Genomic DNA, 72,089 nt, shown 5'->3' with positions numbered 1-72,089 from the left:
GCTCGGCCGGCGTCTAGCAGTACAGCCAGAGGCGGGAGGAAATATAGATTTGGTCCTTCTCTGAAGACTCCACAGAAGTTACCATACGAGAGGACCCCGGAGGAGAACGCCGAGATCGCACGAGAAGAAGTGAGGAACTACTTTGAAGGGGTGAAAGTAAAGAAACATCCACCTCCGGAGGAGAAGGTAGATCCGGTGAAAGCGAAGCGCACTCTGGCTGCCCTGACAAAACCACCCAAGTCTCCGCTGAAAGGAAACTATGAGCGAATTCTTGGAAAGGAATTTGCCGAAGCGGAGTGGTCGGGAAGTACTGTCAGTGATCAAAGGCTGAAAGAACGACGAGCTGGGAAACAAATTGCCCAGCTCAGCGAACAAGCGAAGCAATCGTGCCCCCCGCTCAAGGTGCCTAGCGACAACATCGCTAATGATCCGAGGATGGTGCCCGGTTATAGCAATCTTTGCGATTACCTGCCCGACGATGTACATTATGATTTCATGGAGGTGCAGATACAAAGATACGAGTACGGGAAGCCTCTCGTCAAAGATGAAAGATCTCTATCAACGATGATGCGAAGATTGCATGATTGGTACTTGAAAATCTGCAGAGACTCTAGGGGGAGGAGTACTTTGTATGTGAAAGTTAAAAAGGAGCATGACCTCGTTGGAATTGAACTGTTGCCTGTTCCATTTGAGGAGTTCTTTCAGTTTTTCAATCAATTGGCCCTCGATAAAACAACGGTCGCCTGCTACTGTCTGTAAGTAGTACTACTTCTGTCATTAAGTCTCTCTATATAGCTCAGCTCTTTCATTGCATGTATTTATAACCATCCTCACTATATTATGCAGATTGAAGATCGCCGAATTGAAGAAAAGACAAGTCGGTGATATTGGGTTCATTAACACATATCTCATAGATGCAACTCAGGTTAAATTTCATGCCGCAGCTACCGAGGCCAACTTGCTACGATCGTTGGTAATAAATGAAAACAAAGATATAATACTCTTTCCTTACAACTTCAAGTGAGTGTTACTGTCTTGTGCGTATACGGTTTCCCTTATATATTAGTCAAGGTTATAGTAATGTAATTGATGAGTTATGCATGCGTGTGCAGTTTCCACTATATTCTCCTAGAGATTAAGCTTGAGCAGGGACTAGTAACCGTCTTAGACTCAAGACGAAAAGATCCCCAGGACTATGCAGACATGACTCAAATACTCGAGAAGTAAGTTAAATCGATCATTATCCACCATATCAGCAACTTTGTTCATTTCCTGATATATCAAGTAATTGTTTTCTTTGTCCGGTAGGGTTTGGAGAAAATTCACCAGAAAAGCTCCGGGACTGCCGAAGGAGCTGCAATTTAGACACCCGAAAGTAAGTACTATAGTAGCATGTTCCGCGCATCTACTAGTGATTCAAGCGCTAGTTTCATCAATACCATTTGGCATTCTTGCTTATCAGTTTGATTGACCTCTATTTCTTGTAAAGTGGTTGTGGCAGGAACAAGGGAATGATTTCTGTGGATACTACGTTTGCGAGTCCATCCGCCACACGACCTGTGAGCGGGGCTACACTGACGAACAATATGAAGTACGTAAATAACAACATTCACAATTTTATTTTATTACCATCATTTGTGTTGAGTTTCATTATTCATATATATATATATATGTATTGACCCCCTTCTTTAAATTAGATGTTTCGGAAGCGCGATGAACTCCTAGCACCAGCTCGCATGCGAGAAATTCAAGAGGAATTGGCGGCATTCTTTCTTGACCACGTGATCGCTGAAGACGGAGAATACTATGTGGACCCTGAGTCCGTATGATTATATTTGTAAGAGATAATTATTGTATATATGTAGCCGGTAGTGTCGGATAGATATACAAGAACTTGTTGTTCGACCAATCTCTCGGAGAAGGAGAGGTGGTCGATATCACTTCTCTCTGTATGCATATATGTTCATGACGATCTTCTGTTTCCTTCGTTTGCTTACTAGCTAGCTAGCGTGCCTAGTCCTCTCTATACGTATGTATAGTACGTAGCGTCGACCAAGCACGGACATAAGAGAGGACACTTCTCTCTATTAATTATAGCTAGCTAACACAATATATGAAACACCTAAATTAACCCCCCAAAACCCCCAACCCCCCCCCTTTCAAAAAAACAAAAACCCCAGCCATAGAAATGCTGATGCGTGGATGCCTATTGGTCCCGGTTGGTGCCACCAACCGGGACCAAAGGGTCTCCTGCCTGGGCTCCGCGCACAGGCCACGTGGAGGCCCATCTATCCCGGTTCTGGATTGAACCGGGACTAAAGGGACAGGGCATTAGTACCGACCCTTTAGTCCCGGTTCCAGAACCAGGACAAAAGGCCCTTATGAACCGGGACAACAGGCCCTTTTTCTACCAGTGATGTGGACTTGCTGAAAAGCTCTTATATTGACTCTTTCCTATGTTATGATAAATTGCAATTGCTCCAATGACTGAGATTATAGTTTGTTAGTTTTCAATGAAGTTTATGATTCGTACTTGAAATTGTGATTGAATTATTACTCAAGCATAAGAGATCATATGACAAGAATTATATAAGTTGTTGTTCTAAGAATGATCATGATGCCCTCATGTCCGTATTTTATTTTTATCGACACCTCTATGTCTAAACATGTGGACATATTTTTCGATTTCAGCTTTCGCTTGAGGACAAGCGAGGTCTAAGCTTGGGGGAGTTGATACATCCATTTTGCATCATGCTTTTATATCGATATTTATTGCATTATGGGCTGTTATTACATATTATGTCACAAAACTTATGCCTATTCTCTCTTAATTTTACAAGGTTTACATAAAGAGGGAGAATGCCGGCAGCTGGGATTCTGGGATGGAAAAGGAGCCAATATTAGAGACCTATTCTGCACAGCTCCAAAAGTCCTGAAACTTCATGGAAGTCATTTTCAGAATATATAAAAAAATTCACCAGGGGGGGCACACCCTGCCCACGAGGGTGGGGGCGCGTGCTACCCCCTTGGGCGCGCCCCTACCTCGTGGGCCCCCTGGGGGCCCTCCGATGGCCATCTTCTGCTATATGGAGTCTTTCGATGAGGAAAAAAAATCATAAGCCATCTTTCCGGACGAGACTCCGCCGCCACGAGGCGGAACCTTGGCAGAACCAATCTAGGGCTCTGGCGGAGCTGTTCTGTCGGGGAAACATCCCTCCGGGAGGGGGAAATCATCGCCATCGTCATCACCAACGATCCCCTCATCGGGAGAGGGTAATCTCCATCAACATCTTCATCAGCACCATCTCCTCTCAAAACCCTAGTTCATCTCTTGTATCCAATTCTTGTCTCTAAGTCCGGAATTGGTACCTGTGGGTTGCTAGTAGTGTTAATTACTCCTTGTAGTTGATGCTAGTTGGTTTACTTGGTGGAAGATCATATGTTTAGATCCTATATGCATATTAATACCCCTCTGATTATGAACATGAATATGCTTTGTGAGTAGTTACGTTTTTTCCTGAGGACATGGGAGAAGTCTTGCTATTAGTAGTCATGTGAATTTGGTATTCGTTCAATATTTTGATGAGATGTATGTTGTCTCTCCTCTAGTGGTGTTATGTGAACGTCGACTACATAATAATTCACCATTATTTGGGCCTACAGGAAGGCATTGGGAAGTAATAAGTAGATGATGGGTTGCTAGAGTGACAGAAGCTTAAACCCTAGTTTATGCGTTGCTTCGTAAGGGGCTGATTTGGATCCACATGTTTCATGCTATGGTTAGGTTTACCTTAATACTTTTGTTGTAGTTGCGCATGCTTGCAATAGAGGTTAATCATAAGTGGGATGCTTGTCCAAGTAAGGACAGAACCCAAGCACCGGTCCACCCACATACCAAATTATCAAAGTACCAAACACCAATCATATGAACGTGATGAAAACTAGCTTGACGATATTCCCATGTGTCCTCGGGAGCGCTTTACATCATATAAGAGTTTTTCCAGGCTTGTCCTTTGCTACAAAAAGGATTGGGCCACCTTGCTTCACTTTATTTACTTTTGTTACTTGTTGCTCGTTACCAATTATCTTATCACTAAACTATCTGTTACCTATAATTTCAGTGCTTGCAGAGAAGACCTTGTTGAAAACCGCTTATCATTTCCTTCTGCTCCTCGTTGGGTTCGACACTCTTACTTATCGAAAGGACTACGATAGATCCCCTATACTTGTGGGTCATCACCAACGCCTCATACGGCGAGTCGCTTTCGGTCGCAATCCTGTGCTGCTCTCTATGCAAAAGGAACAAGTATCATTTACAAATATGACTAAACGTGTAGTCGAATTGATCAGAAGCTAAAATTAGGAGATAAATTAAAAATTACCAGCCGTCTCATGAACTCCTCGTGACCGCGTCCGTCTCAAAAACCATCTTGACCGGGTCCCAATTGTTGGGGAACGCAGTATTTCAAAAAATTTACCTACGATCATGCAAGATCTATCTAGGAAATGCATAGCAACGAGAGGGGAGAGTGTGTCTACGTACCCTCATAGACCGAAAGCAGAAGCGTTTAGTAACGCGGTTGATGTAGTCGAACGGCTTCGCGATCCAACCGATCCAAGCACCGAACGTATGACACCTCCGTGATCTGCACACGTTCAGCTCGATGACGTCCCTTGAACTGTTGATCCAGTTGAGGCCGAGGGAGAGTTTCGTCATCACAACGACATGGTGACGGTGATGACGAAGTTACCGGCGCAGGGCTTCGCCTAAGCACTATGATGATATGACCGAGGTGTGTAACTACGGAGGAGGGCATCGCACACGGCTAAAAGATCAACTTGGGTGTTCTATGGTGCCCCCTCCCCACGTATATAAAGGAGGGAGGAGGGGAGGGCCGGCCGGCCCCTAGGGCACGCCCAAGAGGGGAGTCCTACTAGGACTCCTAGTCCTAGACTCCTAGTAGTATTCCACCAAAAGGGAGAGAGGGGGAAGGAAGGAGAGGGAGAGGGAGACGGAGTAGGAAAGGGGGTGCCGCCCCCTTCCCTTGTCCAATTCGGACTGCAAGGGGGGGCCTGCGCTGGCTGCCCTCCTCTCTCTCTCCAACAAGGCCCATGGTGGCCCATTAGTTCCCTCGGGGGGTTTCAGTAACCCCTCCAGCACTTCATTTTCACCCGAAACTATCCGAAACACTTCCGGTGTCCGAATAACATGGTCCAATATATCAATCTTTATGTCTCGACCATTTCGGGACTCCTGTCATGTCCGTGATATCATCTGGGACTCCGAACAAACTTCGGTACATCAAATCACATAACTCATAATATAAATCGTCATCGAACGTTAAGTGTGCGGACCCTACGGGTTCGAGAACTATGTAGACATGACCGAGACACATCTCCGGTCAATAACCAATAGCGGAACCTGGATGCTCATATTGGCTCCTACATATTCTACAAAGATCTTTATCGGTCAAACCGCATAACAACATATGTTGTTCCATTGTCATCGGTATGTTACTTGCCCGAGATTCCATCGTCGGTATCATACCTAGTTCAATATCGTCACTGGAAAGTCTCTTTACTCGTTCCGTAATGCATCATCCCGTGACTAACTCATTAGTCACATTGCTTGCAAGGCTCATAGTGATGTGCATTACCGAGAGGGCCTAGAGATACCTCTCCGATACACGGAGTGACAGATCCTAATCTTGATCTATGCCAACTCAAAAAACACCATCGGATACACCTATAGAGCATCTTTATAATCACCCAGTTACGTTGTGACGTTTGATAGCACACAAGGAGTTCCTCCGGTATTCGGGAGTTTCATAATCTCATAGTCTGAGGAACATGTATAATTCATGAAGAAAGCAATAGCAGAAAAACTAAATGATCATTATGCTAAGCTAACGGATAGGTCTTGTCCATCACATCACTCTCTAATGATGTTACCCCATTCATCAAATGACAACACATGTCTATGGCTAGGAAACTTAACCATCTTTGATTAACGAGCTAGTCAAGTAGAGGCTCACTAGGGACACTCTGTTTGTCACATGTACTAAGTTTCCGGTTAATACAATTCTAGCATGAATAATAAACATTTATCATGATATAAGTAAATATAAATAACAACTTTATTATTGCCTCTAGGGCATATTTTCTTCAGTCTCCCACTTGCACTAGAGTCAATAATCTAGTTCACATCGTCATGTGATTTAACATCAATAGTTCACATCTTTATGTGATTAGTTCACATCTCCATGTGACTAACACCCAAAAGGTTTACTAGAGCCAATAATCTAGTTCACATCGCTATGTGATTAGCACCCAAAGAGTACTAAGGTGTGATCATGTTTTGCTTGTGAGAGAAGTTTAGTCAACGGGTCTACCACATTCAGAGTCGTATGTATTTTGCCAATTTTCTATGTCTACAATGCTCTGCACGGAGCTACTCTAGCTAATTGCTCCCACTTTCAATATGTATCTAGATTGAGACTTAGAGTCATCCTGATCAGTGTCAAAGCTTGCATCGACATAACCCTTTACGACAAACTTTTTGTCACCTCCATAACCGAGAAACATGTCCTTATTCCACTAAGGATAATTTTGACCACTGTCCAGTGATCCACTCCTGGATCACTATTGTACCCTCTTGCCAAACTCATGGTGAGGTACACAATAGGTCTGGTACACATCATAGCATACTTTATAGAATCTATGACTGAGGCATAGGGAATGACTTCTCATTCTCTTTCTATTTTCTGTCGTGGTCGGGTTTTGAGTCTTTACTCAACTTCACACCTTGCAACACAGGCAAGAACTCCTTCTTTGACTGTTCCATTTTGAACTACTTCAAAAACTTGTCAAGGTATGTACTCATTGAAAAGACTTATCAAGTGTCTTGATCTATATCTATAGATCTCAATGCTCAATATACAAGAAGCTTCACCGAGGTCTTTCTTTGAAAAACTCCTTTAAAACACTCCTTTATGCTTTCCAGAAAATTCTACATCGTTTCCGATCAACAATATGTCATTCACATATACTTATCAGAAAGGCTGTAGTGCTCCTACTCACTTTCTTGTAAATACAGGCTTCACCGGAAGTCTGTATAAAACTATATGCTTTAATCAACTCATCAAAGCGTATATTCCAACTCCGAGATGCTTGCACCAGTCCATAGATGGATCGCTGGAGCTTGCACATTTTGTTAGCACCTTTAGGATTGACAAAACCTTCTAGTTGCATCATATGCAACTCTTCTTTAAGAAATCCATTAAGGAATGCAGTTTTGACATCCGTTTTCCAGATTTTATAAAATGTGATAATTGCTAACATGATTCGGATAGACTTAAGCATCGCTACAGGTGAGAAGGTCTCATCATAGTCAACTCCTTGAACTTGTCGAAAACCCTTTTGCGACAATTCGAGCTTTGTAGATAGTAACACTACCATCAGAGTCTGTCTTCCTCTTGAAGATCCATTTATTCTTAATGGCTTGCCTATCATCGGGTAAGTCAACCAAAGTCCATACTTTGTTCACATACATGGATCCCGTCCCAGATTTTATGATCTCAAGCCATTTTGCGGAATCTGGGCTCATCATCGCTTCCTCATAGTTCGCAGGTTCGTCATGGTCTAGTAACATGACTTCCATAACAAGATTACCGTACCACTCAGGTGCGGAACGTGCTTTGGTTGACCTACGAGGTTCGGTAGTAACTTGATCTGAAGTTTTATGATCGTTATCATTAGCTTCCTCTCTAGTTGGTGTAGGCATCACTGGAACTGATTTCTATGATGAGCTACTTTCCAATTCGAGAGAAGGTACAATTACCTCATCAAGTTCTACTTTCCTCCCACTCACTTCTTTCGAGAGAAACTCCTTCTCTAGAAAGGATCCATTCTTAGCAACGAATATGTTGCCTTCGGATTTGTGATAGAAGGTGTACCCAACAGTTTCTTTTTGGGTATCCTATGAAGACGCACTTCTCTGATTTATGTTCAAGCTTATCAGGCTGAACCTTTTCACATAAGCATCGCAACCCCAAACTTTAAGAAATGATAGCTTAGGTTTCTTGCCAAACCATAGTTCATACGGTGTCGTCTCAACGGATTTAGATGGTGCCCTATTTAACGTGAATGCAACTATCTCTAATGCATAACCCCAAAACGATAGTGGTAAATCGGTAAGAGACATCATAGATCGCACCATATCTAATAAAGTACGGTTACGATGTTCGGACACACCATTACGTTGTGGTGTTCCAGGTGGCGTGAGTTGTGAAACTATTCCACATTGTTTTAAATGAAGGCCAAACTCGTAACTCAAATATTCGCCTCTGCGGTCAGATCATAGAAACTTTATTTTCTTGTTACGATGATTCTCTACTTCACTCTGAAATTCTTTGAACTTTTCAAACGTTTCAGACTTGTGTTTCATTAAGTAGATATACTCATATCTGCTCAAATCATCTGTGAAGGTCAGAAAATAATGATACACGTCGCGAGCCTCAACACTCATCGGACCACATACATCGGTATGTATTATTTCCAATAAGTCAGTGGCTTGCTCCATTGTTCCAGAGAACGGAGTCTTAGTCATCTTACCCATGAGGCATGGTTCGCAAGCATCAAGTGATTCATAATCAAGTGATTCCAAATGCCCATCAGCATGGAGTTTCTTCATGCGCTTTACACCAATATGACCTAAACGGCAGTGCCACAAATATGTTGCATTATCATTATCAACTTTGCATCTTTTGGCATCAATATTATGAATATGTGTATCACTACGATCGAGATTCAATAAACCATTTACATTGGGTGTATGACCATAGAAGGTTTTATTCATGTAAACAGAACAACAATTATTCTATGACTTAAATGAATAACCGTACCACAATAAACATGATCCAATCATACTCATGCTCAATGCAAACACCAAATAACATTTATTTAGGTCCAATACTAATCCCGAAGGTAGAGGGAGTATGTGATGGTGATCTTATCAACCTTGGAATCACTTCCAACACACATCATCACCTCGCCCTTAAGTAGTCTCTGTTCATTTTGTAACTCATGTTTCAAGTTACTAATCATAGCAACTGAACAGTATCAAATACCCAGGGGCTACTATGAACACTAGTAAAGTACACATCAATAAAATGTATATCAAATATACCTTTGTTCACTTTGCCATCCTTCTTATCCGCCAAGTATTTGGGGTAGTTTCGCCTCCAATGACCATTCCCTTTGCAGCAGAAGCACTCAGTTTCAGGCTTATGTCTAGCTTTGGGTTTCTTCATGGGAGTGGTAACTTGCTTGCCATTCTTTCTTGAAGTTCCTTTTGCTTTTCCTTTGCCCCTTTTTTGAAACTAGTGATCTTGTTAACCATCAACATTTGATGCTCTTTCTTGATTTCTACCTTCGCCGATTTTAGCATCGCGAAGAGCTCGGGAATCGTTTTCATCATCCCTTGCATATTATAGTTCATCACGAAGTTCCAAAAACTTGGTGATAGTGACTAGAGAACTCTGTTAATCACTATATTATCTAGAAGATTAACTCCCACTTGATTCAAGCGATTGTAGTACTCAGACATTCTGAACTCATGCTTACTGGTTGAGCTATTCTCCTCCATCTTGTAGGCAAAGTACTTGTCAGAGGTCTCGTACCTCTCGACACGGGCATGAGTCTGAAATACCAATTTTAAATCTTGGAACATTTTATATGCTCCTTGGCATTCAAAACGTTTTTGAAGTCCCAGTTCTAAGCCGTAAAGCATGGCGCACTAAACTATCAAGTAGTCATCATACCGAGCTTGCCAAACGTTCATAACGTCGGCATATGCTCCTGCAATAGGTCCGTCACCTAGCGGTGCATCACGAACATAATTCTTCTGTGCAGCAATGAGGATAATCCTCAGATCACGGACCCAGTCCGCATCATTTCTACTATCATCTTTCAACTTATTTTTCTCTAGGAACATATCAAAAATAAATGTGGAGCTACATCGCAAGCTATTGATCTACAACATAGATATGCAAATACTATCAGGACTAAGTTCATGATAAATTAAAGTTTAATTAATCATATTACTTAAGAACTCCCACTTAGATAGACATCCCTCTAGTCATCTCAATGATCATGTGATCCATATCAACTAAACCATGTCCGATCATCACGTGAGATGGAGTAGTTTTGAATGGTGAACATCTCTATGTTGATCATATCTACTATATGATTCACGTTCGACCTTTCGGTCTCAGTGTTCCGAGGCCATATCTGCATATGCTGGGCTCGTCAAGTTTAACCTGAGTATTCTGCATGTGCAAAACTGGCTTGCACCCGTTGTATGTGAACGTAGAGCTTATCACACCCGATCATCACGTGGTCTCTCGGCACAACGAACTGTAGCAACGGTGCATACTCAGGGAGAACACTTATACCTTGAAATTTAGTGAGGGATCATCTTATAATGCTACCTCCGTACTAAGCAAAATAAGATGCATAAAGGATAAACATCACATGCAATCAAAATATATGACATGATATGGCCATCATCATCTTGTGCCTTTGATCTCCATCTCCAAAGCACCGTCATGATCTCCATCGTCACCGGCTTGACACCTTGATCTCCATCGTAGCATCGTTGTCGCCTCGCCAACTATTGCTTCTACGACTATCGCTACTGCTTAGTGATAAAGTAAAGCAATTACATGGCAATTGCATTTCATACAATAAAGAGACAACCATAAGGCTCCTGCCAGTTGCCGATAACTTTTACAAAACATGATCATCTCATACAACAATTTATATCTCATCACGTCTTAACCATATCACATCGCAACATGCCCTGGAAAAACAAGTTAGACGATCTCTACTTTGTTGTTGCAAGTTTTACGTGGCTGCTACGGGCTTCTAGCAAGAACCGTTCTTACCTACGCATTAAAACCACAACAATTTTTCGTCAAGTGTGCTGTTTTAACCTTCAACAAGGACCGGGCGTAGTCAAACTCGATTCAACTAAAGTTGGAGAAACAGACACCCGCCAGCCACCTGTGTGCAAAGCACGTCTGTAGAACCAGTGTCATGAACGCGGTCATGTAATGTCAGTCCGGGCCGCTTCATCCAACAATACTGCTGAATCAAAGTAAGACATTGCTGGTAAGCAGTATGACTATTATCGCCCACAACTCTTTGTGTTCTACTCGTGCATATAACATCTACGCATAGACCTGGCTCTGATACCACTGTTGGGGAACGCAGTATTTCAAAAAATTTACCTACAATCACGCAAGATCTATCTAGGAGATGCATAGCAATGAGAGGGGAGAGTGTGTCTACGTACCCTTGTAGACCGAAAGCGTAAGCATTTAGTAACGCAGTTGATGTAGTTGAACGTCTTTGCGATCCAACCGATCCAAGCACCGAACGTACGACACCTCCGCAATCTGCACGAGTTCATCTCGATGACGTCCCTCGAACTCTTTATCTAGTTGAGGCCGAGGGAGAGTTTCGTCAGCACGATGACATGATGACGGTGATGATGAAGTTACCGGCGCAGGGCTTCACCAAAGCACTATCATGATATGACCGAGGTGTGTAAATGTGGAGGGGGGCACCGCACACGGCTAAAAGATCAACTTGTGTGTTCTAGGGTGCCCCCTCCCCACGTATATAAAGGAGGGAGGAGGGGAGGGCCGGTCAGCCCCTAGGGCGCACCCAAGAGGGGAGTCCTACTAGGACTCCTAGTCCTAGTAGGATTCCACCAAAAGGGAGAGAGGGGGAAGGAAGGAGAGGGAGAGGGAGTAGGAAAGGGGGGCGCCGCCCCCTTACCTTGTCCAATTCGGACTACAAGGGGGGGGCTGCCCTGGCTGCCCTCCTCTCTCTCCAACAAGGCCCATGGTGGCCCATTAGTTCCCCCAGGGGGTTCCGGTAACCCCTCCAGCACTCCATTTTTACCCGAAACTATCCGGAACAATTCCGGTGTCCGAATTGTTGGGGAACGTAGTAATTTCAAAAAATTTCCTACGCACACGCAAGATCATGGTGATGCATAGCAACGAGAGGAGAGTGTGATCTATGTACCCTTTGTAGATCGAAAACGGAAGCGTTTGGTTGATGTAGTCGTACGTCTTCACGGCCCGACCGATCAAGCACCGAAACTACGGCGCCTCCGAGTTTTAGCACACGTTCAGCTCGATGACGATCCCCGGACTCCGATCCAGCAAAGTGTCGAGGAAGAGTTCCGTCAGCACGATAGCGTGGTGACGATCTTGATGTACTACTGCTGCAGGGCTTCGCCTAAGCACCGCTACAATATTATCGAGGACTATGGTGGCTGGGGGCGCCGCACACGGCTAAGAATAAGATCACGTGGATCAACTTGTTTCTCTGGGTGCCCCTGCCTCCGTATATAAAGGACTAAAGGGGGGGTGCGGCCGGCCTAGGAGAGGCGCGCTAGGAGAGTCCTACTCCCTCTGGGAGTAGGATCCCCCCCCCCCAATCCTAGTTGGAATAGGATTCACAGAGGGGGGATAGAAGAGAGAGGGGCCGGCCCCCTCTCCTTGTCCTATTCGGACCAAGGGAGGGGAGGGGCGCGCGGCCCATGTAGGGCTGCCTCTTCTCTTTTCCACTAAGGCCCATCATGGCCCATATAACTCCCGGGGGGTTCCGGTAACCTCCCGGTACTCCGGTAAAATCCCGATTTCACCCGGAACACTTCCGATATCCAAACATAGGCTTCCAATATATCAATCTTTATGTCTCGACCATTTCGAGACTCCTCGTCATGTCCGTGATCACATCCGGGACTCCGAACAAACTTCGGTACATCAAAATGCATAAACTCATAATATAACTGTCATCGTAACCTTAAGCGTGCGGACCCTACGGGTTCGAGAACAATGTAGACATGACCGAGACATGTCTCCGGTCAATAACCAATAGCAGAACCTGGATGCTCATATTGGCTCCTACATATTCTACGAAGATCTTTATCGGTCAGAACGCATAACAACATACGTTGTTCCCTTTGTCATCGGTATGTTACTTGCCCGAGATTCGATCGTCGGTATTCCAAATACCTAGTTCAATATCGTTACCGGCAAGTCTCTTTACTCGTTCTGTAATACATCATCCCGCAACTAACTCATTAGTTGCAATGCTTGCAAGGCTTAAGTGATGTGCATTACCGAGAGGGCCCAGAGATACCTCTCCGACAATCAGAGTGACAAATCCTAATCTCGAAATACGCCAACCCAACATGTACCTTTGGAGACACCTGTAGAGCTCCTTTATAATCACCCAGCTACGTTGTGACGTTTGGTAGCACACAAAGTGTTCCTCTGGTAAACGGGAGTTGCATAATCTCATAGTCATAGGAACATGTATAAGTCATGAAGAAAGCAATAGCAACATACTAAACGATCGGGTGCTAAGCTAGTGGAATGGGTCATGTCAATCAGATCATTCACTTAATGATGTGATCCCGTTAATCAAATAACAACTACTTGTTCATGGTTAGGAAACATAACCATCTTTGATTAACGAGCTAGTCAAGTAGAGGCATACTAGTGACACTTTGTTTGTCTATGTATTCACACATGTATTATGTTTCCGGTTAATACAATTCTAGCATGAATAATAAACATTTATCATGATATAAGGAAATAAATAATAACTTTATTATTGCCTCTAGGGCATATTTCCTTCACGAATAACATGGTCCAATATATCAATCTTTTTGTCTCGACCATTTCGAGACTCCTCGTCATGTCCGTGATCTCATCCGGGACTTCGAACAAATTTCGGTACATCAAATCACGTAACTTATAATATAAATCGTCATCGAAGGTTAAGCATGTGGACCCTACGGGTTCGAGAACTATGTAGACATGACCGAGACACATCTCCGGTCAATAACCAATAGCGGAACCTGGATGCTCATATTGGATCCTACATATTCTACGAAGATCTTTATCGGTCAAACCGCATAATAACATACGTTGTTCCCTTTGTCATCGGTATGTTACTTGCCCGAGATTCGATCATCGGTATCATACCTAGTTCAATCTCGTCGCCTGCAAGTCTCTTTACTCGTTCCGTAATTCATCATCCCGTGACTAACTCATTAGTCACATTGCTTGCAAGGCTCATAGTGATGTGCATTACCGAGAGGGCCCAGAGATACCTCTCCGATACACGGAGTGACAAATCCTAATCTTGATCTATGCCAACTCAACAAACACCATCGGAGACACCTGTAGAGCATCTTTATAATCACCCACTTACGTTGTGACGTTTGATAGCACACAAGGAGTTCCTCCGGTATTCGGGAGTTGCATAATCTCATAGTCTGAGGAACATGTATAAGTCATGAAGAAAGCAATAGCAGAAAAACTAAACGATCATTATGCTAAGCTAACGGATGGGTCTTGTCTACCACATCATTCTCTAATGATGTGACCCCGTTCATCAAATGACAACACATGTCTATGGCTAGGAAACTTAACCATCTTTGATTAACGAGCCAGTCAAGTAGAGGCTCACTAGGGACACTCTGTTTGTCACATGTACTAAGTTTCCAGTTAATACAATTCTAGCATGAATAATAAACATTTATCATGATATAAGGAAATATAAATAACAACTTTATTATTTCCTCTAGGGCATATTTCCTTCACCAATGGTACCGGGCCCTGAGGACGTGACGCTCCTAAGGGACGGTGACCTCCGCCAAGGGTTCTGGGATGCCCAGACTTTCGCGTTCCGCGTCCTCCTTGGCCCATATGGACCTCTTCCCCGCGTAACCACGTTTTCCGAGGTGGTGGCACCCCATTTTCCTCTCTTGAAGCCCCTTCATGTACTCCAACTTTTCTTTGGCAGCTTCGGCAACGCGAGCCGCCTTGAATATTTCAAACTGCTCTTCCGTAATTGTCGGATTATCCTTTACAATCTCGGAGTAGGGTTATTTTTTGTCGATGATCCTTGATTTCACCCTTACTCTCCAGGTGGACATCACGCCACTAAACTTGCCCATGGAGCGTCTGTTTATCTTCTTCATTGCCGGGTCTTTATTTGGATTTTATATTTGATTTCATCCCGGCCCGGGAACAAGAACACCTGGTGCAGCTTCATTAGGAGGGACTGCTTCATATCTGGTATCTTCCTTAGTTTCGCATCACTGATGGTGGCGGTTTCCCGTAGGATGCAGCCTATTTGATTGCCGTAGCATGCACGCGCTTTCGCAGACTCTTTTGGCTCAAAATTGCCGTCTTCTACCTCCATGACCACCAGTCTAGTAGCGACGAGTTGGTTTGGGCGCCGTTGCCTCTTTGGTTTTGGTTCTATACCCGCTTCGCCAGTCTCGGTGCCGGTCTCGGCACCGGTGTCAGTCTCAACGCCGGTCTCGATGTCGGTCTCAGTCTCAGATGTGACAGGTGGGCCCTGCAACAACCATTGCTCATCGAGAAGGTTCAAATAGGCGTCTACCGCCGCGTAGATGTTGCAATCACCGGAACCATGTGCTTCATCGTTGCTAGCCATGTTTCCTACAATTAAATCTAGTTAATTAATTCTAGACCTCATAAAATGAATAATGACATAAAAGGGCCAATGTTTTGTAGGAATGTTGATTCATTCCCGTTGCGGCAAATCCCGGCCACTCGATATGTCCTAGTTTGTAGCACAGGTCATGCCAAAATTCACGAAAAATTCGGCATGACCTTTGCTACAAACTGGACAAATAGAGCGCTTGAAATTTGCCAGAATGGAAATGAATCAACATTCCGGCAAAACGTAGGCCACTCGGAATCATTCCCTGCAAACAACAAAAGGCCACTTGGGCACAATTGAACCACTTCAATGTTGCATATAACAGGACCACTTAAGAACATGTACACGAGAAACTACAATAGTAGATAAACATGAGCAAACACTATTGAGGAATTTGCATATAACATGACCACTTCAAATTTACATCTCTTAGTGTTTGACACTTCAAGAAAATCTACACAAATCTCATTCTCTCTCAAACTCAATTCAAAAACCAAATATAGATGGATGAACCCTAGAAACCTAGAACCTTTACATATTTTTGTCCTAATAAAAATTATGTCCTAATAAGAATTATGAACCCTAGAACTCAATTTTTGTCCTAATAAAAATTATGAACCCTAGAACTCAAATTATGCCCTAATTTTTTGTCCTAATAAAAATTCACTAAAAATTAAGAACCTACTGGACTTGCAGCACTAATAGAAATTTATATTTTTATATTAATTTTTTCTCTAAACTAAATCCTACTACCCTAGTTAACATCTAGTTAAACCTTACTTTCCTAACACTTGTAATTAAACCCTACAGCCCTAACCCTACTGCCCTAGTTAAACATATACATTTTTCCTAAAAATTATATTTAGTTAACTATCGAACTAAATTTTACTCTAAACTAAACCCTACTGCCCTAATTAACATCTAGTTAAAGAAACTCAATTCAAAAACTAAACCCTACTAAACTAATTAACATCTACATTATCTACTACTTAACATCTATTATTACCCTAACTAAAAAACTTCTACTATTAACCCTACTGCCCTAGTTAACTAGTACCACCACTACTACTAATTAACATCTACTACTAGTACTAAAAACATTATCTATGAACCCTACTACTAATTAACATCTACTACCACTACTCCAGGATGCTACTAACGCGACACTATGATCAGAAACCCTTCGAGAAACTGTGTGTGATGCCATAATCGCAAACGGTGCTGTGTGAAAACTGTCAAAAAAAGTGAAAACGTTTGTGATGGAGGATGCATCAAACACAGTTCAGATTTTAGTTGCGTGTGCGATACAGGGCATACGGTTTAGTCCAATGAACTCTTTGCAATGAGGCGGAACAAAAGAAACGGGCAGCCTGATGAAGGCGTGTGCGATATAGAGCATACGGTTCACTCGGATGAACTGTTTGTGTTTAGGCAACACAAAAAAAACGGGCAGCCAGATGAAGGTGTGTGCGATATCACTACAAGAAATCTGTTAATACATGACGGATCCAGTCCGTCACAGACCAGTACAAAACCATCACAAATGTGCATGCATGACGGATTCGAAATCCGTTATGTATATCGCGTCATAATTTGACTTCGTACCTTCCATGACGATTTTGTGCCGTCACAGCTCTGCCCTAGGCCCGCCCAGCCCGAACTAAGCCCAAGCTTTGGTGACAGAACAAGCCCTCATGGAACCAGATGACATGGCAACTTATGTGGCTTTGACGTGGCAGCCCAAGGCCCATCAGTTTTCGTTCTATAGATTTTCAACCGAATATCTCATTTTTACATTAAGCCAATTAGAAGTTTGTCACTTTTGGCCAATAGTTTTTGTGTTTTTCCTTTTTACCCACATCAGGTGGAAATCAAAGTAAGGTATTTTCTATCTAATTTTCAAGCTTAGTATTCAATCAGGGCCATAAACCAAAAAGAATTTTCACATAGCAGCCAAAGCTTATTACAATCACATTACTCTTTAGATGACCCAGCAAAAGATATTTACATAGTTGTATAATTTTCACATAGCAGCTGAAGCTTATTAGCATCAGGCTACTGTTTAGATGACCCAGCAATTACACATTTACATAGATGGCTCACGGAGGATTTACAAACATCATTAGTACAACACTTTGCGTTTTCTTGTAACTGTTCTGAAACAGGAGCCTTGGATTTATGTGTACTGTATTCACTTGCAAAAACCTTATATACCAGTGACCTGCACTATACAATCACAAAAAGAACGAAGTTAGTCACCATGAGGACAAATTTATATAAGTGCAAAGAATTATTAGCTAGGAAAATATGGATGCTCGGGGCAAGGCGTAGATACAAACAATGGCTAAACTATTTTAAGAGGACTAAGATGACAAATCTTCGAGCAATACAGATATCTAATTTTGAAAGTACAAGTTGTTGTACTTCCGTTTACTTAAGTCGCAATGAAAGATCAAAACAACATGAGGAAAAACAAATGCAACATTGGAAGTTTGGCAATAGGAAGGTGCACATCAATCTTTTGTATATGAATAGCTGCAAGGATGTCGGGCAGCAATAACACCATTGCCACTCGGAAGTGTGCATATCATCAAACTCTAAATCTGGTTTATCAATGAATACAGCTCGGTATTCAGGTACCGATCAATCAATATCACAATAATACGTATGATGGCTACTTTCACCACATAACACATAGAAATTTTACACATAATATAGAACAGAGAAGCAGTGTAATTGCAGGCCTAGTTAACAAACAATCTTACTCTTAGTCACTCGATCGAGTGAGATAATAAACTACTTTAATATCAAAACTCTAAACAGAACATGACGGCCAGTTAATACCGTAACAGAAATCATGTCTCCAAAGCATATTTTAACAGAACGGATATTGCAATATATAATCATATAAAGCGAACAAGTCGATATTGCAGTTAACATGCTTTGACTGCTCAGAATAGATCTTTTTCAAGGACCTAGAATATGACTAATTATTATAACAGAACGATATTGCAATATATAATCATATAAAGCGAACAAGTCGATATTGCCGTAACATGCTTTGACTGCTCACAATAGATTTAACAGAACGGATATTGCAATATATAATCATATAAAGCAAACAAGTCGATATTGCAATTAACATGCTTTGACTGCTCCACAATAGATCATTTTCAAGGATCTAGAATATGACTAATTATTATATACTTGATTGAGTAAAATTTCCACGGGGAGGACGATTTTGTGCGCCTACCTTGAGAGTTGCAGAAAGGAGCCATGCTCACCCACCATGCCCACCGCCAACAACCATGTGCAGAGGAGAAACAAATATACTCACTGTATACATCAAAATAAAGCAATAGTATTGTTTATTCATGTAAGTAAGATTAGCACTGGAATGAATCAATAAGGGTACAGACTTCACTGTATACATTGTTTTTTGAAGTATTTTATACCACAGCTTTATCACACAAGAATTCCTCGACTTCTCTCTAGAGTCGACACACTATGTTATCCACTACTGAAGTTGTACTATTTCAGCAAGCAAGCAGAGAATGTTTGAAGAAGCACATATATGTAGAAAAACACAAGAAAAACAGAGGCATATGGACGTCTTTGGGACTCTCCACTGCTCTAGCTACAACTACCCATGCAAGACCACCATAGCTAAGTGCAGAGATTCATGCATTTCGGTTAACAGCAGAAGAGAGGATGCCTTTAATCAGGCAAATGTTGTATTTAGGCATTCTTATCTCCTGTTCTGTGAGAACATATACATAGATGACAGAAACTACATACTGGGTGGTATACGTTGCCTAATTCCAGCCCATATCGAGCCTACCACCACAATTTGCTAAGAAACTACATGTACGACAGAGCCTAACAGTTGTGCTGGAGATGCACCAATTAACAATGTATACCATCAAAAGCATGTACCTATAAATAGTACTACATGTATAATAGAGCTGCCTTGTGTGTCTTACTGTATTATTTAATATCGACAAAGAGACGAGCATGAACCTCAGGGCTTGACAATGGTGAAGGCCGCCACTGCAGTCACGCAGTAGCACTAGGCCACGGCGTCGAGGAAGCCAACAGGAGAGGTGGGCCAGGCGCTGGTGACCAGTGGCGACTAGGGTTCGCTGCTGCTCCAGCAAGCCGTCGCACGGCCGCTCAGCTCCGACAAGGCCGACATCGGGCTTGAGCTCTGTGCCGGATCTGCGCGTGCCCAAGTTGCAGCTGCCATTGCTCCTGTGGGCGCTGTCGCCGTCGAACTCCCTAGATCAGAACCACAAGCGGGATGGGGGAGGGAGGGTAACCAGTGGGAGTGGTACTGGAGGATGTACGGGAGAGTCTCGGTAAGAGGGAGGGCGCAGGTGGGGAGATGGAGGAAGGAGAGACCGCCGGAACGGTGGGGCTGCAGAGGAGGGGTAGTGGAGGGGATTGAGGAAGAGGGATAAGATTCTAGGGGCGGCGGCGGAGGTAGAAGAGATTGTGGAAGGGAGTGCGCTAGGGTTAGGTCGGTTTTATACATGAATGGTTTGGGCGGGCTCAAGTGGGCTGCGGGCGGGCTGCAGGGCTGTACTAGACCGTCGGTGACGGTTTTCGAAATTGTCACCAGAAATCTGTCATGAATTAACAGGTTTCTTGTAGTGTATACATAATACGGTTCACTCGGATGAACTGTTTGTGATTAGGCAACACAAAAGAAACGGTCAGCCAGATCAAGGTGTGTGTGATTGAGGACATACGCTTCAGAAGGATTAACTGTTTGCGATTAGGCAACATAACAGAAATGGGCAACCCAGATCAAAGTGTCAGCGATTGATGGCATACACTTCACATGGATGAACTGTTTGCGATTAGCCACAACAAACTGTAATAGTTAGATAGATCAACGTGTGTGCGCTAGACGGGCACACCCATTCTAATTAAAAGACGTGTGATGACATTGCCTACTCTGGTGCACCCTATGGTGCAAACGCCACGTACGCGGCCGAGAAGGCATACGTGCCCACGTTACGCCTTCTGGGAATAGTGCCGCACTTATAACCGTCAGTAAATTTTGAGCATGCGTCCCGTCACATTCCAAATTGCAAACCTGTTCACATCGATCAAAATCTAAACTGTTTCCCACTTAGGGGCGTATTACTATGCGGTTATAAATACTACTACTTCAAGATGACTGCACATTCCTCCTCAACTCTTCATCCACAAAAAGTCAAAAACAAACAAGTCATTCATCATCGTTCCCCTGTGTCCGCCATGGCCAGCATGAGTTCTGGGTCGAGAGATTGCGACCAGGGAGAGGCGAGCCTGGAAGTGGGAGCACGAGAGATGTCCCGCCTCGCCGTGATAGCAGCCAACATGTCCCTCCGCATGGTCGTAGCAGCAGAGAGGTCCCGCCGCACCGCCAAAGTAGCACGGAGGACTCACCGCACCGTCGATGCAGCAGACTGGTCCGGCCGCGCCGCGAAAGCAGAAGAGATGTTCCGACGCGCCCCGAATGCAGCAGAGATGTCCTTCCTTGCCGCGACGGCCTGGGAAAATGCCTCGCGGGCAGGCGAGGACTCTTACAGGCGCATGCGTGCCCTCGTCCATAGGAAGATGAATCAGATCTCCAGGTGGGCGAGGTTGTAGGATGACCTGCAAGCCTCATTTGAACAGTCTACCGACGTCATCCGGCAACAAAATGAGAGCAATGCGAAGCTCCGAGCTGAGCATGACCTGCTGAGGGCGAAGATCGTCGGAAGTGCGGAGCAGCAGGAGCAGACCACTGCCTTGTTGAAGAGGACCGGCGTCATCGTCGAGAAACTTATATACGAGAATAACAAGCTACGCATTGAGTGCAGAAGGCTAGTGGAGGAATCGGTGGATGCTCTCAAGCAACATCTTGAGGACAAGAAAGAGCTAGTCGCCGCTCGCCGCGGAGACTAGTTCCCGCGGCCTGCAGCAACGCATCAAGAAAGTAGAGATCATCGAGTCAGATCGTTGTCTTCCTTCTTCTTTTGCCCTTGTATTTCGGGCGTTGCCGCATTTGGCTTTTTTAATTATGTTTCTAAATATGTAAGACAATTATTATCCACTGTCATCGTCCTTATATTCATCATGCTTGCTATAAGTGCAGTCAATGCTATATAGGTCCATCGAATCTTACATCAAGATTCGTGCAAAACTTTTTTTTTCAGATTTTAGTTTTTCTCTCTTAAATCTCAGTCCAGTGAGACATATAGCCATGTCGTAGAATAGGTGCTCGGGCGCCATTAATGTAGACATTGGGAGGGAGGTGCGTGGCGGGTAGCGGTCAAAGGGCTCTCCTCCCGATGAGCACGCGCAAGGGTCTGATCGCACGCCTCCCGTACTCAAATAGCTACCCCGCACGACACCTCCTAGCCAATAAAAAGGGACGCGTGGCCGCACGTAATTGGTAAGTCGAACACCCATGATTTCAATAATACTTGTGTTTCCGATTTGTAACGTGACAACACTTGTTCCAAAATGACTTTGTTGATTGTTAATGTGTGGGCCTTCGCAAATCGGACAGAAAAATTATCACAGCATGTTGGTGCCATGTCATGAGACCATGCCAAGTTTTATGATTTTCAGGCGTGTTTTGGAATTACAACAATTAAAAAACCAAGTTTCTCAATCTTTTCGGCCGAGCCACGATGCCCAGATGTTTGAATTTCACTCACATCTCTTGCATGGGACCTAGAAATTCACCCAAGAACACACATGTGATTTTTCAAACAACTTTGGTACACTGGAGCATGTGCTTGTAGTTCAAATTTGAATTATGCACATTAAATGTCCAGAAACTCAATTAATGTATAAAAAGGCCAAACGAACCCAGAATAATTTCAAAATTTAGCATGGTACTTCTATTTGGTCTAATCTGGCTGGGTAAAAAAATAAGACGGGAGAAGACAGTGTACGTATGTCGTTTCGCACATGGAGGTGACACGTTACATCTCGGAACCACGAGCCTTCTTGAGGGAAGCCCCGGTTTGTAAGCTTACACCAAAGCTTATCCTAATTCAGCCAAAAAAATTACCGCAACATGTTGGTGCCATGTCATGACACCATGCCAAGTTTCATGATTTTCAGGCGTGTTTTGGAATTACAGGACTAAAAAACCAAATTTCTCAATATTTCCGGCCGGGCAACGACGCCCAGATGTTTGAATTTCACTCTCATCTCTTGCATGGGACCTAGAAATTCACCCAAGGACACATATGTGATTTTTCAAACAATTTTGGTGCACTGGAGCATGTGCTTGTAGTTCAAATTTGAATTATGCACATTAAATGCCCAGAAACTCAATTAATATATAAAAAAGTCGAAACGAGCCCGGAATAATTCCAAAATTTAGCACGGTACTTCTATTTGGTCTAATCTGGCTGTGTAAAAAAATAAGGAGTGACAAGGCAGTGTACGTATGTTGTTTCGCACACAGAGGTGACACGCTCCCTCTCAAAACCACGAGCCTTCTTGAGGAAAGCTCCGGTTTGCAAGAAGCTTACATCAAAGCTTGTCCCAATTCGGCCAAACAAATTATCGCAGCATGTCCGTGCCATGTCAGGACACCATGCCAAGTTTCATGATTTTCAGGCGTGTTTTGGAATTACAGAAATTAAAAAACCAAGTTTCTCAATATTTCCGGCCGAGCCACGACGCCCAGATGTTTGAATTTCACTCCAATCTTTTGCATGGGACCTAGAAATTCACCCAAGGACACACATGTGATTTTTCAAACAACTTTGGTGCACTGGAGCCTGTGCTTGTAGTTCAAATTTGAATTATGCATATTAAATGCCCTAAAACTCAATTAATGTATAAAAAAGGCGAAACGAGTCCGGAATAATTCTAAAATTTAGCATGATACTTCTATTTGGTTTAATCTGCCTGTGCAAAAATATTAAGGCGGAAGAAGACAGTGTACGTATGTCGTTTCGCACACGGAGGTGACACGTTCCCTCTCGGAACCACGAGCCTTCTTGAGGGAAGTTCCGGTTTGCAAGAAGCTTACACCAAAACTTGCCCCAATTCGGCCAACAAAATTACCGTAACATGTTCGTGCCATGTCATGAGACCATGCCAAGTTTCATGATTTTCAGCCGTGTTTTGGAATTACAGAAATTAAAAACCAGGTTTCTCAATCTTTCTGGCCGAGCCACGACGCCCAGATGTTTAAATTTCACTCTCATCTCTTGTATGTGACCTAGAAATTCACCTAAGGACACACATGTGATTTTTTCAAACAACTATGATGCACTGGAGCACGTGCTTGTAGTTCAAATTTGAATTATGCACATTAAATGTTCAGAAACTCAAGTAATGTATTAAAAAGGTGAAACGAATACAGAATAATTCCAAAATTTAGCACGATAATTGCAAAAAAATTAAGGCGGGAGAAGGCAGTGTACGTATGTCGTTTCGCACACGGAGGTAACACGTTCCCTCTCGAAACCAGGAGCCTTTTTGAGAGAAGCTCCGGTTTGCAAAAATCTTACACCAAAGCTTGTTCCAATTTGGCCAAAAAATTTACCGCAACATGTTGGTGCCATGTCATAAGACCATGCCAAGTTTCATGATTTTTAGTCGTGTTTTGGATTTACAGGAATTAAAAAACTAAGTTTCTCAATCTGTCCGGCCGAGCCACGACGCCTAGATGTTTAAATTTTATTCTCATTTCTTGCATGGGACCTATAAATTCATCCAAAGACACACATGTGATTTTCTAGCAAACTTTGGTGCATTGGAGCATGTGCTTGTAGTTCAAATTTGAATTATGTACATTAAATGCCAAAAAACTCAATTAATGCATAAAAATGCCAAACGAATCCGGAATAATTCCAAATTTAAACATGACACTCATGTACTAGTTGCATGTTCACTATACGTAAATGTTCTAGCAATTCAAACACCATCCTTTCCCTCCATAACACCATTTTGTCTTTAAAAACATAATAAAAAAAATCAGGTATACCACAAACAATTTACTAGAAAGAATCGTGTGGGATGCGATATAAAATATCTTGGCGCACCGTCTTGTCTGGCTTACGCAGGAAGCTTCGTCGTCTACAGTCCACCGCACCCGCTTGAACCACACTTACGCGCCAGTTTCTCGCGGCACCGAGTGAATTTTTTTTGCCACCACGGAAATATCTATCTCCCCGCCCCCCCTCCTACCAAAAGCCACATTTTCACTGTTCCTCCTTGCTTTTCAAGTTCAAACCTTCACTGCTGCTTACTGGCAGCTCGGCCTCCTCGCCGGCGACCCTTCTTCTTGCAGCACCGCCTCCTCGTCGGCTACCCTTCTTGCAGCGTCGCCTCCTCGCTGCCGGCCCTTCTTCTTGCTGCGCGACCTCATCGATATGGTCAGGTGATCAACACCCCACCCACACCATCCTCCTTTCTCGTCCCACATGCCCCGACTGACGGAGCGACACATTCCACCGAAATCACTGCCGCCTCCTCCAATTAAGTGCCGCCCACAACCATTTTACACGCAGTATAACGTGGAGCCGAGTAGCATGCGGCCGCACGCGCGAACGAGGTCACTATGGCCGACATTCGTGTCGACCACCAGATCTTGGAGGAGCACCTCGTCTTCGAGGCCACCGTCGACACTGTCGCGCGGTTGTCTACTTTAAAATACAGTTCGTGATGTTTTCTCGAGGCCACCGCCAGTGCCTTCTAGTGATTTGTCCTCTGTAATGTTAATATGCAATCTGATGTTCAGTTAACAGTTTGGTGCTCTAAAATGTAATGTTCAGTTAACACTTTGGTCCAACAATTGCTACACTTCATAGTACTATTCTCAAGCATTCTTTGTTTTGTTAACTGTCTTATCTTCTAGTACATGTTTCTATTTTGCAATGTCGTGCTCAGTTAACTATTTTGGTTCATTTGGCCTGATGTCCATTTAACTATTTGGTTCAGTTCTGCAATTTGATTTTCATTTGCTGTGGGTACAATTTTGTATTGTTATGCATGTGACACCAATCGAATTTGGCTGTACTCAATACATATTCTACATGTTCTACTGATAGTATGACAACTCTCAGTTAACCTGATCAAGATCTTCCTTATGTGTGTTGCAGGGAAATAATGGGAGACACTGCGGTTTATCATCGAGGTTTGTTCAAGCAGGGTCCTTTGGCTAATAGCACATTATTGTGCAGTTGCAGGAATCATTCTAATATTTAGGTTTCTTACAATTTGGTCTTGCACATGTAGGTCCTGCTGTCAGAGGCTTAGACCCATTGTTCGACCCATTTTGCATATGAGGAAATGAGATGTCCATGAATATTAGTCAAGTCAAGAAACTCAGAAAGATTGTTAGGATGAAGAAATTTGCGACGAATAACAGCAAGATCTTTGTTTGCACAATGAAGAAGACATCAGTCAACTATAGGATGGTACCAACTATTTTACCTTGTTTTTACCCATTGCGCCATTTCAAAATTTACAACAGCGATTTATGCATAGCTTTGTTTTCAGTACTTTTCAAAGCAGTTCACCGATGATTACCTCTTAAACCACCTGCATGGTCAAGAGGCAAGAAAGGTATTCATTCAACACCCATGATACAATATTGAAGTCTTGCTGAAGAGGACGAAGGTTTGGCGGGCAATTATCCATAGCCACTAGCCTAAAGTTGCAAGGACATTTAACATCACTGAAGGCTCAATATTTGCCTTCCGCTTCTGTAGTTTCCCAGATGAGATTCATCTGTCTCTTTACCGTGTATGATGCTACTTTCCAAAGGTTTTTGATGCTGCATGTGAAACTTGGTGCTGTTGTGTAATAGCGTAACTGAGTGCCGAAACTATCTGATGTAATTCGATTATGAAATCCTGGTTGCTTTCATACGGATATGAAATATCTGGCGTGTTTTATAAGAAATGTCAGTTTGATTAGTACATGGATTATCAATAATAGGCTAATTACCCTCCTTATTGGGGTTTTCTATTGCAAACGGTTACTCAGACAGCACCGTGGGCAATGAACTCAAACAACCCACATGGTTTCTAGAAAGTAGACGTGTTCGATCAACTAATAATCGCACATGGCTTTCGGCAGCGAACTGTTTGCGTTAGGCCACCTCGCACACATGTTTCCACACAAAGAACTGTGTGGGATGTACATACCTACGGAAATGATTTTCTGAGATTCACCGTGTGGGATGTACATACCTACGGAAATGATTTCTGGGATTCACTGTGTGGGATGAACATACCTACGGAAATGATTTCTGGGATTCACCGTGTGGGATGTATATACCTACGGAAATGATATCTGAGATTCACTGTGTGGGATATACATACCTACAGAAATGATTTCTAGGATTCACCGTGTGGGATGTACATACCTACGGAAATGATTAGGTTTCCATGCCTCGCCTGATCGCACACGACCCCAGCCTGGGTCCCACGAGGGCCTATCCCCGACGATTTCTGGATCGTGTGGGAAGGACCCCCCATCGCCCACACTCACTTGGCGACGGTTCCAAATGCCGTCGCAGAAAGGGGTTTTAAACCGTTTGTTTAGGAGCTCGTTGTACCAGTGTACTACTACTAAAAAACATGGCAGGAAGAACAGGCAAAGAGAGAGGAGGGGTGGGGTGGGGGGGCTTACAGAGAGGGAAGATACGGTAGCGGGGAGGTGCTCGGCGATGGAGGCAGGGGCAGCGAGGGCACGCGGCTCCGTTGGCGGCAACGGAGACAGTGGCGGCGAGGAGCGGACGAGGGAAGCAGTGGCGGCGAGGGAGGCAGGGGTGTCGAGGGCGCACGTCTCCGTTGGCGGCGATGACGCGCGGCACCGGGGGGGCAGGGTCGGCGAGGAAACGACGACGGTGAGGAAGCAGGGGCGGCGAGGGAGCAGGGGCGGCGAGGGAGAGGCAACGATGGAAGAGATCGATGGGGAATTGGGGGAAAGGGCTTAGCAAAAATTTGAGCCCGCGCGGGGTTAAGTCAAAATAACAATAGCGCTGGTAGGCAAAAAGCGCTATAGCTAAGTTAGCTATAGCGCTTTCTATCAAAATGCGCTACTGCTATAGGAAGTAGTTATTTATTTCCCTTTTTCTTTTTATCTAGGGAATGCAGCTATAGCGCGGGCTTATAAAACGGCTACTGCTATAGTAACTACAACGCTTTGTGGCGACAAGCGCTACTGCTATGCCTTTCTCCTTTATTTTTATTTTTCTTTTGTTTATCTTTATATTTTCTTTTTTTTCATTTCTCTTTTTCTACTTTTTTCATTTTCATTTACTTTTCCACTTCTTTTCCATTTTAATTTCTTTTTTTAGCAGTAGCGCTCTATACAAGAAACACGCTACTACAAGGCACTTAGCGGTAGCGTTCTTTTTGCAGCCTCGCTACTACTATTCTTAGCCTACCGGCAATAGTGTGAGAATTATAGTAGTAGCACTTTTACATACAGACGCGCTACTGCTACAACCATAGCTATAGCGCGCTTTATTGATACGTGCTACTACTAAGTAGCAGTATCGCTCTGTTCTAACCAACACTACTGCTATACCTCTGTGTATAAGTTTCAACACTACTACTATACCTCCGTGTATAAGTTTTTTCCTAGTAGTGGCGACTAGTGTAGTTTTGTGTGGGCCTAAAGCCCACATGTCTTAACCAGCTTTTGCGTGGATGCGCACAAAGTCATCCATCTTGTCACACGTGGTGGGCCCCGGTTGCAAATCGTGTTGGCTGAGCGCTCCACGCTGAATTGATTCAATCGCTTGAGCGGGTGAAGGCGAAGGAGTCTTTTCATATATTTCCCCTTACTCTCTTCGTTTTAATTTTCCTCCTATCTATATTTTTTGGGGGCTGCTACGCGTCGGCCGGCGGATCTTTTTAAAAGATCCGCCGCCTCGCGAGCCGTTAGTTAAGACAAAATCAAGTGGCTGGATGTCTTTTTCTTCTTTGCAACAATGGTCTTGTTGCGGAAACTCTTGTAACAAAAATTGTGTTGATGATTTTTTTCCAGCATCGATCGTGTTGCGGGATTTATTTTTTGCAACATAGGTCGTGTTGCAAATTTTTTTCCATCTTTACTTTTTTTTGCAACAAAGATAATGTTGCAGAAAAACTTTGCAACTAAGATGATGTTGCAGAATTTTTTCTCTGTCTTCACCTCTATATGGTGTTATGGAAGAAACTTATGTAACATAACTGATGTTGCAGAAATATTTCTTGCAACAGAGTAGATGTTGCAAAACAAAAACACCACCATCATTCGCTGCGAGCACGTCGGAGGTAGGCCACGTGTTGATAAAAGGAGGCGGCGGACGCCCGCGCTAGATCCGCCGGTTGAGCGATAGCTTCGGTAGATGCCATCAAAATGAAATGTATCAAGGCATGTAGATTTCAGGTTCCGCGTTCAGCCAAAATAATCATGTTGGCGTCAGCATAACCACAAAAACTTCAAGGGCAGAATATATTGGATCTAGGAGCTCAAAAGAACCACTAGGATTGGACTATTTGGGCGTATATCTATCATTAAACCCTGACTGAAACACTTGTAATTAGCTATGCAGTTTAGTCGTCAGGTGAAATAATACAATGAAACTTTGAATTGTTATAATTTGTTTTACCTTCAAGCTGATGCATTACAACATTTGCAAACTCATTCTCCAAGCCCATTGATCCAAGAGCAAGCTCCTGAGTTGCTTTCATTGTAGTGGTCGGCATTCAAAATCAAGTCGCAGGTGAAGTAACATTCTGATCCTCTCTTTATTAGTTGGGCTGCAGAGATGGTTTACAGGGATTCAGCGTTGCATGAAATGTAAATAGAGGACATGGAGACCAATACGAACATGAAATGCAGATAGAGGACATGGAGACCAAAATGAAATCAAGCATTGGTGACATAATTTATGCACAGACTGAACCATTTATTGTAATAACAATAGAACAAGTAGATACGGTATAATATATATAGTTCATGCACGGACTGAACCATTCATCATAACAACAATGAAAGTAAGACTAATCACTCTTTAATGCAGATTCAAATCATACTCACCTGCAGCCCAGCCACTGTTGTGCTTAAATGGTTGTAGAAGAGGATGCAGAGATACCAGCCGATGCTCTTGTCGACGCTGTCGATCTTCTCAAGCATATAATCTGGACCACCATAGAGTGAATTAGTGATACAACAACATGGACTCATCATCACCATACATAGACATCTCTTCTCTTCCGGCAAACTAGTACTAACTAGAGAGAGAAAGAGAGAGCTTCCTGATGTCGTTACCGCCATAGATGGCTAAGAGAGATTGGGGCACCAGCCACCCGCCAGAAGATAAGGGAGCAGAGGCCGCCCGCCTCATTCCGAACCACCAGGACCGAAGGGACCTTGTACCACTCAGATCTGCTACCATGGGAGCGGGGAAGAGGAAGCTGCGTATGGGTTGGGGGCGGTGGCACCATAGGAGGGAGGTGAGAGGTGGCCTCACCGGGCGCTTGGGCACGAACAAAAAGTGCCGCCGCCGGCAGCTGGCTGAGGGCATCGGCGCCACAGGACCACCTCCGCATGGGAAATCAGCAGCGATGTGGGGATGGTGATGGAGTGGTGGGAGGAAGAGGTGGGCAGAGGGGTGGAAGCGTTGCCGGATGCGAGCGTCGCCGCCGCCGCCGCTCAGATCGGGAGAGGAAGAGATAAGGAAGAGAGGGCAGAGAGATAGCGGGGTGGGTTTTATTTTTTTTGAGCGGATGATGTATTAGGAGGTGGGCTGTGAGGGCGCGCGGCATGGAAATTTCGGATGGGCTTCGCGCTAAGTTTCGTAGGCACGCGCGCGGACGGATATTTTCAGCGCCCAGTTAGCGGCCCACGGTCGGTCGGGAGCATTTGCCGACCGACTGTGTGGCGAGAGTGTACTTATTTCCATCCAACGGTTTGATGCTATATATTTCAGTATTCCTGACCGACAGTTGATTGTTATATGTGAGTAATACTGACCAACAGTATGATAGAAATTTTACAAACAAACAGTCGGTCGATAAAAAAGACTTTTTCCAACACACGTCTATAAGGAATGCAGTGTCGTGGTGTAGTGTTTTCTTGAAAACTGCCTCAACTGTCCTGCCTTTTATTGACTCACCAAATAAATTTATGTTTTATTTGGTAAGTCAATAAGTTGTTATCAAAGTGCTTATCAGAACAAAAAAAATAAATTTTGTTTATAAATCATGGGCAGGATTTGGTAAACTTTTAATCACAGTACAATGGGCAGGGTAAATTACGGGCTGATGTAGTAGAATATTCATATCCTGTTGCGACGCACTGGCAATTATCTAGTTAAGAGAGAGAGAGAGAAACCCACTCCCTTTCTTGCACGACAGCACCTCTCTCCATTGATAACCACAAAAGAAGGGCCCAAGAAATTGCTCAACATATCGTTGTGAACTTATGATCTATATTAGATCCAACTAGATGACTCGTTGCGCCCATGGCGCAAAAAGCGACAGCGATCCACTAATTTAAAATTAACTTAATAGATACTTATATCTTATTATTATATGATACAGGCTAAAAGGAAGTCAAAATAAGTAGGAATAGATTGCATGAAACAGTACAGATCATACCAGTACATGCAGTACAAATTAGCAAGAAAAACAAAATTACAACTGTGCCATTGGGACAAGAGAACCACACACTCTGGACACCTATACACACGCGTCACACATGTAACGTCCGAGGTCACCACGTGGCTGACTGTTTGTCTTGTTCCATCCACCAGTTCACCATCTTCGTCCCGTTCCTTTCCCCATTCTACTCGTACTGAAGTGATAAAGCACCTGGTGGAGGCCGCCGCCGACACTTTGGGCTCCATCTTGGCGGCGGCTGACGCTGCAGCTTGGCGGCAGAGCGGCTCCTGCTGCAGCTCAAAGGTGTTGCGGCTCCATGAGGTGTTGCGGCTCCATCTGCATCTTGGTGGCCCGGCAGCTACCTCTGTAGCTTGGAGCTGCGGAACCGGCAAATGGTGCCACTGTTGCTCGTACCGGCGAGCCAAATCCTCAGTTGCCACCGTCGCTCCCTGCCGTCAGTGGCGTCAGTTTCGGCTGTGCCAGCACTCCCTGAAGCTGGTAACTTTTCACGGCAAGGGATGCTCCAGCACGGCAGCCGCCGTTGCCACTCAGGTAAGAACTAACCTCCTTCAGTGTTTGATGAATCTGCAGATTTTTTGTGTGAGCTCATTGCTACTATGCTAATAGCCAAGTCTCGAGGGCAGTGTTGATACTGAGCTGAGTGATTCAACACAGGAGCACTAATTAGCAGCTGAGACTGCTCCAATCATCCAGCTGGGTATATTGTATAAGATACTTAGTTGAGTGACCGCCTTTAGAAGAGTATTTTCTAACTAAATCATCTGAGTTTACTGTGCTTTCTCTGCAGGAGCAACCTGAAGCCAAAATAACACAAAACTGTATAAACTAAAATAAAAACATGTTCACATGCCTAATAACTTTGAAAGTCCGAGTCCTACTATAACAGTTCAAACAATCAATTGTCAGAAGAGGCTAATTAAGGTACTGGTATAAGGTACTTTAACTTTAACTGGGCACGCATAATACATAATATAGGATTAAAGAATTTAGATAAGATGCCAAGGGTTCTTCAGTCTATGGCACTCACCTGAACACTAAAGCCATGGTTGTCATTGCATAGCTCTAGACTAAATAATAAGAGCATAACCAAAAGATTTACTCCCTGCGTTCCTAAATATAAGTCATTTTAGACATTTCAAATGGACTACAACACATGGGTGTATGTAGACATATTTTAGAGTGTAGATTCACTCATTTTGCTCTGTATGTAGTCACTTGTTGGAATCTCTAGAAAAAGGCTTATATTTGGGAAAGGAGGGAGTATGCATTAGTGCATGAACAAATAAAAAAATAAGCCTATAATATCCCATGCTATATGCACACCAAATGAAGGCCAAACAGAAGATCACCAATAAGGAAAATATTACTATGTGAGTATAATTTTTCAGGAAAACGATAGAATGGTGAGATTGAATAAATACAAGATTAAGAAAGGGGAACATGCAACAACAAAAAGCTTTCGAAAAGCAGTAGTATTTTTACCTCTGTAACAGAGGAAGTACAAAGATGAGTTAGTTTGCATTTCTTCGGATGGCGAATTGCCTGGGAAGAAGGATCAGTAGGTATAATAATGGTGTTACTTTCTTGCGCAAGCGCCAAAACTTCGCCAAAAGTAAAATATATTGGGTGCATTGCACCTTTATTTTCCCTGTAATCCTTGCCTTTGCTTCTAGACTGTATGATGGCGGTGCAATGCGCCGAATATAGAAGTGTACAATATAGAAGTGTACTGCTTCTAGACTGTATGATCAGAAATTCAGTAGCCGCTTAATAGTAAATAGAAGTGTAGTGCTTGCTGCTTATCAGGCTTACTTAGGACTCATAGGCCTTATCTAATCCCTCTCCAAAGCAAACCATCTATTTATGCCAAATAGGCAAGAGGTAGGCAAAGATTCTATATACCTAAGAGTATATGTCAATCTAAACTCAAGTACTGCTCACAAGAAAGCGAGCACGATAACACGTCGTTGCTTGCTCTAATAATAAATAAGTTGTTGGAAAGGAGGGGGAGGCTATTTTATTTATAAAGTTTAGTTTAGTGATTTAGTACAAATAAGGACATGTCCAAACCTGACAGGCACAACAACCTCAAATGCATGGGGTTGGTTTGGTTAAATCAGGATGAGCAGAAATGAAACGCACCATATACATTTTCCATGCTTCAACATATATCCGTGAAAAGCATAGAACTGTTACGCATCCTCATATACTCACTAAAGAAATAGAGAATATAGTAAACTATTTGTATGCATCCACATACAGTCATTAGAAAAACAGAGTAATGTGTGTGTGTTATGTAAGTTAGTTGGCTACCAATCCTACCAACCTTTCTTTAGCATGTTTGGGAAGAATAACACAGCAGGATCGACCAAAGCAATCTTTCGCTTGAGTTGCTTATCCTTGGCCGTTTCCAGAATCCAGGCAGAAAATTATGTACGTATGTGGTGTTTCTCCATAGAAAGGATCTCCTCTGGCGCTGGGGGACATTTGCATTTATCTACTGTCTCTCCTCGGACAGTGCCTCATCAACAGTTGAAACCAGGTCCCCCCCTCCAATTGTTTGTTCCGAATGCAGATCATTCTTGAGAAGCACACGTTAGAAAACTGCAGGTTAGTATGCCTAGACATAATTATTCTGAATGCAAACAGGAAATAAAGAAGAAAGAGAAAGGACTTACTTGCTAACTGGGTGCAATATACTGTTAAGAGATTGCATAGCCTTGCAACCCATGACTTCAGAAAACAGGAATAGCACTGCAGCTGAAGATGGCTGGAAAAAATAAATCTAAGATCATTTACCTACTGGGTGTTCTTGTAGAAGAATACCACTATATATGCACTTGACAACCATAGCAGTTTGGTGCAGAGTCGTATATTAATAAATGGAACATATTTTGATCTTGTGGCATTGCCAATCTTCTACGCCAGAAAGAGGGCACCAAAAAATATTCATGCAGGAGTTGAATGTAGTAAATCTAAGAAGCAGACATAGTGGAAAAGTTAATGAACCATTTGTACTGCTACTCCAGATTGGACCAAGAATCTTATAAATTTAGGAAACTCGCAAACATAAGACCGCATATGGTCTTGCAACTTGCTCTCACTATGGAAGCTAAAACATCAAAATGTATACAGAATATGTTTGTATCTCTAGCATTACTAAATCTGGAACACTCGGCCTAGCTGGACAGAATGCATACCTCTCGTAGACAAATACTACTAGATCACAAGTGCCAAGGATTCTGTTACGGTGCTGCTAGAAGGAGGGCGCAAGAAGGCCGGCCGGGGGCCTTTTGCCCACGGCCGGGCAAGATGGAATGATTTCCTTCTTAATTCTTGTTTGATTAGATTGATACATCTCCTCTCTTTATATAGAGAGGTTTACTTGACTCCCAAGCAAGGCTTACTTGACCCCTAAGAAAGCGACTCTTATCTCTAATTAACCCTAAGACTAACGGGCCCATTAGGCCCATTACATACTCTAACACTACACCCCACCTGGACATACAGCTTGTCCTCAAACTGCAGCCTAACCAACTTATAACCATGACTCGACGCAACCCAAACCTAACACCTAAAAACAAGCCTTTTACATCTCGGCTTGTTTTATTATTCTCAACCTGAAATGGACTGGGACGATTTATTTTGGACCTCTTAACAAAAAGTGGATACCATCCGCACGTCGGACGTGCACGTGTACAGCCACCTGGATCCCATGGACACCATCTGGACAAAAGGAGTGCATGTGTATGGCCACCTGGAAGTGGTCGCAAGAGTGACTACCAGAGGCGCCCTTGCGGCGCCCGGTGACGGAATGCAGTGGTGCTACGTGGAGCGTTGTTGTCGGTGACACCATGCCTTCTTCCTGCCGGACGGCTGTTGGTCTGCACCGCACAAGGAAGAGTGGGGGGCTTGCGATGGAGAATGACGAGGAGGGGTGCGCCCCCCCAATCGCCAATGTCGCAGACTTGGAGGTCGCTGCCCGTGGGGAAAACAGCATGCCCGCTGCCCGTGGGGGAAACCGCATGCCCAAGATCCCCGGCACAGCGGATGAGATCGAGGTCCTTTGCGCAGCGAAGGGCAACTTGGAGGAGCGGCAGCTGCAGACCACACATCTCCCGCACACGTCGACGCGCTAGGAGGCCGCGCGCAGTAGCCTGCAGCCTCACCGCCGCCGACACGTGGCGGGTAGCGATCCAAGACGGAAGCGGTGACGGCGACGGCGGGGACTGGACTTGGTGGAGCGGGACTCCCGCCGGCGCGGTCGATGCGGGGCCGGAGCTAACCGGCGGTGGCGCACCGGGCAGCGGCAGCGGCTGCTGCGGCGGAGCGCCGGGCGCGACGGAGGCCGGCAGGAGCGGTGGCTGCCAGTGTAGCCAGGGCTGGGCGGTGGTGGCGATGGATGGCAGCTGCAGTGGCCCGGCGAGCGCGGCGAAGGCTGCCTGGTGCGGCGGCTGTCACGACAGCCAGGACGGGGCGATGGATGGCAGCTGCAGCGGCTGCTGCAGCGGCTGCTGCAGCAGCCCGGCGAGCGCGGCGGGGGCCGCTTGGTGCGGCGGCTGCCACGGCAGCCACGGCGGCGCGGTGGCGGTGATGGGCGGCGCAGCCGGGTGCGGCCCATAGGACCCGGCCAAGAACAGGTGGATCTCCTGGACCGTCTGTGTTAGGTCCCGCAGCGCCCCGGACACCTCCGGGGTGAGGACGACGGGGGCGTGCGCGACGGAGGATCCCGGCGCGGGCAGGAGCGGGGCGACGGTCGTGACCGGCAGCGGAAGAGACGGGTTAGGCGGCGGTGAAGACATGATCGAACCGAAGCTACCTGATACCAAATTGTTACGGCACTGCTAGAAGGAGGGCGCAAGAAGGCCGGCCGGGGGCCTTTTGCCCACGGCCGGGCAAGATGAAAGGATTTCCTTCTTAATTCTTGCTTGATTAGATTGATACATCTCCTCTCTTTATATAGAGAGGTTTACTTGACTCCCAAGCAAGGCTTACTTGACCCCTAAGAAAGTGACTCTTATCTTTAATTAACCCTAAGACTAACGGGCCCATTAGGCCCATTACATACTCTAACACTTTGTTATTTAGCAATGATCTGACATCACCTTCAGGAATCTCTCCCAGCACAAGTTAGTCCCCTTCAATAAAGCAAAAATATATTGCATCGGATATGAGCATTGCAGAGTAGAAGCATCCAGCATCACCTACAAAATACAAATCACCAAGTATTAGAAAATGATAAATCTGAAAGTTGCAATCATAGTCAAATTAAAAACAACGGAAGTTAATGTCGCCCTATAATATCTCTTCTTCTCCATGTCAGTGAAAAATCAACATGTCAAGAATAAGAGTGAGAGGCAAACGAAAGGCAATGTGCAATACATCATGATTGGCTAAAACAGCGACTACTGCCCTCCGATGTGCCTCCCTGTACAAAACTCAAATCTCCAGCGGCTGCCGCACACTGAAGCGTTTAGGCCGAGTTGTGTAAGGAGTGGACTACTACATCGTCACCATCCCCAACAAAGGAAAGCAAAGCGACGTACCAAGTATCCATGGTCCACGAAAGAAGAGGCAACATGTCCGCGCCGCCGGCCCGGCCTCGCTGCTCCTTCCCCCATTGCCCGCCCCCCTGCCCCTTCACTCCAACCATGAAGGATCCGGCTAACAACGGAAAAACAATTAGTTGGAGTGCAGAATCTGCATAGAGTAACGGAACACATCAATCTAGGCATCTAGCTAGCTTCTGCCATCACGGTTGCTTGCTAATTGCAACGATATTCATAATTGAAGATTCAATGAGAACTGTTGGGTTTCGTAGTAATTTTAAAATTTTCCTATGCTCACGCAAGATCATGGTGATGCATAGCAACGAGAGGGGAGAGTATGATCTACGTACCCTTGTAGATCGACAACGGAAACATTTGGTTGATGTAGTCGTACGTCTCCACGGCCCGACCGATCAAGCACCGAAACTACGGCACCACCGAGTTCTAGCACACGTTCAGCTCGATGACGATCCCCGGACTCTGATCCAGCAAAGTGTCGGGGAAGAGTTCCGTCAGCACGACGGCGTGGTGACGATCTTGATGTACTACTGCAGCAGGGCTTCGCCTAAGCACCGCTATAATATTATCGAGGACTATGGTGGAAGGGGGCACCGCACACGGCTAAGAATATGATCACGTGGATCAACTTGTGTTTTTTCTGGGGTGCCCCTGCCTCCGTATATAAAGGCTCAAGGGGGGGTGCGGCCGGCCTAGGAGAGGCGCGCCAGGAGGAGTCCTACTCCCTCTGGGAGTAGGATGCCCCCCCCCAATCCTAGTTGGAATAGGATTCGCGGAGGGGGGAAAAGAGAGAGGGGGGCCGGCCCCCTCTCCTTGTCCTATTCGGACCAAGGGAGGGGAGGGGCGCGCGGCCCATCTTGGGCTGCCCCTTCTCTTTTCCACTAAGGCCCACTTAGGCTCATATAGCTCCCGGGGGGTTCCGGGAACCTCCCAGTACTCCGGTAAAATCCCGATTTCACCCGGAACACTTCCAATATCCAAACATAGGCTTTCAATATATCAATCTTTATGTCTCGACCATTTCGAGACTCCTCGTCATGTCCGTGATCACATCCGGGACTCCGAACAACCTTCGGTACATCAAAATGTATAAACTCATAATATAACTGTCATCGTAACCTTAAGCATGCGGACCCTACGGGTTCGAGAACAATGTAGACATGACCGAGACACGTCTCCGGTAAATAACCAATAGCAGAACCTGGATGCTCATATTGGCTCCTACATATTCTACGAAGATCTTTTATCGGTCAGACCGCATAACAACATACGTTGTTCCCTTTGTCATCGGTATGTTACTTGCCCGAGATTCGATCGTCGGTATCCCATACCTAGTTCAATCTCGTCACCGGCAAGTCTCTTTACTCGTTCTGTAATACATCATCCCGCAACTAACTCATTAGTTGCAATGCTTGCAAGGCTTAAGTGATGTGCATTACCGAGAGGGCCCAGAGATACCTCTCCGACAATCGGAGTGACAAATCCTAATCTCGAAATACGCCAACCCAACATGTACCTTTGGAGACACCTGTAGAGCTCCTTTATAATCACCCAGTTACGTTGTGACGTTTGGTAGCACACAAAGTGTTCCTCTGGCAAACGGGAGTTGCATAATCTCATAGTCATAGGAACATGTATAAGTCATGAAGAAAGCAATAGCAACATACTAAACGATCGGGTGCTAAGCTAATGAAATGGGTCATGTCAATCAGATCATTCAACTAATGATGTGATCCTGTTAATCAAATGACAACTCTTTGTCCATGGTTAGGAAACATAACCATCTTTGATTAACAAGCTAGTCTAGTAGAGGCATACTAGTGACACTCTGTTTGTCTATGTATTCACACATGTATTATGTTTCCGGTTAATACAATTCTAGCATGAATAATAAACTTTTATCATGATATAAGGGAATAAATAATAACTTTATTATTGCCTTTAGGGCATATTTCCTTCAGTCTCCCACTTGCACTAGAGTCAATAATCTAGTTCACATCGCCATGTGATTCAACACTAAGAGTTCACATCACCATGTGATTAACACCCATAGTTCACATCGTCATGTGACCTATACCCAAAGGGTTTATTAGAGTCAATAATCTAGTTCACATCATTTATGTGATTAACACCCAAAGAATACTAAGGTGTGATCATGTTTTGCTTGTGAGATAATTTTAGTCAACGGGTCTGTCACATACAGATCCGTAAGTATTTTGCGAATTCTATGTCTACAATTCCCTGCACGGAGCTACTCTAGCTAATTGCTCCCACTTTCAATATGTATCTAGATCGAGACTTAGAGTCATCCAGATCTATGTCAAAACTTGCATCGACGTAACCTTTTACGACGAACCTTTTGTCACCTCCATAATCGAGAAATATTTCCTTATTCCACTAAGGATAATTTTGACCAATGTCCAGTGATCTACTCTTAGATCACTATTGTACTCCCTTGCTTAACACAGTGTAGGGTATATAATAGATCTGGTACACATCATGGCATACTTTATAGAACCTATGGCTGAGGCATAGGGAATGACTTTCATCCTCTTTCTATCTTCTGCCGTGGTCGGGCTTTTGAGTCTTACTCAATTTCATACCTTGTAACACAGCCAAGAACTCTTTTTTTGACTGTTCCATTTTTGAACTACTTCAAAATATTGTCAAGGTATGTACTCATTGAAAAAACTTATCAAGCGTCTTGATCTATCTCTATAGATTTTGATGCTTAATATGTAAGCAGCTTCACCGAGGTTTTTCTTTGAAAAACTTCTTTAAAAACACTCCTTTATGCTTTGTAGAATAATTCTACATTATTTCCGATCAACAATATGTCGTTCACATATACTTATCAGAAATGCTGTAGTGCTCCCACTCACTTTCTTGTAAATACAGGCTTCACCGCAAGTCTGTATAAAACTATATGCTTTGATCATACTATGAAAGCGTTTATTCCAATTCCGAGAGGCTTGCACCAGTCCATGAATGGATCACTGGAGTTTGCACACTTTGTTAGCTCCTTTTGGATCGACAAAACCTTCCGGCTGCATCATATACAACTCTTCTTCCAGAAATCCATTCAGGAATGCAGTTTTAACATCCATTTGTTGGATTTCATAAAATGCGGCAATTGCTAACATGATTCGGACAGACTTAAGCATTGCTACGGGTGAGAAGGTCTCATCATAGTCAATCCCTTGAACTTGCCGAAAACCTTTTGCGACAAGTCGAGCTTTGTAGATAGTAACACTACTATCAGCGTCCGTCTTCCTCTTGAAGATCCATTTATTTTCTATGGCTTGCCGATCATCGGGCAAATCCATCAAAGTCCATACTTTGTTCTCATACATGGATCATATCTCAGATTTCATGGCTTCAAGCCATTTCGTGGAATCTGGGCTCACCATCGCTTCTTCATAGTTCGTAGGTTCATTACGATCTAGTAGCATGACTTCCAGAACAGGATTACCGTACCACTCTGGCGCGGATCTCACTCTGGTTGATCTACAAGGTTCAGTAGTATCTTGTTCTGAAGTTTCATGATTATTATCATTAGCTTCCTCACTAATTGGTGTAGGTGTCGCAGAAACAGGTTTCTGTGATGTACTACTTTCCAATAAGGGAGTAGGTACAGTTACCTCGTCAAGTTCTACTTTCCTCCCACTCACTTCTTTCGAGAGAAACTTCTTCTCTAGAAAGGATCCATACTCAGCAACCAATATCTTGCCTTCGGATCTGTGATAGAAGGTGTACCCAACATTTTCTTTTGGGTATCCTATGAAGACGCACTTCTCCGATTTGGGTTTGAGCTTATCAGGTTGAAACTTTTTCACATAAGCATTGCAACCTCAAACTTTAAGAAACGACAGCTTAGGTTTCTTGCCAAACCATAGTTCATACGGTGTCGTTTCAACGGATTTAGATGGTGCCCTATTTAATGTGAATGCAGTTGTCTCTAATGCATGATCCCAAAATGATAGTGGTAGATTGGTAAGAGACATCATAGTTCGCACCATATCTAATAAAGTACGGTTATGACGTTCGGACACACCATTATGCTGTGGTGTTCCAGGTGGCGTGAGTAGTGAAACTATTTCACATAGTTTTTAACTGAAGGCCAAACTCGTAACTCAAATATTTGTCTCCGCGATCAGATCGTAGAAACTTTATTTTCTTGTCATGATGATTTTCCACTTCACTCTGAAATTCTTTGAATTTTTCAAATGTTTCAGACTTATGTTCCATCAAGTAGATATACCCATATCTGCTCAAATCATCTGTGAAGTTCAGAAAATAATGATACTTGCCATGAGCCTTAACACTCATCGGACCGCATACATCAGTATGTATTATTTCCAATAAGTCAGTTGCTCGCTCCGGAGAACGGAGTCTTAGTCATCTTGCCCATGAGGCATGGTACGCAAGCATCAAGTGATTCATAATCAAGTGATTCCAAAATCCCATCAGCATGGAGTTTCTTCATGCGCTTTACACCAATATGACCTAAACGGCAGTGCTACAAATAAGTTGCACTATCATTATTAACTTTGCATCTTTTGGCTTCAATATTATTAATATGTGCATCACTACAATCGAGATCCAACAAACCATTTTCGTTGGTGTGTATGACCATAGAAGGTTTTATTCATGTAAACAGAACAACAATTTATTCTCTTACTTAAATGAATAACCGTATTACAATAAACATGATCAAATCATATTCATGCTCAACGTAAACACCAAATAACACTTATTTAGGTTCAACACTAATCCCGAATTTATAGGGAGTGTGCGATGATGATCATATCAATCTTGGAACCACTTTCAACACACATCGTCACTTCACCCTTAACTAGTCTCTGTTTATTCTGCAACTCCCGTTTCGAGTTACTAATCTTAGCAACTGAACTAGTATCAAATACTGAGGAGTTGCTATAAACACTAGTAAAGTACACATCAATAACATGTATATCAAATATACTTATGTTCACTTTGCCATCCTTCTTATCTGCCAATCACTTGGGGTAGTTCCGCTTCCAGTGACCAGTCCCTTTGCAGTAGAAGCACTTAGTCTCAGGCTTAGGATCAGACTTGGGCTTCTTCACTTGAGCAGCAACTTGCTTGCTGTTCTTTTTGAAGTTCCCCTTCTTCCCTCTGCCCTTTTCTTGAAACTAGTGGTCTTGTCTACCATCAACACTTGATGTTTTTCTCGATTTCTACCTTCATCAATTTCCGCATTACGAAGAGCTTGGGAATCGTTTCCGTTATCCCTTGCATATCATAGTTCATCACGAAGTTCTACTAACTTGGTGATGGTGACTAGAGAATTCTATCAATCACTATCTTATCTGGAAGATTAACTCCCACTTGATTCAAGCGATTGTAGTACTCAGACAATCTGGGCACATGCTCACTAGTTGAGCGATTCTCCTCCATCTTTTAGCTATAGAACTTGTTGGAGATTTCATATTTCTCAACTCGGGTATTTGCTTGAAATATTAACTTCAACTCCTGGAACATCTCATATGGTCCATGACGTTCAAAACGTCTTTGAAGTCCCGATTCTAAGCCATTAAGCATGGTGCACTAAACTATCAAGTAGTCATCATATTGAGCTAGCCAAACGTTCATAATGTCTGCATCTGCTCCTGCAATAGGTCTGTCACCTAGCGGTGCATCAAGGACATAATTCTTCTGTGCAGCAATGAGGATAAACCTCAGATCACGGATCCAATTCGCATCTTTGCTACTAACATCTTTCAACACAATTTTCTCTTGGAACATATCAAAATAAACACAGGGAAGCAACAACGCGAGCTATTGATCTACAACATGATTTGCAAAATACTACTAGGACTAAGTTCATGATAAATTTAAGTTCAATTTAATCATATTACTTAAGAACTCCCACTTAGATAGACATCCCTCTAATCCTCTAAGTGATCACGTGATCCAAATCAACTAAACCATGTCCGATCATCACGTGAGATGGAGTAGTTTCATTGGTGAACATCACTATGTTGATCATATCTACTATATGATTCACGCTCGACCTTTCGGTCTCCCTGTTCCGAGGCCATATCTGTATATGCTTGGCTCGTCAAGTATAACCTGAGTATTCCGCGTGTGCAACTGTTTTGCACCCGTTGTATTTGAACGTAGAGCCTATCACACCCGATCATCACGTGGTGTCTCAGCACGAAGAACTTTCGCAACGGTGCATACTCAGGGAGAACACTTCTTGATAATTAGTGAGAGATCATCTTAAAATGCTACCATCAAACTAAGCAAAATAAGATGTATAAAAGATAAACATCATATGCAATCAAAATATGTGACATGATATGGCCATCATCATCTTGCGCCTTTGATCTCCATCTCCAAAGTACTGTCATGATCTCTATCGTCACCAGCATGACACCATGATCTCCATCATCTTGATCTATATCAATGTGTCGTCACACGGTCGTCTCGCCAACTATTGCTCTTACAACTATTGCTATCGCATAGCGATAAAGTAAAGCAATTATTTGGCGCTTGCATCTTATGCAATAAAGAGACAACCATAAGGCTTTTGTCAGTTGCCGATAACTTTAACAAAACATGATCATCTCATACAGCAACTTATATCTCATCACGTTTTGACCATATCATATCACAACATGCCCTGCAAAAACAAGTTAGACGTCCTCTACTTTGTTGTTGCAAGTTTTACATGGCTGCTACGGGCTTAAGCAAGAACCAATCTTACCTACGCATCAAAACCACAACGATAGTTTGTCAAGTTGGTGTTGTTTTAACCTTCGCAAGGACCGGGCGTAGCCACACTCAGTTCAACTAAAGTTGGAGAAACTGTCACCCGCAAGCCACCTATGTGCAAAGCACGTCGGGAGAACCGGTCTCGCGTAAGCGTACACGTAATGTCGGTCCGGGCCGCTTCGTCCAACAATACCGCCGAACCAAAGTATGACATGCTAGTAAGCAGTATGACTTATATCGCCCACAACTCACTTGTGTTCTATTCGTGCATATAACATCAACATATAAAACCTGGCTCGGATGCCACTGTTGGGTTTCGTAGTAATTTCAAAATTTTCCTACGCTCACGCAAGATCATGGTGATGCATAGCAACGAGAGGGGAGAGTATGATCTACGTACCCTTGTAGATCGACAACGGAAGCGTTTGGTTGATGTAGTCGTACGTCTCCACGGCCCGACCGATCAAGCACCGAAACTACGGCACCTCCGAGTTCTAGCACACGTTCAGCTCGATGACGATCCCCAGACTCCGATCCAGCAAAGTGTCGGGGAAGAGTTCCGTCAGCACGACGGCGTGGTGACGATCTTGATGTACTACTGCAGCAGGGCTTCGCCTAAGCACCGCTACAATATTATCGAGGACTATGGTGGAAGGGGGCACCGCACACGGCTAAGAATATGATCACGTGGATCAACTTGTGTTTTTCTGGGGTGCCCCTGCCTCCGTATATAAAGGCTCAAGGGGGGGGGTGCGGCCGGCCTAGGAGAGGCGCGCCAGGAGGAGTCCTACTCCCTCTGGGAGTAGGATTCCCCCCCCCCAATCCTAGTTGGAATAGGATTCGCGGAGGGGGGAAAAGAGAGAGGGGGGCCGGCCCCCTCTCCTTGTCCTATTCGGACCAAGGGAGGGGAGGGGCGCGCGGCCCATCTTGGGCTGCCCCTTCTCTTTTCCACTAAGGCCCACTTAGGCCCATATAGCTCCCGGGGGGTTCCGGTAACCTCCCGGTACTCCGGTAAAATCCCGATTTCACCCGGAACACTTCCGATATCCAAACATAGGCTTTCAATATATCAATCTTTATGTCTCGACCATTTCGAGACTCCTCGTCATGTCCGTGATCACATCCGGGACTCCGAACAACCTTCGGTACATAAAAATGTATAAACTCATAATATAACTGTCATCGTAACCTTAAGCGTGCGGACCCTACGGGTTCGAGAACAATGTAGACATGACCGAGACACGTCTCCGGTCAATAACCAATAGCGGAACCTGGATGCTCATATTGGCTCCTACATATTCTACGAAGATCTTTTATCGGTCAGACCGCATAACAACATACGTTGTTCCCTTTGTCATCGGTATGTTACTTGCCCGAGATTCGATCGTCGGTATCCCATACCTAGTTCAATCTCGTCATCGGCAAGTCTCTTTACTCGTTCTGTAATACATCATCCCGCAACTAACTCATTAGTTGCAATGCTTGCAAGGCTTAAGTGATGTGCATTACCGAGAGGGCCCAGAGATACCTCTCCGACAATCGGAGTGACAAATCCTAATCTCGAAATACGCCAACCCAACATGTACCTTTGGAGACACATGTAGAGCTCCTTTATAATCACCCAGTTACGTTGTGACGTTTGGTAGCACACAAAGTGTTCCTCTGGCAAACGGGAGTTGCATAATCTCATAGTCATAGGAACATGTATAAGTCATGAAGAAAGCAATAGCAACATACTAAACGATCGGGTGCTAAGCTAATGGAATGGGTCATGTCAATCAGATCATTCAACTAATGATGTGATCCTGTTAATCAAATGACAACTCTTTGTCCATGGTTAGGAAACATAACCATCTTTGATTAACAAGCTAGTCTAGTAGAGGCATACTAGTGACACTCTGTTTGTCTATGTATTCACACATGTATTATGTTTCCGGTTAATACAATTCTAGCATGAATAATAAACTTTTATCATGATATAAGGGAATAAATAATAACTTTATTATTGTCTCTAGGGCATATTTCCTTCAGAGAACTACCAAGGGATAAAAAAAGAAAGCTGAATCTGTTCACTCAATGTGTGCATGGCCTATAATGTCCTCACATATGAGTAATTCATCAAAGAAGCCCTAAAAAAACCTTCAAACAAAAAACACAAATGAAAAGCAAGCTTACCTGAATGGGGATGGCCCATGACCTGGATCTCCTAGTCCGCGCGCTGGTGATCTGCTGCTACTTGAACAGCAACTCTGCCTGCTGACGCTGCCCAAACTGTGCAAGTTTCTCCATAGTTTCCCTGCAATTGTTAAGATCAAAATCAGAAGCTTTTACAACTAATGCAGAGTGTGAGTTTCTCTGCAGACAAAAAAGGCTTTGCAGATTCAGTATAGTTGACACAAACAAAATGCATTACCTGCTTTCCTCAAGAACCCATGACTGAAAGATGTGGAGAGAAAATTGCAAAGTATGAGCATTAGTACTTAGGTATCACAGAGATTCAATGGAACTTCAACAAAACCAGGGCTTGCTTTTCACACTATCGAACGTTCACGTATTTCATATTTGATCCACCTTTCAGCTGGGCAAAACAACAAACAGATGGGGGCACAATATCTATTTATTCTCAGAAAAGAAATTACCAAATATCTGGCCATGAGGGCGTGCGTAAGAGGATGGAGGACGGAGGAGAGAGCGCACGTGACAACGAGAAATGATGTAGGCGAGGACGCGGGGACTGATCTCTCGGGTGGATGGATTGGACGGCAGCGCGAAAGCCGGATGGAGTCGGCCGTCTCTGCGACCCACGCTCCTCCTTCCGACGGCGGCGACGTGGACCACCGCTGTGGCTCGAGCTCCTCCCGAGGTCGCCGCCTCACGCGTAGAGATGGAGGCGGGGTGCAGCCTCCCGTGCATCACGCCCGAGCCCCGGCCTCCTCACAGCTCCCGATTCAGGAACGGATCGAGCCGCCGCCAACCGCAAGGTTGCGCCCGACCTCGCCAGCGCAGGCCGACGCCAGCCGGTGACCATCTCCCGTAAGCCGCCACACCTCCCTCTCCTCTTTCCTCTCCCTTTCTCCCGCCTCTCCTCTCCTTCCTTCTCTGCTAGGGTTCATGCGGGAGGAGGGGGAGGGGGTTGGGAGGCTACGACGGGGGCTAGGGATGTCGAGACGCCGCCGCGCATGAAGAGGAGAGGAGGCGGCGCGGAGGGAGAGAGGAAGGAGAGGAGAAGGCGAAGAGGGAGAGAGAGGAAGGAAAGGAGGCGGCGCGGATATTTTTTCAGGCTTGACTCGGTGCACCCACGATGGATACTCCGGCAACCCACGATCACCGATCACCGCTGCCTTTTTCCACCCAGACACAAATACGAACACACGGCGTGACTGCAAGACAAACCCGCGCTAGAGGCTGGCCCAGCCGTCAGCCGCTCTAGCCCGAGTAGACAGCGTACAGAAAAACGAATGCACGGATGTTTACCACGGTGATGGAAAGTACGCTAGCGTCGGCCAGCGAGGCACATCGAGCGAGCCGGATGAATTTGAACCAGGAATGGCGCTAGAACGGCGGGTTGTGTAGCTTGATTTATATGTTCAATGTTTTAAATAGCAGGCTATGGAAAATAGCGGCGGACCTTCAAATCAGTTATAGCGAAGCTATAGCAGGCTATAGCGGACTATTTGTAAAGGAGATCGTTTAGCGACATCCTACTGAAAAGGCTATAGCGGGCTATAGCCCGGCTATTTAAAATTATGATTAGATCATGTGTAGATATTTGGGCCAGAAGTGTGGGGTTCCATGAAACATATTCTGGCAGCAAGTTTGTTTCAAATAAAAAACAACTTGACAGACGAATCACAAACCCCATGTGGGGACCAGGAGAAACAAGAAGAAAAAGAAAGCGGAAATAGTAGCAAGTGGCATCCCAAAAATCACGGCCACATTGAAATTTCTCAGACACATATAGTTCTTTATTTCATATAAAAAGGAAAAAAGCCAGTCGAGATAAACTCAACCACCATTGAAACTGACGCAAAACTTCTTTATGAACGACAAATTGCTTAATTTGTTGCATAAACACTGAGCAGCTCTGTTGTCTTCACATAGGCGAACGCCTCATAGTTTCCATATAAGTTCACCTCATAGTTTCCATAGAAGTTGTTTTCACACGGTGCCATCTTAGCAATCAGTGTTCCCTCATCCCGGTGGCCGACGAGCACAACCTTGTCACACAACGGTGTCTGACCGGATGACGGAGTGTCCTTGGGCATGTGTCTATAATACGAGAGTCCTTCGCAAGTGAGAGTTTGTACTATTGCATTGTGACACCCATTTCGTATGTATGAGAACTAGTTAGATATATTAATTATGTACTGCACTTGCTACTGATTAGTGTCCAGTTTGCTGTAGGCTGTTACTCAAGTACCAGTGATATACGAATATGTGTGTATGATTGTGATGTGAAACATTTCTATTCGGTCCTATAATTTTGTTTCTTCCCTCTTTTGCATCTCAATAGTTAAAAGTGTCCATGTCTTGTTGCTTCCCTTTCTGTTATTGTATTAGTTTCTCAAGTCAAAAGAAAATACCAAAAATAAAGCGAGTTCAAATCTTAATCTCGCTGTGTTGTTTGTCAATTTATTTGTCATTAACCTTGGTTAACTTAGGTTTATATTTTCTTGCAATCATCATCTGAATTGTGTTACCTAGTTTTAGCCGAGCATATTCGCTGATCGCCTAGTCCATGTGGAGAACACAACACTGCAGATTTGGGCGAAACATCCCACTGCACTACAATTGATCAATGGGTTCCATCCGCGCAGCTTTTGGCAGCTTCACCCATCTCATCCTCCATTCTCTTTCTTTTGAGTTTCAGTTTTGAGTCTTCTATGTCTTTTGAAGTCCAACTTCATTTTCAATTTCAAATTCATGTTGCTTGTGATGAGGGCATTCAAATAAGATTCATTTTGAATACGTTTTGATAAGGTCATTAAAAAATTGTTAAGTTTGAATTGTTCAAACTTGGTATTCAAACTTGGTACGTGCAAACGGCAAAATCATAAGTTTCAAAAACTGAAAATTAGGCCCTCATGCGGAATCCAATGACGCTGTGGATCGATAACAAATTTAGCAAGTTTCAGAACTAAAACCTAAACCCTAAACCTAAAACATAAATACAAAGACCTAAGCGCAGAACCCTAAAAGCATATGAAACTTGATAAAACTTAATGTTATAATTAAAAAGTTTCAATATTTGAAACTTAGATATTTTTCAAAAAAAGTTGTTAAAATGTATTGAATATTGGTCTTGCTCGTGATGAACACAAATATGCAAACAAAACTTCAAAACTTAATTCAAACTTCATAGTAGATTAAAATTGAAAGATAAAATGGGAGATGGTTGTTGTATGCTGCTCTGGCAAAAGTTGCTAGAAGCATGCATGAGTGGACTCCCTCCTAAAGTAATCAAAGGTCTAAGACCAGACAAGCTTACGAATATTAAAGCAATTGGACGGCAGGGCACAACTCTGATCGTTCTAATTAATACTGACAAATCTATACCTAATATAAAAGGGCTATTGCTTTTGGCGGTACGCTACAGAAATTTCTCCTAAAGTCGTAAAATATTACCCACCAATGCGCCCTGTAAGTGATAAAAAAACATTTCACACAGGCAAATCCCTGCCTGCGGCTAGGGACCTCCTATACTACGCTCTGCGCGCTGGGAAAGGATGCAGCGCACCCTTTTGGGCCAGCCCATGCCTGGGCGACCTATTTTTTGAAATTTCTTTTTTTTCTGTTTTAGTGTTTTTCCTTTAAATAATTTTGGACATCAAAAAAGTTCTAAAAATAAAAAATGAGAGTTTTGGAATAAAATATTTAATAAGTCATAAAATGTTCATGATTTTGTAAAAACCGATTTGCTTATTTAAAAACTGTCCAAAAGATTGAAAACAATGTTCAGGAAAGCAAAAAATGTTCATGATTTTTTGGAAAGTTTGTCTTTGAAAAAATATTAATGAAATTGAACAACATTTCACCAATTCAAAAAATATTCATTAATGGAAAAATATCCTAAATATTTAAGAACTGCTCGTGATAGACAAAATAGTTTGTTCATTAATAAAATGTTTGTTGATTCAAAAAATGACAATGCATTTAATAAATAGTTCGTTAAATCAAAAAAATGTTTGTGAATTGCAATAATTGTTCCATCAATTTCGAGAAAATTGTTCGTTGATCCTAGAAATGTCCGCAGATTCAAAAAAATTATTTTAAAAAATGTTTATTTTTTTGCAAATAGTATAAAATGTTCATCAATTCAAAAAATGTTATTGATTGTGGAAAATGTTCAAATATTTGTAAAAGTGGTCACGAATTTGGAAAATACAATTCCAAATATGAGCACGGATTTAAAAACTGTTCATTATTTCAATTTGTTTATGATTTCACAAAATTAAGAGTGATAGTGTATCTCGGTGATGTAATAAAATGTGGTCATGGCCTTTGAAGATTTTAAAAAAATTCTTGCATTGCAATGGACCGACTCTTTTGCTTGTAGGATAATAAATCAATTATTGCTTCTAGAGGTACGTCATTGAAATTGCCCCCAAAGTTGTAGAATATTACCCAGTGATGCTTCCTCTAAGTGATAAAACACGTTTCACAATAGGGGATTCGCCTCCTGGGCCGGATCATGCAGTAGGAACCTTCTATACTGCGCACTTCGCGGTGGGAGAAGACACAACACGCCTATTTGGGCAGGCCAATGTCTGGCCGACCTGTTTTTAAATTTCTCTTTTTATTTTTATTTTTGTTTTTTATTTTCCTTTTTAAAAATAGCAAACATTTTCGGAATCCACAAACATTTATGAATTATTAAAAAAAATATTTCAAAATTCTCAGTTTTAAATTTTTTAGAAGTTGTTTGAAGTCCCAAATGATTTAAAGTAAAAAACGAAGATGGAGAAGAAAAACCAAAAATAAAAAACGAAATTTAAAAAACAGGTGCATTGTCCCAATAAAACTACATGTCTACCAGTCCCATGTAATTGTTGTTGCATGCGTGTCGGTCAATGATGACCTATAAGTGCATTGGGCTATTGTAATTCAGTATAAGTAGAATATGTCCATTTGAAAGGGAGCTATGCACAGACAACTACCAACCCTGCAACTACGTTTTCATTAATGCGGCTAGGTTCACACCCATATTGTTATCTGGAAATAGTTCATTTAATCGGTTGCTAGTCGAACTGTAATAAGGGTGATTTTATCTAAACAACTAAGCGGAGCTAAAAACCGTAAATAAAAAGGCGGATGAAACAGAGAGGTGCCGCTTGAGTAATAATGGCATTTTTGAGGTGTCCGGAGTCATCACTACCGGTACGGTCTACTTGTCATATGCAAGCTCATAGTTCTAGGTTTGGATACTTAAACCACTTCTCATGTTTGTCTTTGTAAGCGGAGCCGGGTACAAATGTGTGCACACATGCCGCAGCCCTGTAGCACATACACTACAACTATTCATCCCCACTCAGAATATGATCGGTGAAGGGTTTTCCCATGGACGTAGCCAAAGGCGGTCTTCATTTATTCCCTATTGCAACAATCAGGAAAGGGAGGAGATACACATCATCACTACCAACCTCCTCAACCTACCATCGAGCCAATAGTAGTATACTTTCGTCCAAAATCGGCAAATGTTGGATGGTCGACTTCACCCACAAGATCATTAACATAAATATGCAGAAGCGAATCTCATATCTCGCATAGGCGTTTGGTTCAGTATATACTAGAGTTCATCTAATTCCCTGAGAACTGACGGGAACAACCCAAACCTAGAGATGATATAGGTACAAGTTACAAGCAACCATGGTGTTGGGGAAGGTGAGAGGCATGGCGGTAGGAAGGCCGGTGCCGGACATGGGCGGAGCCTCCTCTCTTCTTCTTCTTCCATATGTTGGTCCTTTCTTTATGGTGGAGTTGTAGCAACGGAGATGTGCTGACAACAGATGGAACTTGGTGATGATAAATGAGATGATTCCCGACATTTAGGGTTGGAGGTGAATATACAGGAGGCCTTCTCGTGTCTCCTCTGTTGATGTGGCTCCTATACTATCATTCAAGGGCTCTGGGGAGTCAATTCATCTCCCAAAACATCCCTTCTTCGCCGAGGATTGCGTAGGAAAAAATGAGGACAAAATCAGTGCAAAAACTGTAAAGTTATGGCAAATTTACGAAGCTATCTCGGAGCGTTACAATCACCGGTACGACTGCACGCGATCGTATGAGCGCCGTCAAACACTCTGGACCATTTGATAGAATGGTCACAAATTCTTCATGCGAACTCCAATTTATACGTCCTTGGCCTCGTTGGAATTGCGTGGATGACGCCGATCCACCAATGTTGGACCTTTATTTTGAGCACTTTGGAAAAATGTCATTTTTGACACTCCCAAAATGCCTAGGTCTAGTGCATGGAACTTCTCATGTTTAACACCAACTTGGTCCTTCTTGATGTGCCAAGTCCAACAACATGCCAATAGTACAACAAAGACAACAAAACAAAGAAAAACTAAAGGTTGTGCGGCGAACTATGCATTGTGCACATGAAAAGGTGTTAGATGGATATGATATGAGAGATTTTGGCATTAAGACATACTCTAAAAAGTGTGCATAAAACAAACACATCAACCTTCGCAAGCTTAAACCTTGCTCATCCTCAAGCAAGAAGGTTGATAAACCAAAATTATCCATCTAGCTCATCAATAAGGATCGGTACACATTAGCATATCTTTTTCTTCTCTATAAGCTATATGCAAGATGAACATAGTTGTACAAGGTAGCACATGATGAGTTAGGTAATCTATTTTGATAGGTGAGTGCAGCTCGCGCAAGAGGCAGGCTGCCTGAGCAGGATCTAGTCGGTTCGTCTATGGGTCATGCAAGTCCGTGAAGGTTAGCCTCCCGGAGTATGAGCTTGTCTGCAACATATTTGGTGGCTGTTGACCATGGCTGAAATGGATGCCTGTCACCACCACACAAAAATACCAAGGCATTGCATCGGGCTTGAGGAGTCCAAGCGCCTCGCCAAGGAGAAGAGGGCTGTCGTGGCTAAATCCAAGCGCCTCATGAAGGAGTAGAACGCTAATAATCAGTTCTCATTATTGTTAGTATCCTTTTTTATGTTAACAATGCTAATGGTTAGAAAAATAGAACCATCAACAATACGTGTGCTACTCAAGAGGCTAGACTAGGGATCTGATTTGCGGCTTATCTCTCCGCACATGCAAATAGGTTTTCCTTCAAATGCCACATTCAAGAACCATTGCAAGCATATCACCTAAATATAAATTTATTTATGAACATAAAATTAGCAAAAACTTTATTATTGCATCTAGAGCATATTTTCCAACATAAGTAGAATCTCGACAATGACCGGGTTGACCAAGGTGATGTGACGCCTACACCCCTCGCATTCTCATGGAGGCAAAGACACTCGTTGCTGGTGTCAGCCAGTTGTGGATCAGTTTAGAGGAAACTAGGAGGCTCAGAGGTCCTCCACATCTCGGTACAACTCGCCATCAATGACGATGATGACAGGTCGTCAGAGACATAGGAAATGGCTTTGTAGGAGTTCTACGAGATGACTTTGGGACGACTCAACATCTCCGTTGTGCATGCATTGATGATGTCATGCCAGAGCTGATAGATGAGGGTGTTCGATCGTCACCTGGAGTCCAACAGGGGATGAAGCAGGCTCTCCACCAACACATTTGTGGGGAAGTACCGATCCAGGCCATGGCAGTGCCGTTTCTTCTTCTTCTATGCATCGATCCAGGATCTCGCATGTGTATAAAATGGAAGGGGTTGGAATTTGATTTGGTTCCCGGGTTGATTGTTTGATCTTCTATTGAGAAAACTTGCTCCGTGCCTCTATTTTAGAGCTGATATCGATATATGCCACTAGCTTTCATGGATTGTGATTGTGTCGCTAACATTTGGGAAGAAAATAGCTACAAGCCCTTGACCTCCATCTGCGCAAGTCACCATGAGGTTAGCCCTTGTTGCAGTCTGTTTTGACCCGTTTTCCTGCTTGCAGAGTCTACCAATTTCACATGCACACCAACCTGTGTAACTAAATTGATGTATTTTATAGAAAAGGAAATACGATATATATAGATATAATTAAAGGAACAAAAAAGTAGAAAAAGCGAATTAATACTCTCACTTTCCCGAGTTACTTGTCGCAGAAATAGCTAGAAATTGATGTATCTAGTCTAGAACTAAAATATACCCATTCCCGCGACAAGTAATTCTAGAAGAAGGGAGTAGAAGAGAACGAAAAATTGAAAGAAAAATTCTATGATGTCCACTTGGAGCATCTCCAAGGCTGACGGACAAATGTCTCCGGTATATGTTTGTTTTTATGTTGGGACGTGGTTCATGAACATGATGCGGGAGGGAGCCATCCAATACTCACAAAGTATCCGGTTGGAAGGAGAAAAAGTAGGTGAAGACCATGCATGTCATGTAATATTTGTGGTTTACTGTTCAGTTAGAAGGAGAGAGAGAAAAGACCATGCATGTGCGGTTGGAAGAAAAGAGAGAAGAGTGGGATCATGCATGTGATTGTTCAAGGTGCATGTCTGGACTCCGGCAAAGCTTCCATGTTTGTCTCTTGGATACCAAAATCTGTACGTCCTAACTGCTAAGCAGACATACGGATCTCTGTTAGATAGCAAAGTGGTTCAGACACTACCGTCCAGGAAAGTTTGAGGGTCCTTCTTGAAAATGCCCTTACTCCCTTCGCGTAGTAGATGAGAACGAAAAACTGAAGGAAAAATCCTATGATGTCCACTTGGAGCATCTCCAAGGCTGACTGACAAATGTCTCCGGTATACGTTTGTTTTTATGTTGGGACATGGTTCATGAACATGATGCGGGAGGGAGCCATCCAATACTCACAAAGTATCCGGTTGGAAGGAGAAAAAGTAGGTGAAGACCATGCATGTCATGTAATATTTGTGGTTTACTGTTCAGTTAGAAGGAGAGAGAGAAAAGACCATGCATGTGCGGTTGGAAGAAAAGAGAGAAGAGTGGGATCATGCATGTGATTGTTCAAGGTGCATGTCTGGACTCCGGCAAAGCTTCCATGTTTGTCTCTTGGATACCAAAATCCGTACGTCCTAACTGCTAAGCAGACATACGGATCTCTGTTAGATAGCAAAGTGGTTCAGACACTACCGTCCAGGAAAGTTTGAGGGTCCTTCTTGAAAATGCCCTTACTCCCTTCGCGTAGTAGATGAGAACGAAAAATTGAAGGAAAAATCCTATGATGTCCACTTGGAGCATCTCCAAGGCTGACTGACAAATGTCTCCGGTATATGTTTGTTTTTATGTTGTGTTTGCGCCTGGAGATCTTGTTTGGTTACATTTGCGTAAAGATAGATTTCCTAATCTGCGCAAATCAAAGCTAATGCCACGTGCTGATGGTCCTTTTAAGGTGTTAGAGAAAATAAATGATAATGCATATAAACTTGAGCTACCTGTAGATTTTGGGGTTAGTCCCACTTTTAACATTGCAGATTTGAAGCCTTATTTGGGTGAGGAAGATGCGCTTCCGTCGAGGACGACTTCATTTCAAGAAGGGGAGGATGATGAGGACATCAATACCATTGTTACACCCACAGCCCCTACTGTTACATATACTGCACCAATTACTAGAGCTCGCGCACGCCAATTAAATTACCAGGTACTTTCGTTTCTCGGTAATGATTCTAATGTTCATGAGATTATGATGCTGCCTAAATTGGATACATTTATTTTGCTTACAAATGAAGGGCCTAGCTTGGAGAAGAATGAACATTGGAGCAAGAACACGCATGGAGTTGATGGCATACGCAAGGGGATCAAGAACGGAGTTACAAGTGATGATTTCAGGACTTTGAAGCCGCCATAAGGAGTGCATGAAGCCTTGAACGAAATATACAAGATGACCACTTCATAATATTCGTCCATAGGCTATTCTAGGTGCTGCGTCACCTTATTAATGGGCCAGGCCCATGTAATTTCGAAATACTTAAGTATAGGCTATTTTTAGAGTCCGTATGTGTGGGGAAACAAGAGTTAGGGTTGGTTTCGGACCCCACCCTCAAGGGCCACGAAATTCCCCCCCTCTTCCTCCATATATACAGCCCTTAGGGCGTCGTTTAGACTTTGGGTTTTGTTTAGATTAAAAGTTCGCCATAGCTGCAACTTCGCGTACTTCGTTTGTGTCCAACGACCAGACCAAGACGTCACAGAACCCCACCTTGATCAATAAAGCTTTCATCTTATATTCGCAATATCCAGATTGCAATCTCAGTTTCTTGCTTGCTCTTCGTTTGCTCGCAGGAAACAGACCCTCGTGGTCAGGTTGATCGTGCTCCGGCGTGGTCAATAACCCTCGGAAGTTGGTTTAGCGATTGCTAAGGCGCGACGTCTCGCACGTTCGTAGTTGGATCGTCAAGGTCAACTCCCACAGAAAACGATAGCCACCATCTCATCGAAACATCGGGACACCTTAGCCTCTATCAAGTGGTATCAAATTTCCAGGTTGCTCGGTGAGATTTTTACAGTTTTTCGTAGATTAAATCGAGTCTGTTCTTCATACCTACAGTCCACGAAAAAGCCACACACAAAAATTAGGGTTAGTTCATCATATCCGAACCAATCTGAGCCTTTGCATAATCTTTTTAGGGTTTTTGCTTTGTTGAATTTGCGGTTGCATCGTCGTGTCAAGTTGCTGGTCTTAGAGTCTAGTCTTTTAGAGTTTCGAGTTCTGGTCATAAGTTGTCACGCCGCCGCCGCACCATCATCATCGCCCATCTACCACTTTTGCTTATCCGCCACCGCTCTGAATCCATATCCATATACCACTACCAATCCGTATCCATATACCACCACCAATCTGTATCCATATACCACCACCGCTACCATATACCACCACCGCTGCCATATACCACAGCCATATATCCACCACCAATCCGAGTTCTTCTCATATTAGGTTTGTTCTTGAGATCAATCTAAATTCCGATTCGTGTTTCCTTGCCTGCGTAGGTCTAAAAAAAAGAGTCTGGAGACCCCCGGGCAGTTTTTAGGCCAAAATTTTCACGGGAATTTTTTTTTCCCTATCCTATTTTTAGGCTTTTCTGAGTCTTTTGAGCCACGTGCCATCATAGTGATTTTTTGTCGCACTTTTTCGTCGTCGTTGCCCTGATTTTCGAAAAAAAAAGTGAAGAAAAATTGCGTGCCCATCCTATCAGTTTGACGAGGGAAGAGTTTTGAGACACTCGCCATTATAGTGATTTTTCGCAAAAAAAAGAGGAGCGCAAAAAAAAGGAGCGCAAAAAAAAAGAGCGAAAAAAGAGAGTTCCAGAGTGTGCTTTTCCCTTATTTACGTGCAGCGCCGTGATTTTGTTAGTGTTCTAGGCTCGCGTCTCTAGCACGGTCTAGCCTAGGACCAGCACAGTACCGTCGTTGAGCGTTTATTCAACTTTGCATCTCTGAATTGATTATTGCTGACCCTTTTTGCTACCATACTATAAGCCTTCCCAGCTCCACATACATCCACGTCGTGCGTTTGACTCTCCCTGGCAATCGCTCTATCCAAGCTTTTGAGAGTTTTTGACTACAACGGTTGCCGATCACCGCCTGCTGCTGGGTAAGAACTGGTAAGAATTTGAGATTTGCTTGACGGATTTGTGACACCCGCCACCACCACCACTTGTTAGTAGTCTGTAGGATCATATTCTTGTGTGTTTCTATTGCTGCTAACCATGCCAGGATCACAAGCCGACGAGACTGACTGGGAGAACTTGACGAACAAGGAGCTTCATGATACGTTTCAGCAAATGATGAATGGACAGGTGCAAGATGTGATAAACAGATTTGAAGAGGCCATGGAGAAGATAGATGGCATGGAGAAGACGTTTGAAACAAAGCTCGATAGCAAGTTTGCTGAATTGCTTTCGCGTTTTCCACCACCACCACCGGCTGCTCCTGCCGCACCTCTGCAACAACAGCAACAACACCGACTACCTCCACGTCGGGAAACAGCCCTCCGCCGAGCGAGCCGTGTCCCTCTTCAGTCGGGCCAAACTGCTGGTGCTGCTGTTGATACTTCTGTGGCTCCTACTGCTGATGTGGAGGAGGATGCTTATGTGGGAGATTATGAGGATGAGGTTGATCAAAATCAGAACTACGTGCCACCAACAACACAGCAACCACCAGGTCGTCCACATGCAAATAATGGCAATGGTAGGGCTCACCCTCAGGTACGAGATCATGACCATCTCCCTAAACTAAAATTGAATATTTCACCATTTGAGGGTAGATATGTTCCTGATATATATCTTACTTGGGAGTTAGAAACTGAACAACGATTTACATGTTTACAATATCCCGAGGAAAGACGTGTTCCTGCTGCTGTTTGTGCTTTCACTAGTTTTGCATGTGTTTGGTGGTCTGAGCATTGTAGATTATATCCTATTCCGGCTACTTGGGCTGCTTTGAAAACTGCTATGCGTACTCGTTGGGTTCCACCATATTATCAACGTGAATTACTTCAAAAATTGCAGCGCTTAAGACAGGGAAAAAAATTCTGTAGAAGAATATTATCAGGAATTACAAACTGGCATGATTAGATGTGGTATTGTTGAGGAGAATGAAGCTATGCTTGCACGTTTTATGGGTGGATTAAATAGAGAGATTCAGACGATTCTAGAGTATAAGGAGTATACTAATATCACTCGTTTATTCCATCTTGCTTGTAAAGCTGAACGTGAAGTGCAGGATCGACAGGCATTGGCGCGGACTAACTTTTCTGCAGGTCGACCTTCATCATGGACACCACGTGCATCATCTACTTCCACACGTTCTGCTACACCGGCGCCTCCGTCGGCTACCACCTCCAACCGTGATACAATAAAGCAGGCACAATCATCACTATCTGCCAAGAGCACACCTTCTGGGCCTGCAAAGAGCTCTTCTTCATCCATGGCATCAACAGGGCAAACACATGATATTATTTGTCGACGTTGCAAGGGTGGAGGTCATTATGCGAGAGAATGCCCATCTAAGCGTGTGATGATTGTTACTGAGGATGGTGGGTATGAGTCCGCTAGTGACTATGATGAGGAGACTTTGGCTCTTATTACACGTGACGAACACGGTGGAGACGATTCTGATCATGAGACGCAATACATGGCTCCTGAAGATGCTGACAGGTATGAATGTTTAGTTGCTCAACGTGTTTTGAGTGTGCAGGTTACACAAGCTGAGCAAAATCAGAGGCATAATTTGTTCCATACAAAGGGAGTTGTGAAGGAACGTTCTGTTCGCGTGATCATAGATGGAGGAAGCTGCAATAACTTGGCTAGCATGGAGATGGTGGAGAAGCTATCACTCACCACAAGACCACATCCACATCCTTACTACATCCAATGGTTCAACAACAGCGGCAAGGTTAAGGTAACACGTACTGTTCGTGTGCATTTTAGTATCTCTACATATGCTGATTATGTTGATTGTGATGTGGTACCTATGCAAGCATGTTCCTTATTACTTGGTAGACCATGGCAATTTGATAAAAATTCTGTACACCATGGTAGAAACAATCAGTATACTCTTGTTCATAACGATAAAAATATTACTTTGCTTCCTATGACTCCTGATTCCATTTTGAAAGATGATATTAATAGAGCTAATAAAGCAAAACAGGAGACAAATAAGAGTGAAAATCAGATTGTGGCAAAAGAATTTGAGCACCAAATGAAGCCTAATAATAAACCATCTACTGTTGTTTCTGAAATTAAATTGAAAAGTGCATGTTTACTTGCCACCAAATCTGATATTGATGAGCTAGATTTTAGCAAATCTGTTTGCTATGCTTTTGTGTGCAAAGAGGCATTATTTTCATTCGAGGACGTGCCTTCCTCTTTGCCCCCTGCTGTCACTCACATTTTGCAGGAGTTCGCTGACGTCTTTCCACAAGACGTGCCACCGGGATTACCACCTATTCGAGGGATTGAGCATCAAATTGACTTAATTCCCGGTGCTTCGCTACCCAACCGTGCACCATACCGTACCAATCCAGAGGAGACGAAGGAGATTATGCGTCAAGTATAAGAACTGCTCGACAAAGGTTATATACGCGAATCCCTTAGTCCTTGTGCTGTTCCTATCATTTTAGTGCCGAAAAAGGATGGTACGTCGCGTATGTGCGTTGATTGTAGAGGCATTAATAATATTACTATCCGTTATCGTCATCCTATTCCTAGGCTAGATGATATGCTTGATGAATTGAGTGGCTCTACAATATTCTCCAAAGTTGATTTGCGTAGTGGATACCATCAAATTCGTATGAAATTGGATGATGAATGGAAAACAACATTTAAAACTAAGTTTGGATTATATGAGTGGTTAGTCATGCCTTTTGGGTTAACTAATGCACCTAGTACTTTCATGAGGTTAATGAACGAAGTTTTACGTGCTTTCATTGGACGATTTGTGGTAGTTTACTTTGATGACATACTGATTTATAGCAAATCTTTGGAGGAACATTTGGAACATTTACGTGCTGTTTTTATTGCTCTACGTGATGCACGTTTGTTTGAAAACCTTGGAAAGTGCACCTTTTGCACCGACCGAGTATCTTTTCTTGGCTATGTTGTTACTCCACAGGGAATTGAAGTTGATAAAGCCAAGATTGAAGCTATTGAGAGTTGGCCGCAGCCCAAAACGGTCACACAAGTGAGGAGTTTCCTTGGCCTCGCTGGTTTCTATAGGCGTTTTGTGAGAGATTTCAGCACCATTGCTGCACATCTCAACGAGCTTACAAAGAAGGATGTGCCTTTTGTTTGGGGTACCGCACAGGAAGAAGCCTTCACGGTATTGAAAGATAAGTTGACACATGCTCCTTTACTCCAACTTCCTAATTTCAATAAGACTTTTGAGCTTGAATGTGATGCTAGTGGAATTGGATTAGGAGGTGTGTTATTACAAGATGGAAAACCTGTTGCATACTTTTCTGAAAAATTGAGTGGGCCTAGTCTGAACTATTCTACTTATGATAAAGAATTATATGCTCTTGTTCGGACCTTAGAAACATGGCAACATTATTTATGGCCCAAGGAATTTGTTATACATTCTGATCATGAATCTTTGAAACACATTAAAAGTCAAGCAAAACTGAACCGTAGACATGCTAAATGGGTTGAATTCATTGAGACTTTCCCTTATGTCATTAAACACAAGAAGGGTAAAGAAAATGTTATTGCTGATGCCTTGTCTCGTCGTTATACTATGCTTTCACAACTTGACTTTAAAATATTTGGTTTGGAGACCATCAAAGATCAATATGTTCATGATGCTGAATTTAAAGATGCATTGCAGAATTGTAAGGAAGGGAGAACTTGGAACAAGTTCGTTCTTAACGATGGATTTGTGTTTCATGCTAACAAGCTATGCATTTCAGCTAGTTCCGTTCGTCTTTTGTTGTTGCAGGAGGCGCATGGAGGAGGATTAATGGGACACTTTGGCGTCAAGAAGACGGAGGATATACTTGCTACACATTTCTTTTGGCCAAAGATGAGACGGGATGTTGAGCGTTTTGTTGCTCGCTGCACTACATGTCAAAGAGCTAAGTCACGACTCAATCCTCATGGTTTATATATGCCTTTGCCAGTACCTAGTGTTCCTTGGGAGGATATATCTATGGACTTTGTTTTAGGTTTACCTCGAACAAAGAAGGGGAGGGATAGCATATTTGTTGTCGTGGATAGGTTCTCGAAAATGGCACACTTTATATCATGTCATAAAAGCGATGATGCTGTTAATGTTGCTGATTTGTTCTTTCATGAAATTATTCGCTTACATGGTGTGCCAAATACTATTGTTTCAGATCGTGATACTAAATTTCTTAGCCACTTTTGGAGATGTTTATGGGCTAAGTTGGGGACTAAGCTGCTTTTTAGTACTACTTGTCACCCCCAAACTGATGGACAAACTGAAGTAGTCAATAGAACATTGTCTACTATGCTTAGGGCTGTTTTGAAGAATAACAAAAAAATGTGGGAAGAATGCTTGCCTCATATTGAATTTGCTTATAATCGTTCATTGCATTCTACTACTAAGATGTGCCCTTTTGAAATTGTTTATGGTTTCCTACCTCGTGCACCTATTGATTTGTTGCCTCTTCCATCTTCAGAGAAGGTTAATTTTGATGCTAAAGAACGTTCTGAATTGATTTTAAAATGCATGGGTTAACTAAGGAAAACATTGAGCGTATGAATGCTAAATATAAACTTGCTGGAGATAAGGGTAGAAAACATGTTGTGTTTGCGCCTGGAGATCTTGTTTGGTTACATTTGCGTAAAGATAGATTTCCTAATCTGCGCAAATCAAAGCTAATGCCACGTGCTGATGGTCCTTTTAAGGTGTTAGAGAAAATAAATGATAATGCATATAAACTTGAGCTACCTGTAGATTTTGGGGTTAGTCCCACTTTTAACATTGCAGATTTGAAGCCTTATTTGGGTGAGGAAGATGCGCTTCCGTCGAGGACGACTTCATTTCAAGAAGGGGAGGATGATGAGGACATCAATACCATTGTTACACCCACAGCCCCTACTGTTACATATACTGCACCAATTACTAGAGCTCGCGCACGCCAATTAAATTACCAGGTACTTTCGTTTCTCGGTAATGATTCTAATGTTCATGAGATTATGATGCTGCCTAAATTGGATACATTTGTTTTGCTTACAAATGAAGGGCCTAGCTTGGAGAAGAATGAACATTGGAGCAAGAACACGCATGGAGTTGATGGCATACGCAAGGGGATCAAGAACGGAGTTACAAGTGATGATTTCAGGACTTTGAAGCCGCCATAAGGAGTGCATGAAGCCTTGAACGAAATATACAAGATGACCACTTCATAATATTCGTCCATAGGCTATTCTAGGTGCTGCGTCACCTTATTAATGGGCCAGGCCCATGTAATTTCGAAATACTTAAGTATAGGCTATTTTTAGAGTCCGTATGTGTGGGGAAACAAGAGTTAGGGTTGGTTTCGGACCCCACCCTCAAGGGCCACGAAATTCCCCCCCTCTTCCTCCATATATACAGCCCTTAGGGCATCGTTTAGACTTTGGGTTTTGTTTAGATTAAAAGTTCGCCATAGCTGCAACTTCGCGTACTTCGTTTGTGTCCAACGACCAGACCAAGACGTCACAGAACCCCACCTTGATCAATAAAGCTTTCATCTTATATTCGCAATATCCAGATTGCAATCTCAGTTTCTTGCTTGCTCTTCGTTTGCTCGCAGGAAACAGACCCTCGTGGTCAGGTTGATCGTGCTCCGGCGTGGTCAATAACCCTCGGAAGTTGGTTTCGCGATTGCTAAGGCGCGATGTCTCGCACGTTCGTAGTCGGATCGTCAAGGTCAACTCCCACAGAAAACGATAGCCACCATCTCATCGAAACATCGGGACACCTTAGCCTCTATCACGTGGTTCATGAACATGATGCGGGAGGGAGCCATCCAATACTCACAAAGTATCCGGTTGGAAGGAGAAAAAGTAGGTGAAGACCATGCATGTCATGTGATATTTGTGGTTTACTGTTCAGTTAGAAGGAGAGAGAGAAAAGACCATGCATGTGCGGTTGGAAGAAAAGAGAGAAGAGTGGGATCATGCATGTGATTGTTCAAGGTGCATGTCTGGACTCCGGCAAAGCTTCCATGTTTGTCTCTTGGATACCAAAATCCGTACGTCCTAACTGCTAAGCAGACATACGGATCTCTGTTAGATAGCAAAGTGGTTCAGACACTACCGTCCAGGAAAGTTTGAGGGTCCTTCTTGAAAATGCCCTTACTCCCTTCGCGTAGTAGATGAGAACGAAAAACTGAAGGAAAAATCCTATGATGTCCACTTGGAGCATCTCCAAGGCTGACTGACAAATGTCTCCGGTATACGTTTGTTTTTATGTTGGGACATGGTTCATGAACATGATGCGGGAGGGAGCCATCCAATACTCACAAAGTATCCGGTTGGAAGGAGAAAAAGTAGGTGAAGACCATGCATGTCATGTAATATTTGTGGTTTACTGTTCAGTTAGAAGGAGAGAGAGAAAAGACCATGCATGTGCGGTTGGAAGAAAAGAGAGAAGAGTGGGATCATGCATGTGATTGTTCAAGGTGCATGTCTGGACTCCGGCAAAGCTTCCATGTTTGTCTCTTGGATACCAAAATCCGTACGTCCTAACTGCTAAGCAGACATACGGATCTCTGTTAGATAGCAAAGTGGTTCAGACACTACCGTCCAGGAAAGTTTGAGGGTCCTTCTTGAAAATGCCCTTACTCCCTTCGCGTAGTAGATGAGAACGAAAAATTGAAGGAAAAATCCTATGATGTCCACTTGGAGCATCTCCAAGGCTGACTGACAAATGTCTCCGGTATATGTTTGTTTTTATGTTGTGTTTGCGCCTGGAGATCTTGTTTGGTTACATTTGCGTAAAGATAGATTTCCTAATCTGCGCAAATCAAAGCTAATGCCACGTGCTGATGGTCCTTTTAAGGTGTTAGAGAAAATAAATGATAATGCATATAAACTTGAGCTACCTGTAGATTTTGGGGTTAGTCCCACTTTTAACATTGCAGATTTGAAGCCTTATTTGGGTGAGGAAGATGCGCTTCCGTCGAGGACGACTTCATTTCAAGAAGGGGAGGATGATGAGGACATCAATACCATTGTTACACCCACAGCCCCTACTGTTACATATACTGCACCAATTACTAGAGCTCGCGCACGCCAATTAAATTACCAGGTACTTTCGTTTCTCGGTAATGATTCTAATGTTCATGAGATTATGATGCTGTCTAAATTGGATACATTTGTTTTGCTTACAAATGAAGGGCCTAGCTTGGAGAAGAATGAACATTGGAGCAAGAACACGCATGGAGTTGATGGCATACGCAAGGGGATCAAGAACGGAGTTACAAGTGATGATTTCAGGACTTTGAAGCCGCCATAAGGAGTGCATGAAGCCTTGAACGAAATATACAAGATGACCACTTCATAATATTCGTCCATAGGCTATTCTAGGTGCTGCGTCACCTTATTAATGGGCCAGGCCCATGTAATTTCGAAATACTTAAGTATAGGCTATTTTTAGAGTCCGTATGTGTGGGGAAACAAGAGTTAGGGTTGGTTTCGGACCCCACCCTCAAGGGCCACGAAATTCCCCCCCTCTTCCTCCATATATACAGCCCTTAGGGCGTCGTTTAGACTTTGGGTTTTGTTTAGATTAAAAGTTCGCCATAGCTGCAACTTCGCGTACTTCGTTTGTGTCCAACGACCAGACCAAGACGTCACAGAACCCCACCTTGATCAATAAAGCTTTCATCTTATATTCGCAATATCCAGATTGCAATCTCAGTTTCTTGCTTGCTCTTCGTTTGCTCGCAGGAAACAGACCCTCGTGGTCAGGTTGATCGTGCTCCGGCGTGGTCAATAACCCTCGGAAGTTGGTTTCGCGATTGCTAAGGCGCGACGTCTCACACGTTCGTAGTCGGATCGTCAAGGTCAACTCCCACAGAAAACGATAGCCACCATCTCATCGAAACATCGGGACACCTTAGCCTCTATCACGTGGTTCATGAACATGATGCGGGAGGGAGCCATCCAATACTCACAAAGTATCCGGTTGGAAGGAGAAAAAGTAGGTGAAGACCATGCATGTCATGTGATATTTGTGGTTTACTGTTCAGTTAGAAGGAGAGAGAGAAAAGACCATGCATGTGCGGTTGGAAGAAAAGAGAGAAGAGTGGGATCATGCATGTGATTGTTCAAGGTGCATGTCTGGACTCCGGCAAAGCTTCCATGTTTGTCTCTTGGATACCAAAATCCGTACGTCCTAACTGCTAAGCAGACATAAGGATCTCTGTTAGATAGCAAAGTGGTTCAGACACTACCGTCCAGGAAAGTTTGAGGGTCCTTCTTGAAGATGCCCTTACTCCCTTCGCGTAGTAGATGAGATCTACTCAATCCATTTAATAAATCCACTGCTTAGCAAACTCCAAAAGTAAATTTGAGAGTCACAGACACCACACTAATTAGACCGATTGGCATCCACCAAGCCCACCACCGCGCGTTCCACGCGCTAGCTACAGGACGTCGGGAGAAACGTGCAAGTCATGGCTGCTGCTCCTCTCACACATACATACGTCCATATATTGCCGCCGCATCACACTCGTCGATGGCCACCACAGCCATTCCCATCGCGACCAGCACCACCAACCACGAAACTAAGCTAGCCCCTTCCCTCTCGATTTAATCTGGCGAGCCGGCCGGCGACATGTCCTCGGCTCCGCTGCTCGGCGCCGGCGAGCCCTTCGGCGAATGCCGCGAGGCAAAGCGTCCCTCGCCGGCGTGGCTGCGCCGCTTGATCGACACGGAGGAGGCCTGGGCGCAGCTACAGTTCGCGCTGCCGATGGTCCTGACCAACATGTCCTACTACGCCATCCCGCTTGTGTCCGTGATGTTCTCCGGCCACCTCGGCAACGTCCACCTCGCCGGCGCCACGCTCGGCAACTCCTGGGCCACCGTCACCGGCTACGCCTTTGTTGTACGTACTGGTATCGCACCCTCTTAATTTTGATCACGCTTATCTAATTGAACCGCCCTAGATATCTGTGTGGGGATGCTTGATTTACGATCGTATATCGAATGTCGCCCCACGTAGGTCCTGCTCATAGAGATCTCGTTTCTGTTACCCAATGAACGTATCTGCATTTTCTTTTTATTGAAATGAAGGCCAAAAATTTACCTCATTGATTAATTAAGTAGAAAAGATTTGCCCAGTTAAATATCTTCATCTTATCGTACGTTGCACACATACTTGTAAACAATGCTGGTCAATGTACACAGAGAAGTTTCTACCACACAACTAAGTTTCTAATAATATCTGTTTAATTACATATAACTCGCATTTCATCGATCAAATTGACTATCTGAAGATACACATAGGACATAAACTGTAACTTTAACAGAGGGTGTGTGTTTTTGAAGCTCCTAAATCTTTCTAGGAGTTAAAACTGTTGTAGGGGATATTTACAACGAATGTAACCATGCTTTGCCCATGCAGCACATGGTCGTCAGTGACCATAAATTAGCCAAGTCTGGACAATTGAAATTCATTGTATATTTGTTGGCGCCAACTGTAGGCACTATTTTGTCTGAACGATACGCACGTGTACGTCCAGCAGCCACAACCTTTGCACAGTGGCACCACAAGTTCGGATATGCTTAAAGACTTGTCTATACGTCACGCGCTTGATTTTTTTTAGCTGGATCTTCTAAATCATTGGGCATCCTCCTGCTTCTTTCATCTCCACACGCCCACTATCCACCCGCATGAAAAAAGGGGCACACCCACTATCCATGAATCACATGTTGGACATAAAAATATCTAGATAGTATATATACTATTTTTTAAATAATATGTATCATATTTGTAGCATACTCGTTTTTACGTACAAATATATACATTTTTAGAAATATAATAGAAACTATGTGTCAACTTGCAATTTTTTTGTGTAACACACTTTGAAGTACCCTAGCCCTCGCTCCAGTCCTAATTAGGCAGGCGGGCAGCTCCGCAGGAGTAGCCCTATCCACCGCTAAATAGTTGGAGATAAAATTATTTCTAGAAAATAGTAACCGAATTAATCTGGTTATCATTTTTTTGACATGTGGTTCCCGAACGCCTCCCTTCATGTCACTAATTATTGGTAATAAATGGTATATGATAGATGGTAATGGATGAAAATATTTTACCAAGCAATGAATTCGTTGTGTCAGCTCTTAAAATAATCCCACCCAACACATTTATTGTATGTATGCAGCGCCTCCAACACAATGCGGGAATTCATAAGAAACTTCAGTAACATAGGCAACATCCGGTGTTAACACAGAAAAACCAGATGTTGGACGTACTAATACAACAAGTCCAAACGGCTTCAAAAATTATTTGCATCCTAGAGAATACAACATTCGTTTTCAACCACATAAAATATTGCAATATCAAAAATTTCAAGGCAACTTACCTTTGTCTATCAACCTTTCAATATGGCGGACACCTCCCACGTTGTCTGTCACGAAACCAGCAGACCCAGTCCGCCGAAGTCTGCCACCCTCATTCACAAACAAACACGACACAAATGTAGTAAAATGAAAACACAAGGAGTGTAGAAAACATATGCTTATACATACTAGCTTGATAGAACTAGTGTGCATGTACATGTATCGGTTGGTAAACGAAACTTCATGTTGCCATCATCACTGGTCGAGGATCGACAATGATTGATGGCTCAACACATTCCACTCTACCTGACCAAATTGAGCGGGGCCGCCTACTGGCCGCCCCGACATTCCCGCCCATGGCATTCCACCTTTCGAGTCTGTCCATACTCCATCCGTCCTAGAGGAGGATAGTAATAATACACATATATGGCGCTCCACCTTCCGAGTATGTCCACACTACATCCGCCCCTGTAAGCATTCCATCAACTTTTTATAATTTTCCGACATTTCCTCTTTGTTATACGTTTAGCTGTTGCCATTTTGTTTCAGTTCCATCCATGTTAAAGAAGACAATATGATTCACCCTAGATCCTTCACCTTACAATTCGAAAAAAATAAAAGAACAAAAGTAATTTGACAAGTTGGTTTGGAATGAGCAATGTTGCGTTGCATCGAAAGAATTTGATGGACACATAGAACCTTCCATAATATATGCTGCATGCTTAATTACTGATGGATTCGGGAAACTGATGCAACTTACAGACCGGCATGAGCGGCGCCATGGAGACGCTGTGTGGACAGGCCTATGGTGCCCGGATGTACCGCTTGCTGGGCTTGTACCTGCAGTCGTCGCTCATCATGTCAACGGTGGTGTCCGTACTCATCTCCATCGTCTGGCTGTTCACGGAGCCAATTCTGTTGTTTCTGCATCAAGAACCTGAGGTGTCCCACGCCGCCGCGGTGTTCATCCGTTACCAGGTGCCCGGTCTGTTCGCCTACTCCTTCCTACAGTGTCTGCTGCGGTATCTGCAGACACAGTCGATTGTTGTGCCACTTGTTGTCTGCTCCATGGTGCCGTTTGTGCTCCACATCGCCGTGAACTACCTGCTAGTGAATGTGGTCGGATTGGGCCTCACCGGCGCTTCATTGGCCATCTCAGCCACGTTCTGGGTCTCGTGCCTGATGTTGCTCGCATACGTGATGTGGTCCAAGGAGTTCGATGAGACGTGGAAGGGCTTCTCCACCGACGCCTTCAACTATGTGTTGCCGACAATCAAGCTCGCCATGCCCTCTGCCATCATGGTCTGGTTAGTACGTTTACACTTGTCAACAAACATGCGTATATATAAACATGTTGTCCCCTGCAAATTGGTTTTGAGTCTGGACAGATGCAACCTGAAATTTATTGAGTCCATTCAGCTTGGAGTACTGGGCTATTGAGCTCCTCGTGCTGATCGCCGGCCTACTGCCGAATTCCACTGCAAGCACGTCGTTGATTGCCATATGGTACGGGTCTGGACTGACGAAACTCCCTAAACAATTATTGCTCGTGCATCATTTATCAAACAATCGGACTTGATGCACCAACTTTTTTCTAAATGCAGCGCAAGCACGCAGGCCATTTCCTACATGATCACCTATGGGTTCAGTGCCGCTGTGAGGTACGTCCCCCGGCCTTTTCAGAGTCCATGTCCCAGGTTCTTAGTGTGTCGTTGCTGTCTAGAACCGGTTCTTGGTTCACTTAATTGTGGTGGTTAATATCGCGTTTTTGCACCATTTTCAGCACCAGGGTGTCAAATGAGATCGGGGCCGGTAACGTGGACAGAGCAAAGAATGCGGTCATGGTGACGATGAAGCTGTCAGTGTTCCTTGCCCTCTCGTTTATTCTGCTGCTGATAGTCGGCCATGACCTCTGGGCCAGCCTCTTCACGGAGAGCACGGTGATTGTGGCAAAGTTTGCAGGCATCACCCCACTCCTGACGATCTCCATCGTGCTGGACTCCGCGCAGGGCGTGTTGTCAGGTGAGAAATATCGTGGGCTATGTAAACCATTCTTCAAGGATCACTAGCCCACGCTGCACAAATAACTTCATACCACGGATAGAAAATCATGGATTGGGATGCGCTGATAATTCTAAGTAATGGAAAAAATAGCACGCTCTAGTGTTGCTAATAGCATGGCATGGTGTTTGGAGCAATGTCTCACTAAGTAAAATCAGTATACAATCCTTCGCTATAGCGCATTTCAAGGCTGCGCTACATTGTCATAACATGATTTTTTTCATTGTTTCTAAGAGGTTCTGCATAATTGATGAATAAAATGGCGCATGGCAGGGGTGGCACGGGGCTGTGGATGGCAGCACCTGGCGGCGACGACGAACCTGGTGGCGTTCTACTTGGCCGGCATGCCGGTGGCCATCCTGTTGGCCTTCAAGCTCAACTTGTACACCCACGTAAGCAAGACATAAGCCCGTGCCTCGCCACGCTGCCATTGCGCAATGTGGCAAACATGTAGCTCAAATTCTGAAAAACAAATGTCACTTTCTCCTTTTGTAGGGTTTATGGTTGGGCTTAATCACGGGGCTGGCGTGCCAGACCAGCGTGATGGTGCTGATAACCCTCCGCACGAAATGGTCCAAGCTAGTGGATGCCATGGTGAAAAATCGGGATGGCTATGTCGCTTGATCGATACTTGCATGTTATTTCAAGAGGTAATTTATGATCAGACGGTGGCTGTCCATCTATGGTACGGTAGAACCATCCATGGTGTGCGCCTGTACGGGTTTTTTTTGTGAGGTGGCCTGTGCCGGTAAGGGTTTTTGTGAGATTGTGTACGTTGAGTTGATTTCAGCTTGAAATGGTTGAGGTTGTAAACGCCTGTCATGGTAACCAAGCGGCAAGAGTTACATAGAGAGATACCCAAAGACTGGATGTCAATAGGTGTTGAGTAATCCTCTTTTTGACTTTGACATCCCCGCTTCGGTTGCTGCTTTTCCTTCTGTTACTTCGAAAGTAGCTGCTTCAGCTTGAGTTATAAGAATACTTTATATTTTTCTATTTCTCATCAAATGAATGACATCTTCTTTCGGAAATCCTTTCTATTTATAGCATGATTTTGGGAACCTTATTTCTATTACTCAAACAAACATGAAAAGTCTGCTTGCATATTTGTCCATAGGGCAAATCAGATACATAATTATTAAAACAGTGGTCGAAGACTCAAGTAATGAACATCCAGCATGATAACTTATATGCACGTCGCACAACGCTCCTCGACGAATACTTTCAGTCAATGAAATATGTACATGCGCTGACCCCATGTACTTACGGCCTACCGATTGCTTTTCGGCGAGACGCTCAAGTACACAAGCCACAGTTGATCGATTCTTCCAGGAGAAAGTAAGCACCTACTATGCCAGCTATCCTAAGGGAGCTCCCGGATCGATTGGTCCTTCGGCCAGAACGTATATGTACAGCAAGTGATTCCGCCGGCTACGAAAAACATGCAGGCGATTATATAATTGGCCATAGGCACGTGTCACACCTTTTGATTTTCTTGCTTTGATCTCGGATATTACATGTGATGCATTATATATAGCACCTAGAGCTAAAGGCCTACAAACAACTGGAATAACTTTTTTGTTGACTACCTAGAATACTCGACAAAGGCCGATTTAAACTCGGCATTCCTTTTGTCGAGTGTGCACTTGGAGGGCACTCGACGTACGCCAAACATGGTAACTCCTAACTGGACGACCTGGTAATGTCACTTCGCTAATCTGGTAGTTATATTCATCAACAACATATGGATCATGAATGCCCTTCTGTCTAAAATGATAGTTTCAGAATATATAGTTTATCGTGCAATTAATACGTTTCGGTAGCAGTAAGTATGATTTGTTCATCAAAATTTACTTACATTCACTACGAACAGTTTCTTTTCTAATCTCTATGTAGAAGATAAGGTCTGTTTCATATCAACGACGACGACATGCACACGGAGCTGTGGCAACAACAAGGACATTCACATGGGCTTGTGGCACTAACGACGACATCCACATGGAGCTCGGAAGAGGAGCGACGACGGCAACTAGAGGCACCCCCGGCGACGAGCGGCGCTGCACCTTGTTCTTAAATTCGAAAATGTACAACATGTACTAGTGGATAAAATATGAATATATGTATTAATGTATAAATATTAGGATGCACAGATTTTTTTCTTAATAAAGAGTGAATTTTATTGACTCAAAATGAAGCATCAAATGGATACAAACACAATGAGCACAGCTGGCCTCTGCATAGCTAGGATGCACACAACCAACATCAACACACACAAATAAACACGCCAGTAAAGAGCAAAGTCGTACAAGACCAAAACAATGCCTAAGCGAGAGAAAAAAACCGAAGCTAGCCAAATGTCGATCAGCAATCTAGAACAATAACCA

At 43.6% G+C, this 72,089-nt stretch overlaps 2 protein-coding genes and 1 pseudogene across 3 annotated transcripts; 1 reads left to right on the top strand and 2 right to left on the bottom strand.

Annotated features, from left to right (window-relative positions):
• Positions 1-17,505: 17,505 nt before the first annotated feature.
• LOC147988632 (uncharacterized) lies at positions 17,506-30,299 on the bottom strand. 2 transcript variants are annotated; one of them, XM_087544986.1, is made up of 5 exons: positions 29,842-30,299; positions 29,611-29,711; positions 29,180-29,330; positions 18,818-18,900; positions 17,506-17,790 (listed from the first exon to the last, which is right to left on the bottom strand). In XM_087544986.1, exons 1-3 carry the CDS (start codon positions 30,095-30,097, stop codon positions 29,322-29,324), a joined length of 366 nt encoding a protein of 121 aa, XP_087401112.1. In that variant the 5' UTR covers positions 30,098-30,299; the 3' UTR covers positions 17,506-17,790; positions 18,818-18,900; positions 29,180-29,321. The 2 variants fall into 2 exon arrangements, with proteins under 2 accessions (XP_087401112.1, XP_087401111.1); XM_087544985.1 differs by having other exon boundaries at positions 17,507-17,785.
• A 1,305-nt stretch (positions 30,300-31,604) lies between these two features.
• LOC147988631 (uncharacterized) lies at positions 31,605-35,998 on the bottom strand (annotated as a pseudogene).
• A 29,800-nt stretch (positions 35,999-65,798) lies between these two features.
• On the top strand, positions 65,799-70,701 carry LOC125525010 (protein DETOXIFICATION 19-like). Its single transcript, XM_048690035.2, has 7 exons — positions 65,799-66,187; positions 68,407-68,951; positions 69,064-69,150; positions 69,249-69,305; positions 69,428-69,666; positions 69,979-70,097; positions 70,201-70,701. The coding sequence occupies exons 1-7, from the start codon at positions 65,918-65,920 to the stop codon at positions 70,327-70,329; spliced, it is 1,446 nt and encodes a 481-aa protein (XP_048545992.1). The 5' UTR covers positions 65,799-65,917; the 3' UTR covers positions 70,330-70,701.
• The last annotated feature ends 1,388 nt before the right edge of the window (positions 70,702-72,089 follow it).

The sequence above is a fragment of the Triticum urartu genome, chromosome 1A (genome assembly GCF_056163025.1).
Source record: "Triticum urartu cultivar PI428250 chromosome 1A, HENAU_Tu73, whole genome shotgun sequence".
NCBI lineage: Eukaryota > Viridiplantae > Streptophyta > Magnoliopsida > Poales > Poaceae > Triticum > Triticum urartu.
This window is presented reverse-complemented; position numbering and strand designations above follow the sequence as displayed.

What these genes read in the sequence shown, in the direction of transcription:
- LOC147988632 (XM_087544986.1), bottom strand. Translation starts at nt 30,097, where the DNA reads ATGCCCTCAGCCAGCTGCCGGCGGCGGCACTTTTTGTTCGTGCCCAAG. An exon ending in TCTCTTAGCCATCTATGGCG is followed by an intron (nt 29,712 to 29,841) that starts GTAACGACATCA and finishes ATGGTGGTCCAG; the next exon opens with ATTATATGCTTGAGAAGATC.
- LOC125525010 (XM_048690035.2), top strand. Translation starts at nt 65,918, where the DNA reads ATGTCCTCGGCTCCGCTGCTCGGCGCCGGCGAGCCCTTCGGCGAATGC. An exon ending in CGCGCAGGGCGTGTTGTCAG is followed by an intron (nt 69,667 to 69,978) that starts GTGAGAAATATC and finishes GGCGCATGGCAG; the next exon opens with GGGTGGCACGGGGCTGTGGA. An exon ending in AGCTCAACTTGTACACCCAC is followed by an intron (nt 70,098 to 70,200) that starts GTAAGCAAGACA and finishes CTCCTTTTGTAG; the next exon opens with GGTTTATGGTTGGGCTTAAT.